At 36.0% G+C, this 72,089-nt stretch overlaps 3 protein-coding genes and 1 long non-coding RNA gene across 7 annotated transcripts; 3 read left to right on the forward strand and 1 right to left on the reverse strand.

Annotated features, from left to right (window-relative positions):
- Positions 1-7,242: 7,242 nt before the first annotated feature.
- Positions 7,243-10,098, forward strand: LOC141610660 (uncharacterized). Of its 2 annotated transcripts, none has more exons than XM_074428858.1 (2): positions 7,243-8,630; positions 9,518-10,098. In XM_074428858.1, the coding sequence occupies exon 1, from the start codon at positions 7,550-7,552 to the stop codon at positions 8,618-8,620; it is 1,071 nt and encodes a 356-aa protein (XP_074284959.1). In that variant the 5' UTR covers positions 7,243-7,549; the 3' UTR covers positions 8,621-8,630; positions 9,518-10,098. The 2 variants fall into 2 exon arrangements, with proteins under 2 accessions (XP_074284959.1, XP_074284958.1); XM_074428857.1 differs by having other exon boundaries at positions 7,243-8,625.
- A 14,785-nt stretch (positions 10,099-24,883) lies between these two features.
- LOC141610662 (uncharacterized) lies at positions 24,884-27,763 on the forward strand. Of its 2 annotated transcripts, none has more exons than XM_074428860.1 (2): positions 24,884-26,295; positions 27,183-27,763. In XM_074428860.1, exon 1 carries the CDS (start codon positions 25,191-25,193, stop codon positions 26,283-26,285), a length of 1,095 nt encoding a protein of 364 aa, XP_074284961.1. In that variant the 5' UTR covers positions 24,884-25,190; the 3' UTR covers positions 26,286-26,295; positions 27,183-27,763. The 2 variants fall into 2 exon arrangements, with proteins under 2 accessions (XP_074284961.1, XP_074284960.1); XM_074428859.1 differs by having other exon boundaries at positions 24,884-26,290.
- Positions 27,764-42,132: 14,369 nt separating this feature from the next.
- On the forward strand, positions 42,133-44,922 carry LOC141610663 (uncharacterized). Of its 2 annotated transcripts, none has more exons than XM_074428863.1 (2): positions 42,133-43,545; positions 44,433-44,922. In XM_074428863.1, the coding sequence occupies exon 1, from the start codon at positions 42,465-42,467 to the stop codon at positions 43,533-43,535; it is 1,071 nt and encodes a 356-aa protein (XP_074284964.1). In that variant the 5' UTR covers positions 42,133-42,464; the 3' UTR covers positions 43,536-43,545; positions 44,433-44,922. The 2 variants fall into 2 exon arrangements, with proteins under 2 accessions (XP_074284964.1, XP_074284963.1); XM_074428862.1 differs by having other exon boundaries at positions 42,134-43,540.
- Positions 44,923-46,506: 1,584 nt separating this feature from the next.
- LOC141610664 (uncharacterized) lies at positions 46,507-52,238 on the reverse strand. The gene is made up of 6 exons (XR_012528370.1): positions 51,839-52,238; positions 51,065-51,139; positions 49,036-49,214; positions 48,106-48,159; positions 47,953-48,033; positions 46,507-46,738 (listed from the first exon to the last, which is right to left on the reverse strand). It is a non-coding gene; the product is annotated as an uncharacterized LOC141610664 (long non-coding RNA).
- Positions 52,239-72,089: the final 19,851 nt, after the last annotated feature.

Below are 72,089 nucleotides of genomic sequence, written 5' to 3' on the forward strand. Positions count from 1 at the left end.
TTTTGCCAAAAAAAAAAAAAAAAAAAAAGTTAGACATGTACTCGGGCCGGGCTCTCCTGATCAGACCCGGGCCAGGCTAGGGGAGGGGCGGGCTTGACCGGGCCGGGCTTGGCTGAGATATGCTTGACCCGGGTCAAGACGGGCTGGGCTGGCGGGCCTTGCCAATTTATTTACTTTTTTTTATTTTTGCTAAAATGATGGGCCAAGGGTGGGCCGGGCTAGAATTTTAGGGCTCGGGCCAAGGCCTGTCCGGGTCAAGTCAGGCCAGGGCGGGCCGGGTTAGCCCGTGCTGATGGTCAGCTCTAGTTATAATCTAGGTAGCACGGACACTTCTCCTAATCAGCCGTCCCGTGTCCGACACCGTGTCGGACACCGACACTCCTCGGACACACGTCAAAACGTGTCGGACACCTACAAAGCCGTGTCTAACTTTCTACATTTATTCGAGCACGTGTCTGACGCGTGTCCATGGTATTTCGGCCGTGTCCGACGCGTGTCCATGACATTTGGACATCATTTGGGCTGAATGATGTTCTTTAAGCGTGAAGTGAGTTGTCGAAAGAGATTGATTAAAAGATTCGTTTGGATGGTAAATGAAAACGAGTTATAATCAAGGGCAAGTTTTAGCTTCACTTATTTAAATTTAATATCAAATACTTTTATAAAAATAAAATCAAACGTTTATAATTATAAAATATATATTTTATTAAATTTAAATAACGTGTCCCGTGTCCTAAATATCAAGGGATGCCGTGTCACGTGTCCGTGTCGTGTCCGTGTCCCGTCTCCGTGTCCGTTTTGGTGCTACCTAGGTTATAATCAGTGGCGGAGCCAGGATTTATGATTAGGAGGCAAACTCGAAATTTTTTCGAAAATTTAATCTAAAACTTTCGCATTTTTCATTGTTCAACAGAGGCGAACGCCCTTGCTAGCCCTCCCTAAATCCGCCACTGGTTCTTGGCTTTTTCAATAAGAGAGATTATGGAAAAAAAAAAAAAAAAAAAAAAACGTAAAGAATTAATTGAGTCAGAGGCGGTAGCTTAATTGAATAAAGTAATAAGCTTACCAAGACAAGAGGAGAACATGTGTAGGCAAAGACATTTTGGTGAGTAAGGAACTTATCCACCAAAGGACCAAATACAAATAGCACAGCTGCTTGGAATGGTGCTGATTGATACAAAAGTTGAGTCGACGAGACGCTTAGTCGTTTTTGTATCGTATTTGTTAACTAAATTACACCAATGTTAAGGATTACATGTGTTCTGCAGATTGCCAACTAGCTTAGTTGGTAAAGTCTTGAGATGTGGTGTTCAGGACCTGGGTTTAAATCCCGTGAGCATCATATTGTGAGTAAGATTGTATATGTAAGAGAATGAAAAAAGGATACAATTTGGCCAACAAAATTGAGCTGCAGGTCAGTTATCGAGGCGATCCCGACTCCCAACAGCAAGATGAAGAGCGAGAACTTTATCTTCCCACTATTAAAGGGTTCCAACAAGAGATATAATTAGGAAAGATATAACATATGAAAAAATAGATGATTCCTTAAACTCGACTAATTGATAGTCGTCCACTCGACCTGTCAAAATCTGACATGACCCGCAAATTCAACCCGGCGTGTTCATGATCAAAAGAATGATTCTCTTGAACTTGACTAAATGATAACGATATAGACTTGCCAAAATTTAACCCGATCTGCAAATGCAACTTGACACGTTTTGAAGGATAATCAGGCTCTATTCTTTTAAAGTTGAAACAGTTGAACCAAATTAATGTGAACTTAAAAGAGCTTGACTGAACTGAACTGAACTGAAAACAACGGGTCAAATTATATCAAGTTTGGCCCAATAAGTTGGTCTGAATTAGCCAGCAAGATTGGCCCAATAAGTTGTACTGAACTAACAAACAACTTTAGACCCGGTTAAAGCTATGAAAGTGATCCAACCCGTTTTAACCGAGAACAAAATATAAATTTTCATAGAATAACCGAGTCCAACAATATAAAGGCATAATTAATTACCTGAAGTGTTTGTTGAGGAAAAGAGTTTCCAAGAGAATGGTAAAGGGAATGATGGCGAGTTTAGTCATTTGGTAAAATCCAATCGAGTTGAACCCGAGAGTCCGAGACTCAAGTTAAGAAGTCCAATTGAAATTCCATTAAGAATACCAAAGAGTACGACTGTCTTCATATCGACCGTCTTTGTTTCAAAAAATTTGAAACGTTGGGCCAAATGTAGAGTACAAAATGTTACCATAAGGTGCCAACTTGTTAGCGTCGTTGCTGCATTACATAAAATCACACAAATTTTATTAATCTAAGGCCTCGTAAATCATAATTAAGGGTTTGCTTGGGATGAGAGTAATGATTAAGGGAGAAATAGAGCTAAAATGAACTAAAAAATGGACGGAAGGGATGTGGGTTGGAGATAGAAATGGATAAAAATGGGGAAATATAGTGTAATAGTCCCTCCATTAAGTGAGTAATTGTTACCCACCTCCCCCTCCAAGTAATAATTACCTCCATATAGAGGTAATAATTCCTCCCTCACTTCCTCTTTCCACCATCCACAACCACCACAAAGCACCAATCTCCTCCCATTTTTTCTTATTTTAGCTTTCATTACTCACTTAATAATTACTTTCATCTCAAACAAGCCCTAAGTTGTAACTTGTAAGGTATCTGGGTTTTTTTTTTCGGTGAATCAGTTTAGTCTAGATTTGAACTACTTAAGACTTGGGAATATCATGAGTTGGTCTTTTTCATTCTAACAAAAAAAAAAAAAAAAAAGATTTGGGAATATCAGAATGTATCTTCAGTTTTTATTTTATTTTTTTATTTTATTTTAAAACAATTACATTTCCATGTTTTCGGGTCCTAATGATTATCCAAGATTTTTGGGTCGAAGAAGGTCTATTTTAAGCGGTTTAATTTGCAAGAATAAAAATACGAGTCAGATTAAACTGGGCGGGGTCGTTTCTGGTTCGGATCATGTCCGAGTTTTGAGTTTAAGTGTCGAGTCGGGTTATTCAGCTCGGTTCATTTTTACCATGTCTTGGTATGGATCCTCCAAAACATTTGTGGGTAGGGTCCAAGTTATGCCTCATTGACTCGGACCCCGATCCATAGCAATTGGTCTCCCTTGTGGCGGGTTACCATTTGTGGCGGATATTTTGTGAGATAAAATGGTAACAAAATGGGTTAGTGGAGAAAGGGGACCACATGAATAGTGTTGCAGAGAGAGAAAAATTGGGTATATTGTGAGGTAAAGTGGTATCCGTCACAAGCTTGTGACGGATATGTCATGTTTTCAATGAGAATTTGTGGATCCATAGACCCCCTAATTTTATTTTATTTTATTTTTTTAAAAAAAAGAAGGAAGATATTTTTACCAAATGAACCGTACAATTTAGCCGGGCCAGAATTCATTTGTTATCTTTGTCTTTCATCTCTCCGATTCTCAACTCAAAAACTCAAATTCATCAAATACTCCGCAACACAGTTGCATAAATTGGGTCTTCTCTTAGCTGAACCTCCGGCGTCCGGCGTCCGACGAACATTGCCAGTCCGACAATCGGCTTCTTCAGGTTCATGCTTTATTCAAATTAATTTAGGGTTTTTTTTTAGTTCAATTTGGGGATTAATACAACAATCAGTTCAGTTGTATACTTGTATGTTCCTCGTAACAGTAGCATAGCATAGTAGCCTCTAATTGTCAGATTATTAGGATGGAGTCAAGCCCAGTAATAGTTAAGCCTAAAATTTGGTTACTGCGTTCTAGAGCTACTCAGGTGCCGGACACATCTTATTCGGCTGGGGCTTTGTGTGTCTGTAAATCGGGTTTATTGATAAGTACAATATTTGGGGTATGTCCTAGAACAAAATGGGTCTCAAAGAAAAGGGTTGTTAGATACTTATCCAGGCCAGAAGATTTTGTGGTAACAGCATATGATCATACCCTCAGAAAATTTGATGTAAAATTGGTATACAAATGCACTGAATTCGGGATTTTGTTTTATCAAGTTGTTAAGAATGATGGGGATGAGTTTGAATGTGTGGATCTTGATAATGTCAATCAAGAACAATTCCCTGTCAAAAATGTATTTGCATACCTCCATCATAATTCGCTTTCGTATTCCACTCTAACTGCCATTGACAGTTATCCTTTCCCTCCTCCTAATTTAACGTTTCCTGATAACGTTTTCGACTCGATTGTTGCTCAATTGACAACCGATGAGGGAACCGATCTATATTTCGATACTATGGCTTGTGATCCGCCATATCGGATGGTTGAGAATACGGTGGATTTAGAATCATGCAATCAAGGAAATATTCGTTGCTTCCAAACCTGATGTGGCTGAGATCTTCACTTGTTGCTTCCAAACCTGATGTGGTAGTTAGTTTTAAACCAAACCAACTATATTGATAGCAGTTTTTAAAGAAATTTTACTTTCGTAACAGGTAAAATCTGAACTATACGTGGTAGCAGTTATAAAAAAACCCTAAATAATTTGATAAAAGCTAACCTGGAAATGACTACCTGAAATTGGCGACCCGAACCCAGTTGACACGTTTGTGAGGTCTACTCCACCCTCCTTATTTATCGTTTCTAGGCCCAAACCATTTTACTTTTTGTCTCATTCATATATTTAACCGCTTTTTTATCTTTAAGACTCATAATCATGTATGTCTTAAACACGAGCTGAAAAAAAAACACATGGATAAACTTGGACCTTCGGATTTAATTTACATCATTGTGCAACGTGCGATAGATAATTTGTTAATGATGATAAAGACGATGTTAGGTTCAAATTCCGAATCAACACAGTAGTTCTAAACTTTTAGCTATAATTCTAATCATTTTTTTTATAATCAACTTATGAGTTATTTTCTAAGTTAAAAATATTTGTGAATACCCAAAATATTAGGTAAGTTACCTATTTTCTTGAAAAAATTTAAACTATTTTTCACCCAAAAGTCCAAAACGTAAACTTATTTTCCAAGTATCTTATAACCAAACATTCACTTGGGGGAAAAACGAACTATGTTTTGCACTTACGGTCCATGGCCCAGCTACACAACAGTTCATTATGAGACGGGCCTTGAGTACAAGCCCAATTCCTAATTTTAGAATGAAACCTTCTTAAACTTATGAAATTGCACGTCTTGCCCATGCTCAATAACGAAACTTAACATTTATATTTACATATACCATATGGACCAAGTATCTTTTAACAATAATCATTGCATCGACAATGCTTAGAACAGAAACGAACCTAGGAATGAACTTTCGAAACTTTGCCCTCAATTGTTTTTCGGTTAATTAAATCCTCGGATGGATTATTAACATCCATGTTTCTATCTATGATCAGCCATGGTAATAGGAGATGATTGATGCATTTTGAATTTTTTTGTCAATCGATTCACTAGATCGTCATCAAGAGAGGATGTGCTAGGGTTTTCTAATGAGAGCATTTTTTTTCAATGACCTTATCTAGATATTGTGACCACTTAGGGCTTGCACTAATCCATAGAATAATTCGGGGTAAATTTTAATTGGGTGATAATTACCGGGGAAGTTAATTACTTGGGTAATGGGTTCATTGATGATAGGTTTGGCATAAGGGTAATAATTACTTTGAGTAGATGTTTTACTCCCTTAATTATTACCCTGGGGAGGGTGGGTAATGTATTACCCTTTCATGAGGGTAATAGATTCTGGAGGTGAATAATTACTCTCATGCCAAACATGGAAAATGCACCTTAACTATTACTCTCATATTCATTCCCCTCATTTTACCCTCAATCCAAGCAAGCCCTTAAACTCACAAATAGGATTATAGATCTAGTTGGACCATAAGCATTATACAACCAAGATATAAGAATTCGAGTTTATAAGTATTCTATCTGAGCTAATTCAAAGTTCATGTTTTTAATGTGTAAATGGATAAGCTTAATACTCAATACTTTCTAATAAAACTTATATTCTTTAACATAAAGCTCGAATACTTTATTACAAAGCTCAGATTCTAAACTGTACAACATATAATAACTCTCCATTCTTTTTCATCGAGACTTATTTATCAATTTTTGCTCGGAAAAGGAAACTTTGTAAAATGGGCTAAGTCGGAAATCTTAAGAAAAAAATGAAAATTCACAGAGGTTATTTCTAAATGTCTCATAATGAAGGATGTCTAAATGTATGCACTTTTTAAGTTAATATATGAAGTTCATTATTGTCAAAAAAAAAAAAAAAAAAAAAAGTGTCCCATACCAAGTGAATTTTTTGATAGGTAAATCCTATTTCAAGACAAAATATTGACAAAAGGATCGGATACAACTATATAAGACACCTTATATGAATTAAAAGTTTAAAACAAACCATGTATCCATTTTTACTACTTATACATTATATATAGTGCCAAGGAGTAAATTTTTTTTATTACCTAGTCATTTTATAAAGAGTAATTTAACTATGGAGTACATTTTTGCGTTCATTCACTATGATCGGTTATTAGGTTATTTAGACGTGGTAGACTAGTCATTTTGAGTACTGTTTGGGTCCTATTCCGTATAATGGGACAATGAAGAGAAGTTGGGCTAAAGACTTGATGAGCTTGTTAATTTGGCAAAAGAGAAGACGGTCCATGGGTCATGGGCGACATGTCACGGGAGCTGGAAAGAAGGCGCATTGGGTGAAGGACGGTTAAAACATCGATTCTAAACCCTATTAGAGTTCAAGGACCCGACCTAGATCCGTCAATCCCTCTATTACTAAGAGAATAAAAATTCTCTTAGTTTCCCCTCCAAAATGCATCAACCTTAATAAGTAAACAATTAAACTATTATCTTTTCCTTAAAATATAACCATATTATAATTATAATTATACTCTAATCTTTTAATTAAATTAAAAATTATAATTTTTTTTCATTATAATAAAACAAAATTGGTATTAAAGTATAAACTATACTCCGTAGGTTGCTAAGCTTTTAATAATGCAATAATGATTATAGGAAAAAATTTAAAACGTTAATCTTATTTGGTGTGAAAGCTATCAAATATTCTTTCTTATTATACCACTTAAGCATAGTACCAAGATCATTTAACGTCTTTTTACATTATTATCTAAAAAGCCGCGCATTTGCGCGGGAACTATACTAGTTTTATTTTTTTTAAAAAAAAGGAAAAAAAAAAGAAGGAAGATATTTTTACCAAATGAACCGTACAATTTAGCCGGGCCAGAATTCATTTGTTATCTTTGTCTTTCATCTCTCCGATTCTCAACTCAAAAAAACTCAAATTCATCAAATACTCAGCAACACAGTTGCATAAATTGGGTCTTCTCTTAGCTGAACCTCCGGCGTCCGGCGTCCGACGAACATTGCCAGTCCGACAATCGGCTTCTTCAGGTTCATGCTTTATTCAAATTAATTTAGGGTTTTTTTTTAGTTCAATTTGGGGATTAATACAACAATCAGTTCAGTTGTATACTTGTATGTTCCTCGTAACAGTAGCATAGCATAGTAGCCTCTAATTGTCAGATTATTAGGATGGAGTCAAGCCCAGTAATAGTTAAGCCTAAAATTTGGTTACTGCGTTCTAGAGCTACTCAGGTGCCGGACACATCTTATTCGGCTGGGGCTTTGTGTGTCTGTAAATCGGGTTTATTGATAAGTACAATATTTGGGGTATGTCCTAGAACAAAATGGGTCTCAAAGAAAAGGGTTGTTAGATACTTATCCAGGCCAGAAGATTTTGTGGTAACAGCATATGATCATACCCTCAGAAAATTTGATGTAAAATTGGTATACAAATGCACTGAATTCGGGATTTTGTTTTATCAAGTTGTTAAGAATGATGGGGATGAGTTTGAATGTGTGGATCTTGATAATGTCAATCAAGAACAATTCCCTGTCAAAAATGTATTTGCATACCTCCATCATAATTCGCTTTCGTATTCCACTCTAACTGCCATTGACAGTTATCCTTTCCCTCCTCCTAATTTAACGTTTCCTGATAACGTTTTCGACTCGATTGTTGCTCAATTGACAACCGATGAGGGAACCGATCTATATTTCGATACTATGGCTTGTGATCCGCCATATCGGATGGTTGAGAATACGGTGGATTTAGAATCATGCAATCAAGGAAATATTCGTTTAGATGGTCTACCTAAACCTAAAACTGAACGTCCTAAACTTGGCAACCCGGATGACGACATTCTTCCGGAAGTTTTATATCTGTATACGAAACTTCCCCTTTTACAGTTTTCGGGATTGGGATGTGATATGAAGACTGGATCGTCAGGTTGCTCTGTTTTCAAGATGGAAAACAATGAGTTGGTTGGATTAATACTGTTTAATCTAAATTCTTCTTGTTTTGCTGTGCCTTTGAGTGTCCTTCATCATTGTTATAGTAAGTTTAACAAAAGACGAAAAAGGGGAAGAGGTGAAAAAGGAGGTGGAGGTGGAGGTGGAGGTGGAGGTGGAGGTGGAGGTGGAGGTGGAGGTGGTGGAGGTGGAGGTGGAGGTGGAGGTGGAGGTGGAGGTCGAGGTCGAGGTCGAGGTGGAGGGAAAGGACAAGGAAGAAAAGGTCTCGGAGCAATTGGTAGCCATGGATGACTATGGTAAGGTGACTTTTTTCTAATTTTATTTAACAGTACTTACTCGTCTTTCCTTAATTTTGAATAATCTAGTGATCTTAAGTTTGTTGCAAGGCGCCCTCTGCAAATCAGTGTGTATTTATGATCATTCAAAGATCAAGTAATGCTTTTGGTTTCATCTCTAACCTTGTTGCCTTCGTTAAATCAGTTAAAGTTTATGTTATTCTCTGTGTTCTTCACATCAGTTTACGTTATTCTTTTTGCTGCCCATTTTATAGGAATGTGTTGTAATGTCCAAAGTATGGTCTAATGGATTTATGAGATGAAATGAATTTGTGACAATCAATCATTTAATCTATATATGATTGAAATGATGCATCAATTGTTCCTTTTTGTTGAATGAAATCAGTTAACGCATTCTTAAAGTTTGAACCACTGCTGATGCCCACCTTGACCAACATGCTTGACGGAGGGGTCCGTTAAGCTCGTTAGCGGGTGGTGGCCCAGCTACAACCTCTATTTCCTGTTGGAATCCTCACTTCTACTCCCCAACACCCTATCCACCTACGAAAACCCCTCCCATCTACTTATCTCTATTTCCCTTTGGTGGTTGGTGGTCGGGCGTTGGTGGTAGACGAAGGTTATGGGGGAAAGGGTTTTGGGTACCCTTGGGCCGTGAGAAGGTGGCAATACATTCCAGACAAAGTTAATAAAAATGGCAGCAAGTGAACCATCAACAAAGGAAATAGGAAAATTTCATTCCCTTTCCTGTAAACCACAAACCAAACAGACCCTTTATTATTTGCCTGATTGATCGTCGTATAAGCTCACATTGAGATTTTACTATTCTTTAAGCATATTAGAAGATTGGTCAACTTGCAAATCTTTTTAATAATTCTATTTTTTTCCTCCTCAGATTTGAGTCTACATTGTTGGTGGGGTTGCATTGCTGCAAACTAACAAGCGATAGCTAAAATCTCGGCTTTTTTTTTTTTTCTGAAGTTTGTGCTTACTGCTATCTTCTCTCACGACGGTCATGGTTCAAAGTTTTGTAAGCGAGAATGGACATACAACAAGCTTACTGCTATCTTCTCTTACGGTGGTCATGGTTCAAAGTTTTGGAAGCATGAATGGACATACGAACTTTTTGTGTCGATTATTTGGTGAATACCTTAACATGATGTCTCTTTGTCCGTGGTTACCGAATGACATATTTGAGATTGCAAAGCATTTGTCATGATCAATATATGACAGTGTCCTCAAAATGATGATGTCTTTTTGATTGCCTTTGATGTAGTTTTCTCTTGTGGCTCGGGTATTCTCTTAGACATTTCGAGGACATTGGTGTGCAAATTAGTGCTGTTTTTGCCATTTTATAAGATTTCTAAGAGATGGCTTTGGTTTAAACGGGGGCCTTTTGGTTTACTAGTCAGAAGTCGATTGTCGGGTTCCTGTATTGATTGCGGATGTTTTCTACAAATTTGTGCTTTACAGTTATACCAGCCTGGCTAACGAGCCTTATTTGCATTTCTCGAGAAAAATCTTTGGCTCTTTTTGGATTATATACATAGTCGATTATTGGCATGTATATAAACATATCATTGATTAGTTTCCGGTTCATTAACCAATATAGGCGAGAAGACTGAAAATTGCTTGCAAACTATTTGATTGAACAGAATTATGGAACCGAATATACAAACTTGCAAGACATGTTTATCATATACTCGTATCTACATAATTTTGTACTACATAGTAAAACCATTTCATGCTCGTAGACTAGTACAACCCAAAAACCTAGGTTTATATCTCGGTATATAGATCCTATACAAGTTTATTCATAATACTTTCCATCTTCGAAATACGTTTTATTTTTCACTATTTGGTTGTTTCTAGAATACCATTAATTATCTCACTTGTATTTCATCTTAGCTAAGACAATAAGCCGCTTGATCCACTTGCATCATGGTACACTCATATGTGGTTTTATTACTTAGACAAAACAATAAGTCTTGCTTCAACTTAACAACCCATCTACTATAGATGGTTAGCTTTCAAAAAACTAAGTCGTCTTGCTTCACACGGTTTGAAATAAGACGGATTAAAATGTCACCATTTTTGTAATAGAATGTAACCATTTAATGACAACTTTATAACTAAAGTTGTCACTTTTTAAATAAAATAATGGTAACATTTTATCGTAAAAATAAGATCTCCCAACATTTAATTCGTAAAATGGCTTCATTTAATTCGCCTAATTTCGTATACCTAAATAAATTCTGTCTCGAAATAAGAATTTGCCCTAATCCATAATCACTTGATCAGGTAGTCAATATTCCCTCCTCTGTTTTCTACATCTATTGTTCCGACAGGCGATGATGCATATACACTGTTCACCGATCTATACCTGGTAAGCAACATCCTAAGTGAAGAATCGAACGTTGAAAACACATTATGATCAACTCTCTCTTTTTCCCTCGACTCGCCCACTTCAGCTTCCGCTACTTGTGCTCGACAAATAGGGCAAGTAGAGTGGGAGCAAAGCCACATGTCGATGCATTCAACGTGGAACGCGTGAGAGCACCTTGGTAAGCTTCTACCGACTTCCTTACTCGCGAATATGCTCAAGCAAATCACGCATTCCAAAGGCGGTTCTTGCCCATTTGACCCGTATATGAATACGGGTATGGAGTCGATTACTGATAGATCGAGTCCTTGAGTTTTACTTGATTGGGAGGTTATGTCATATGTGTATGTGGTTGAGTGTTCCTGGCCGAGGCGGACTTGACTCAACACCCGTCATAGATATTGTGGCACGGGTTTGACGTTGTTGAGCTCTCGCCAGAACCATAATACTTTATAATCTTCCCTTTCTACTACGGAGTATACTAAATCAAATTGATGATCATCAATTTTTGCGTTATCTTACGATCATCAATTTAAAAACATTTACTCCGTACTAGATTTGATTTAGTATACTCCGTACTTATGATCATCAATTTAAAAACATTCGTTATCTTTTCAAAGTGCTATGGTATGTTGAGCTAGTAATTTAGACGATTTATATTAACCTTATGATGTGAGTTTGAATCCGTTAGCATTAGTTTAACTCATGTTTCATTGTACACTAAGACCATCCCCATCCCCAAGTAGTGGTCGCGACCCTGTTTATTCTTAATTTCACTTTACTTATCTTGACCTATTTTTACCCTCCCAAGCAAATCGTCATGACGTAGGTCATCAACCCAATCATTTTGCACTTTACAACATTCTCAATCATTTTCCACATTCTCTTTTTATAAGAATTTTATTATTTTTAAATTGTTCCACCAATAGAATTTAGACACATATGAGGTCACAAAAGTGGTCATTTTTGTTCAATTATGGTCACAATTTACAAGTTGACCTTTTATTGTATTTGGTCACCAATTAATTAACTTAATTAAGTCATTAACCATGACTAAGTAAGGTCATAACCAAAGAATTGACCTTGTTTGGAAAAGGTCTAAAAAAAGAAAACAATTAATTAAGCAATTGTTGTAAATGAAATGAATAATACAATGAACTAATATGTTTCGAAAAGTAACTTCTTATCATTGAAATCGGTTTATCATGCCGCCATAAAATAACTTGTTTATGATCTTATGGAATATTTATGTATGTTCATCTCTTTTGAAACGAGACAATAATTCCTCCGTTTAAATTCTGTATTTATCCAAAAATTTGAGATAAGTTGGTCGGAGTAAGTCATCCTCAAGATAACATATTTGTTTTAAGTTTAGATACGTCAAATACTCCGTAACACTTTATTTGCATAAATAAGACAATACTCCGTATAATTTATTTTATGTAATTGTTTTAAATTTAAGACGAGTATTTTCGAATATACGGAAATTTGTAAGAGGGATGGTGTATATTTGGAGGAATTATTGACGAACTAGGAACCACTTAGCGTAAATTTGGAGGAGAAGGACGAAGAGGATTACTAGGATAAGACATAATATGGCCGCAAACATTACGTTGCTCTCGTATGAAATAATGCTCTCCTTAAGCATATTGAAAAAATTAAACCTACAAGGGCTACAACACAAAATCAACAATTATACTCCTTTTAATTGATTGACTAATGTAAAACAATAAGGACCCAAAATATGTAGTTATGGAGCTTTAAGGACCTTATTTATGAGAAGGAAGCTTTGAGGACCTCTATATGGATGTCCGTTAATTTTAACTGGTTTCCTTTGGGTTTTTTTTAGCATAGTCAGCCAATAATTAAGAAGAATGATTATATAATAGGAGTATGTGGGAAGTAAAAATGTTACTCGTATTCCTTTTATGTAATTTCTCTCATTTTATTTTATTTTATGATTTATCATATGTATGTCAATATCTCTCTTTCTGTCTTTTTTAATTTAGACCTGGTAAATAGGTCAATTGGATCGAGTTTAGGTCAAGTCAGTTCGGAATGAATTATTTTTGGCTTGATTAGAACTTGAGTTGGGTCATTTTGGGTGTTTTGTATATTTTTGATGAGTTTGAGTAGTCATTTTGACTTTTTAGTAATGGTCAACTTATGGTTGAAATTCGGAGAATGGGTTTACCAAAAAGGGTCAAAAAGAGGTCAAGAGTCAACACGTAAGCTTGGTTCTTCTTATGAGCATAGTTGTTACATTTGTGAGGAATTTTAGCCTACAATTGTAATTATTCATATGCTTTATTGGCTAAAGATTTTGGGAAAAAAATTTCAAGACCAAAGTTAGTTACCAACTGAATAGACATATAACTTATAAAAAATTTGATGAAAATTAGAGAGCACTCCGCGATTTCTTTTTAAATAGTACAATAATTATAATTATTTTTTCAAAGCTATTCCCATCTTTGGCGGTTTTGGTCTAAATTATTAAGAGAATAGTAAAGTCAAAGACTACAAAAATCCGATTTTTTGTGAAACCATTTTGTTCATTAAATAATGTAAAAGATATTCCAACTTTTAAAAAAATTGTTTTAAAGCATTTTGAAAAAATAAAGATTTCAAATACAAGAAATAGTAGAAAATAAAATAAGTAATCAATCATTAAGAAGAAGACAATGCACTTGAAGTTAGCATATGAGTAACGGACGTTATGTTGAGGTCCTTATAGCTAGCCAATTATAAATCAGGTCCTTATAGCTATGTTTTCTCATAATTGGGGTCCTTCCTCTATACTTAACTCACTTTTAATTAAATATGGTATGTAAAGAGAAAAGAAGAATGATATTGAAAGCAAAGTGCATTTACACTATATAGAGTTGTTATAGACCGTATAAAATGAACGCAAAAACTGGTGAGAAACAGTCTCTCACTAAGTTATTGACGAACTAAGAAGAAACACAAATTTTTGTTAAAGACGGGTATAAAATTTTGTCGAACAGATGGATGAAATAAAAAGCAGCAATAACGCCTAGAGAATGACAAATTCTTGTCTCATACAACTATATGTGGTAATATTTAACCAGTTTTACACTTAAAACGGATATAATCGTCTTAAAGAAGACCAATTGAAGACGAAATGGAGAATGAGTTATAAACTCATAGGATACCATGAATGAAGATTATAAGGTAGAAAGATGAGTAAATTCTAAGTAAGTGAAAGTAGCTAAGTACGTACGTAGAGCGTGCCTTTTGTAGTTTTGTGTGTAATACTAATATAATCCCTCCAATTCAGTGTTTTCTTCCATTTGTTTTGGGGCACAAGAATTAAGGAGGGAGTTAAAAAATGAATAAAGAAAGATGGTGGGGTTTGTAGATTGGAGAGAGGAATGAATAATTGGGAATTAAATAAGGAATTGTGAGTTATGTGGGGTATGGTGAGAGGAGAGAGAGATGAATAAAATAAGAGTAAAAGTTAGGTGGGGTTTGATAATGGAGAAATGAATGAATAAAATAAGAGTAAAAAGTTTCCAAAATAAGAAAGGGGAAGAAAACCTGAATAATCCGTTTAAGGAAATAGGGAAGAAAACAGTGAATTGGAGGGAGTAATATATAATATAAATAGTGTCAAGTTTTCATCAAAGTCAAAAGTTGGAGAGGAAATAAAGGACTCGTCAAGCTAAGAGCATGTACTATAGAGAGGACATTATCATCCTCTTAATTTTTCATTTACCCTTTCATTTTTTGACACATCATTTTCTATATGACCCACATTCATTTTCACTATGTTCATACTCTTCTTATAATTTTTGTTCACAATAGAGAGGATCCTCTCATCCATCCTCTATCATTTTAATAATATTTTAACTTCTATTAAAATGAAAAAATAAAATGGAAATATTAAAAATGGAAAAATATGATTGGATTGTTGGCACAAGGGCCAATGTTCAAAATCCTCTAATTTTAGAGGAAGTAGAGAACATCCTCCTTCTAAGAGGATGTTCTAATAAAGGACTCTCTTAGATGAGAGAGAGTGCTAAGAGGAGACTCCATCCTCTCTATTGTACATGCTCTAACGGCAGACATGCGACCATCAATGATCTTTGCTGAATTTTTTTAATGTGTATATTGTAGATCCCAATCTTCCAAGGAATAAGAGGAATCACTATTAATTATTCTGTGAGACGATCTTATATAATGTAAGAAATTGAAAATGATCCATAATATGCAAAACAAAACAAAAAACGACAATTACGGCTTTATCTATAAACTGGGAAGAAAAAGAAGATGTGATGACGTGGACCCATAGGCTTAAAATAGTTTGAAACCGAACTCAAAAGTCCAATTAATTTGTCTAATAATCCTATTTAGCCAAAAAAATCTCTAGAGGCCAAACAAATAATTTTTGAGTCGGGTCGGAAATAGACTAAAACAAATTGTATACTTTAGTCTAAATCGTTACGAAGAGATCCGAACACCTGATTGTGATACTAAGGCATACTCACGCTAGTAACGGGTTTTGGTAAAAACTATCATCGGTTTCAGAAGAAGACAAAAAAGTATTGATTATAAGGTTATTACTTATTATACACTTTAATTTGAGTCGCTCAAGAGTTCATACCAAAGCACATTTTTTTTTCGCCCATTTTTGCTACCATGTGTCCAGGGCCAATTCAAGGCATATCATTCCGATTTCACGCACAAAAAGCTAGTATACACTGCTGTGTCATTTCAAGAGTTACCCTATTCGATTTCAACCCAAAATAACACGTATTATAACATTTTTAACGAGTCTCCGATTTCCGCTCAAGATTGGTTTATCGCACTCTAGCAGCCTCAAATGTCCTCTGTTGTTTCTCACATTTTGTGAGACCGCTTTGTCTGACCCGAGAAATCATTCGTGTAATTTACGGATATTTTTGTTCCGAGACCACAAAATCCCAAAAAACTTGTATCACTTCAAATTGAGGCGTTCGGGAGGCTGTAGGAGGTCGTGCTTCTTTATCTCCCGATTTTTCTACCATGTGTCAAGGGTCGATTCAGGAGTTACCCTATTCGATTTCAACCCCAAATAACATACTCCTTCCTAGTCAATCATTTCTTCCCTCTTTCCTTTTCAACGTTAGTAGGATTTTCGTCCCTCTTTCCCTTTTTAGAATGTTTTATGTGGTCTAAATTTAATTGCATGTGGGGTAGAGAGTTTTGTGTGGTCCAAAATCAATTCCTTATTTCTTGTGCAGAGTAGAAGGGGAAGAAATGATTGACTAGGAGGGAGTATATTATAACATTTTTAACGAGTCTCCGATTTCCGCCGAAGGTTGATTTATCCCACACAGGTAGCCTCAAATATCCTTTGTTGTTTCTCAAATTTTGTGAGTTCGCTTTATCTGACCCAAAAAATCATTCGTGTGATTTTCCGATGTTTTTGTTCCGGGACCTTAAAATCCTAAAAAAAGTTTATTAAACACTTAAATTTTAGTCATTCGGGAGGCTCTACATCTACATGGTCGTGTTCTCTTTTCTCCCGGTTTTTCTACCAATTTTAAAAGGTCGTTCGAGGAGCTAACCTATTTGAATTCAACTCCAAAAAAACAAGTAGTATAAAATTTTTAACGAGTCTCCGATTTTCACCGAAGATTGGTTTATCGCACAATAGCAGCCTCAAACGTCCTCTGTTGCTTCTCAAATTTTGTGAGGCTACTTTATGTGACCCGAAAAATCATCCGTATGATTTACAAACATTTTTGTTCCGGAACCTAAAAATCTCAAAAAACGTGTATTATACACTTCGATTTGAGGCGTTCGGGAGGTCAGAGGGGTGTTTCTTTATCTCCGTTTTTTCTACCATGTGTCAAGGGTCGTTTCAGGAGTTATCATATACGATTTCAACCTCAAATAACAATTATTATAACATTTTTAACGAGTTTTCGATATCCGCCCAAGACTTTTATCGCACACTCGCAGCAAAATATCCTTTGTTGCTTCTCAAATTTGTGAGGTCGATTTGTCTTACGTGAGAAATCATCCGTCTAATTTACGGACTTTTTTGTTCCAGGACCTTAAAATTCCAAAAAAAAACATGTCTTAAACACTTAAATTTGAGTCTTTGGAGAGGCTCTACATGGTCGTGTTCTTTTTTCTCCCGGTTTTTCTACAATGTTTAAAAGGTCGTTTAGAAGTTAACCTATTCGACTTCAACTCCAAAAAACAAAGTATTATAAATTTTTTAACGAGTCTCCAATTTCCACCTAAGATTGGTTTATCGCATACTAGCAGCCTCAAACGTCCTCTGTTTCTTCTCAAATTTTGTGAGGCTACTTTATCCGACCAAAATATCAGCTATATGTGATTTACAAACATTTTTGTTCCGGAACATTAAAATCCCAAAAAACGTGTATTATACACTTCAATTTGAGGCGTTCGGGAGATTGTAGGGGGTCGTGTTTCTTTATCTTTCGGTTTTTCTACCATGTGTCAAGGGTCGATTCAGGAGTTACACTATTCGATTTCAACCCCAAATAACAATTATTATAACATTTTTAACGAGTATCCGATTTCCGCCCAAGACTGATATATCGCACACTGGAAGGCTCAAATGTTCTCTTTTGCTTCTCAAATTTTGTGAGTCTGTTTTGTCTGACCGATAAATCACCCATGTGATTTACAAACATTTTTATTTCATGACCTTAAAATCACAAAAAACGTGTATTATATATACACACTTAAATTTGAACCGTCCGTGAGGTTGTACGAGGTCGTGTTTCTTTATCTTCCAGTTTTCCTACGATGTGACAAGGGTCGCTTCAGAAGTTACCATATTCGATTTCAACCCCAAATAACACGTATAATAACATTTTTAACGACTATCCGATTTTCGCCCAAAATTGGTTTATCGCACTCTGGTAGCCTCAAATGTCCTTTGATGTTTCTCAAATTTTGTGAGGCCGCTTTGTCGACCCGAAAATCATCCGTGTGATTTACGGATATTTTTGTTACGGGACCTTAAAATCTCAAAAAACGTGTATTACAACACTTCAATTTGAGGCTTTCGGGAGGTTGTATGGGGTCGTCTTTATTTAACTCCCGGTTTTTCTACCATGTGTAAAGGATCGCTTGGAGCTACCATGTCCTACCAAGTGTGAAACGTCATTCCAAGAGTTATCCTATTCGATTTCAATCCTAAATAACATGTATTATAATATTTCTAACGAGTCTCCGGATTCCGCTCAAGATTGGTTTATCGCACTCTAGCAGCCTCAAATATCCTCTGTTGTTTCTCAAATTTTGTGAGGCCGTTTTGTCCGACCCGAGAAATCATTTGTTTTTTGAGGCATTCCAGAGGTCGTAGAGGATCGTGTTTTTTTATCGCCGGATTTTTTTACCATGTGTCAAGGGTCGCTTCAGGAGTTATCATATTCGATCTCAATCCCAAATAACAAGTATTATAAATTTTTTAACGAGTCTCCGATTTCCACCCAAGACTGGTTTATCGCACACTAGCAGCCTCAAGCGTTTTTTATCCGGAGCCTTAAAATCCCAAAAAACGTGTATTATAATACACTTCAATTTGAGGCGTTCGGGAGGCTGTAAGAGGTCGTGTGTTTTTATCTCTCGGTTTTTCTACCATGTGTCAAGGGTCGCTTCAGGAGTTAGACTATTCGATTTCAACCTAAATAACAATTATTATAACATTTTTAACGAGTTTTCGATTTTCGTCAAAGACTGTTTTATCGCACACTGGCAGCCTTAAACGTTCTCTCGGTTTAAGGCAAGACTCGAACTCGTCGATCTTAAAAAGATTGAAACAATAAGTTTCTCTCTCTAGAAAATGTTTTTTCTTAAACTTGGATGATTACAAATGAGGAAGTCTTAGTCCTTATATACGCCGAAATGCCTTGGCCTCCAAGACTACATTTGACTAAGGTGCATGAATTCTAAGGTGCATGAATCTTAGTTTTGACTAAGAGAAAAACAAGGTAAAACTTTTGTAGAAAACTAGGAAAGACTTTTAGAAAACTAGGTGCATGAATTTAGATGGTTCATTGAACCATCTCACGGCATCTTCCACGGCCTTGGGCCTGATTTGTCTCAATTGGGCTCTTGAATTGTGATCATGCAAACTTCTTGACCTTTGTTGGATCCAAACCAGCTTGATTGGTTAAAATTGGGCTGTTTTCTTTCGAGCCAATCTCACGGTCCATAGGACCTCCCAATTCAAGTACCAGATCATTTAGAGTGTCGATATCCGTATTACTTGGACCACACGGTTCTTAGTGCATTCCCACGCGGGTCTCGTTTTCTTGAGTCGAGATCATGCATACTTCTTTGAATTTTTGGATCCAACAGCACCTTCACAGCTATTCAATTATTCATAAACTTATCTTGAATTTTATGATGCGTAGTCATTTATTAACCGTCTTGCCATCCGCATATTTTGTGAGTTCTAGGATGATTGATGTATAGAACTCACAAACTTGACTAATTTTTCAAACCTTATTCAAACAAGTTGAAAATACTAAAAATTAAGTTGATTTCCTCTTGAATCTTCTTGGTGCCGCCGACCAGATGCCCCACATGGTTTCAAGTCGGTTCCCATGGATCTCGGGTCTTGATTGCACATATTTCCCTTTCTTTAATTGAGCCCATCCATATTTGATGTGTAAATAATGCATTATTTGGGCTTGAGATCACTTGGTCTTGATGCGTAAAGCGGAGCGGAAGACTTAATTGTGGATTCAAGTGAGGCGAGAGATCCGAATGCACTAGGTGCAACCCGACCAAATCGTTCCACTTGAGGGTAATAAAGAAGGATAATTGGTTTAAGGTTGTTTGTTTTTGTGTTTTCTTTTGTGCAGGGAATAAAAGGGATATTTGTTTCGATATTTTCTGAAGAGATCGAACCAATGGGATATTTGCTATCGTTAGACCTATAACGATAACAATGGGGGAATTACTCGAACGCGTCAAGTAATTCAACTCAAACTTCGGAACGCGTCCTTGGTTTAAGGCAAGACTCGAACTCATCGATCTTAAAAATATTGAAACAATGAGTTTCTCTCTCTAGAAAGGGGTTTTCTTAAACTTGGATGATTACAAATTAACTCTGCAATGGTATATCATTGCATGAAACTAATTTATGACATTAAATTACAATTAAGCGATGTAAAAATGTAAAATCTAATTAAAACGCATATAACCTTATAAAAAAAAACAGGTAAAAACAATATACTACGCTCTTAAAAAGACGATTTACGAATAATTAGACTAATATTTTTCTTACTTTTAATAAAAAAAAATACTTAAAAATTGTTACGTCCTTTAAAATATACACCATATTTAGAGTGTAACTGATGAAGAATAATATAAAAAACAGATTTACGTAATTTTAGGGTGTAAATGATGACAATAATTATGTTAAAGACTGCATAAGAAGCAGATTTGCGTAATTTTAGAGTGTAACTGATGAAAAATAATATTTATGGAAATGGAAATGATTGCATTATAAAATATAGATTTTAATGAAAAAGTCATAAGTATGCATTTTAATTAAAAGATTTGAGGTTAATTATAAATATATTGATTGAAAAGATAATAATGTAATGAATTTTTTTTACTTGTTACCTTATTTAGCTAGATGCCTTTTGGAGGGAAAACTAAGAGAATTTTTATTCTCTTAGTAGCAGGGGGATGAAGAGAAGTTGGGCTAAAGACTTGATGAGCTTGTTAATTCGGCAAAAGAGAAGACGGTCCATGGGTCATGGGCAACAGGTCACTGGGAGCTGGAAAGAAGGCCCATTGGGTCAAGGACGGTTAAAAAAAAAAGGAAAAAAAAAAAGAAGATAGTCGGGCCAGAATTCATCTGTTATCTTTGTCTTTCATCTCTCCGATTCTCAACTCATAAACTCAAATACTTGAAATACTCAAAGAACACATTGCATAAATTGGGTCTTCTCTAAATTTGAACCAAGAAAATGAAAAACGAAGAAAATGAAAAACGAAGAACCCTAATTTAAAATAATTTGCAAAATTACAATGGTTATATCAAATAGAGGAACAAAAAAGAAGAGATAGAATAATTACCTGAACTTGAAAAAAAAGTTGAAATAAGAAATGGGAATCAGATTAATGGAATGAAGAGAGAGAGAGATTGAGATTGAGAATTAAAATTGGTGAAATTGAAAATTAATTGAGATGCTTATGAATGAATGAATTAGAAACATACTAGTTTTAAACCCGTGCAAAATTGCACGGGTATGTATTTGGGCCAAAATTAATGTTTTTTGATGTATATTTGTTTTTGCATTTCTATTGTACCTATCATTGTCACCTACCAATTTTGGTGTGCGCGGCTGATAGTTCAGATGCCGAGTTTTATATTCCAAGTACATATGCCGTTATTATTGTTTTTTGAAAAAGAAAATTTGTACCCTGTACTTTTAAAAAATTATGTTATGATTTTGTGGTACAATAATATTAACAAAAATACATGTAGTTTATTTTTGTAATTCATTTCCGTTGTATGTTCGATCCCGTATATTACTGTAATTCCTTCCTGAAATTATGTAATTTTATTGTGTAATTTTGTTTTAAAAATTATGTAATTTAATCACATTTACTCGCATTTGTAATTAATTCTGCGTAAATGTTATGCATTTTCTTTACACGGAATGTATTAAATTTTATCATAATATTAATTCGAAGAAGTATTCCATAAGATGATTTTATATAATTTGTTGCGAGACGGAATTTATCGCATGTTTGAAAAGAGGGATATCTTAATAATTAAATACGTTGCACACTCATGGGTCCCACCATAACCTGAATTTTCCAAAAAATAAAAAATGCATTTATGACGTGGCGCGCTGTTCAATGAGTATTGTCTTCTGAATTTATATAGATAAGATAAGAGAGGGGTTAAGGGAATTAAAGGAAGAAAAAATACAACTTATAGCTGACAATTTGAAATGAATGGCTGAGATCTTCACTTGTTGCTTCCAAACCTGATGTGGTAGTTAGTTTTAAACCAAACCAACTATATTGATAGCAGTTTTTAAAGAAATTTTACTTTCGTAACAGGTAAAATCTGAACTATACGTGGTAGCAGTTATAAAAAAACCCTAAATAATTTGATAAAAGCTAACCTGGAAATGACTACCTGAAATTGGCGACCCGAACCCAGTTGACACGTTTGTGAGGTCTACTCCACCCTCCTTATTTATCGTTTCTAGGCCCAAACCATTTTACTTTTTGTCTCATTCATATATTTAACCGCTTTTTTATCTTTAAGACTCATAATCATGTATGTCTTAAACACGAGCTGAAAAAAAAACACATGGATAAACTTGGACCTTCGGATTTAATTTACATCATTGTGCAACGTGCGATAGATAATTTGTTAATGATGATAAAGACGATGTTAGGTTCAAATTCCGAATCAACACAGTAGTTCTAAACTTTTAGCTATAATTCTAATCATTTTTTTTATAATCAACTTATGAGTTATTTTCTAAGTTAAAAATATTTGTGAATACCCAAAATATTAGGTAAGTTACCTATTTTCTTGAAAAAATTTAAACTATTTTTCACCCAAAAGTCCAAAACGTAAACTTATTTTCCAAGTATCTTATAACCAAACATTCACTTGGGGGAAAAACGAACTATGTTTTGCACTTACGGTCCATGGCCCAGCTACACAACAGTTCATTATGAGACGGGCCTTGAGTACAAGCCCAATTCCTAATTTTAGAATGAAACCTTCTTAAACTTATGAAATTGCACGTCTTGCCCATGCTCAATAACGAAACTTAACATTTATATTTACATATACCATATGGACCAAGTATCTTTTAACAATAATCATTGCATCGACAATGCTTAGAAATGAAAAACGAACCTAGGAATGAACTTTCGAAACTTTGCCCTCAATTGTTTTTCGGTTAATTAAATCCTCGGATGGATTATTAACATCCATGTTTCTATCTATGATCAGCCATGGTAATAGGAGATGATTGATGCATTTTGAATTTTTTTGTCAATCGATTCACTAGATCGTCATCAAGAGAGGATGTGCTAGGGTTTTCTAATGAGAGCATTTTTTTTCAATGACCTTATCTAGATATTGTGACCACTTAGGGCTTGCCTGGAATCCATAGAATAATTCGGGGGTAAATTTTAATTGGGTGATAATTACCGGGGAAGTTAATTACTTGGGTAATGGGTTCATTGATGATAGGTTTGGCATAAGGGTAATAATTACTGAGTAGATGTTTTACTCCCTTAATTATTACCCGGGGGGAGGGTGGGTAATGTATTACCCTTTCATGAGGGTAATAGATTCTGGAGGTGAATAATTACTCTCATGCCAAACATGGAAAATGCACCTTAACTATTACTCTCATATTCATTCCCCTCATTTTACCCTCAATCCAAGCAAGCCCTTAAACTCACAAATAGGATTATAGATCTAGTTGGACCATAAGCATTATACAACCAAGATATAAGAATTCGAGTTTATAAGTATTCTATCTGAGCTAATTCAAAGTTCATGTTTTTAATGTGTAAATGGATAAGCTTAATACTCAATACTTTCTAATAAAACTTATATTCTTTAACATAAAGCTCGAATACTTTATTACAAAACTCAGATTCTAAACTGTACAACATATAATAACTCTCCATTCTTTTTCATCGAGACTTATTTATCAATTTTTGCTCGGAAAAGGAAACTTTGTAAAATGGGCTAAGTCGGAAATCTTAAGAAAAAAATGAAAATTCACAGAGGTTATTTCTAAATGTCTCATAATGAAGGATGTCTAAATGTATGCACTTTTTAAGTTAATATATGAAGTTCATTATTGTCAAAAAAAAAAAAAAAAAAAAAAAAAAAAAAAAAGTGTCCCATACCAAGTGAATTTTTTGATAGGTAAATCCTATTTCAAGACAAAATATTGACAAAAGGATCGGATACAACTATATAAGACACCTTATATGAATTAAAAGTTTAAAACAAACCATGTATCCATTTTTACTACTTATACATTATATATAGTGCCAAGGAGTAAATTTTTTTTATTACCTAGTCATTTTATAAAGAGTAATTTAACTATGGAGTACATTTTTTGCGTTCATTCACTGCGATCGGTTATTAGGTTATTTAGACGTGGTAGACTAGTCATTTTGAGTACTGTTTGGGTCCTATTCCGTATAATGGGACAATGAAGAGAAGTTGGGCTAAAGACTTGATGAGCTTGTTAATTTGGCAAAAGAGAAGACGGTCCATGGGTCATGGGCAGCATGTCACGGGGAGCTGGAAAGAAGGCGCATTGGGTGAAGGACGGTTAAAACATCGATTCTAAACCCTATTAGAGTTCAAGGACCCGACCTAGATCCGTCAATCCCTCTATTACTAAGAGAATAAAAATTCTCTTAGTTTCCCCTCCAAAATGCATCAACCTTAATAAGTAAACAATTAAACTATTATCTTTTCCTTAAAATATAACCATATTATAATTATAATTATACTCTAATCTTTTAATTAAATTAAAAATTATAATTTTTTTTCATTATAATAAAACAAAATTGGTATTAAAGTATAAACTATACTCCGTAGGTTGCTAAGCTTTTAATAATGCAATAATGATTATAGGAAAAAATTTAAAACGTTAATCTTATTTGGTGTGAAAGCTATCAAATATTCTTTCTTATTATACCACTTAAGCATAGTACCAAGATCATTTAACGTCTTTTTACATTATTATCTAAAAAGCCGCGCATTTGCGCGGGAACTATACTAGTTTTATTTTTTTTAAAAAAAAGGAAAAAAAAAAGAAGGAAGATATTTTTACCAAATGAACCGTACAATTTAGCCGGGCCAGAATTCATTTGTTATCTTTGTCTTTCATCTCTCCGATTCTCAACTCAAAAAAACTCAAATTCATCAAATACTCAGCAACACAGTTGCATAAATTGGGTCTTCTCTTAGCTGAACCTCCGGCGTCCGGCGTCCGACGAACATTGCCAGTCCGACAATCGGCTTCTTCAGGTTCATGCTTTATTCAAATTAATTTAGGGTTTTTTTTTAGTTCAATTTGGGGATTAATACAACAATCAGTTCAGTTGTATACTTGTATGTTCCTCGTAACAGTAGCATAGCATAGTAGCCTCTAATTGTCAGATTATTAGGATGGAGTCAAGCCCAGTAATAGTTAAGCCTAAAATTTGGTTACTGCGTTCTAGAGCTACTCAGGTGCCGGACACATCTTATTCGGCTGGGGCTTTGTGTGTCTGTAAATCGGGTTTATTGATAAGTACAATATTTGGGGTATGTCCTAGAACAAAATGGGTCTCAAAGAAAAGGGTTGTTAGATACTTATCCAGGCCAGAAGATTTTGTGGTAACAGCATATGATCATACCCTCAGAAAATTTGATGTAAAATTGGTATACAAATGCACTGAATTCGGGATTTTGTTTTATCAAGTTGTTAAGAATGATGGGGATGAGTTTGAATGTGTGGATCTTGATAATGTCAATCAAGAACAATTCCCTGTCAAAAATGTATTTGCATACCTCCATCATAATTCGCTTTCGTATTCCACTCTAACTGCCATTGACAGTTATCCTTTCCCTCCTCCTAATTTAACGTTTCCTGATAACGTTTTCGACTCGATTGTTGCTCAATTGACAACCGATGAGGGAACCGATCTATATTTCGATACTATGGCTTGTGATCCGCCATATCGGATGGTTGAGAATACGGTGGATTTAGAATCATGCAATCAAGGAAATATTCGTTTAGATGGTCTACCTAAACCTAAAACTGAACGTCCTAAACTTGGCAACCCGGATGACGACATTCTTCCGGAAGTTTTATATCTGTATACGAAACTTCCCCTTTTACAGTTTTCGGGATTGGGATGTGATATGAAGACTGGATCGTCAGGTTGCTCTGTTTTCAAGATGGAAAACAATGAGTTGGTTGGATTAATACTGTTTAATCTAAATTCTTCTTGTTTTGCTGTGCCTTTGAGTGTCCTTCATCATTGTTATAGTAAGTTTAACAAAAGACGAAAAAGGGGAAGAGGTGAAAAAGGAGGTGGAGGTGGAGGTGGAGGTGGAGGTGGAGGTGGAGGTGGAGGTGGAGGTGGAGGTGGAGGTGGTGGAGGTGGAGGTGGAGGTGGAGGTGGAGGTGGAGGTGGAGGTGGAGGTCGAGGTCGAGGTCGAGGTGGAGGGAAAGGACAAGGAAGAAAAGGTCTCGGAGCAATTGGTAGCCATGGATGACTATGGTAAGGTGACTTTTTTCTAATTTTATTTAACAGTACTTACTCGTCTTTCCTTAATTTTGAATAATCTAGTGATCTTAAGTTTGTTGCAAGGCGCCCTCTGCAAATCAGTGTGTATTTATGATCATTCAAAGATCAAGTAATGCTTTTGGTTTCATCTCTAACCTTGTTGCCTTCGTTAAATCAGTTAAAGTTTATGTTATTCTCTGTGTTCTTCACATCAGTTTACGTTATTCTTTTTGCTGCCCATTTTATAGGAATGTGTTGTAATGTCCAAAGTATGGTCTAATGGATTTATGAGATGAAATGAATTTGTGACAATCAATCATTTAATCTATATATGATTGAAATGATGCATCAATTGTTCCTTTTTGTTGAATGAAATCAGTTAACGCATTCTTAAAGTTTGAACCACTGCTGATGCCCACCTTGACCAACATGCTTGACGGAGGGGTCCGTTAAGCTCGTTAGCGGGTGGTGGCCCAGCTACAACCTCTATTTCCTGTTGGAATCCTCACTTCTACTCCCCAACACCCTATCCACCTACGAAAACCCCTCCCATCTACTTATCTCTATTTCCCTTTGGTGGTTGGTGGTCGGGCGTTGGTGGTAGACGAAGGTTATGGGGGAAAGGGTTTTGGGTACCCTTGGGCCGTGAGAAGGTGGCAATACATTCCAGACAAAGTTAATAAAAATGGCAGCAAGTGAACCATCAACAAAGGAAATAGGAAAATTTCATTCCCTTTCCTGTAAACCACAAACCAAACAGACCCTTTATTATTTGCCTGATTGATCGTCGTATAAGCTCACATTGAGATTTTACTATTCTTTAAGCATATTAGAAGATTGGTCAACTTGCAAATCTTTTTAATAATTCTATTTTTTTCCTCCTCAGATTTGAGTCTACATTGTTGGTGGGGTTGCATTGCTGCAAACTAACAAGCGATAGCTAAAATCTCGGCTTTTTTTTTTTTTCTGAAGTTTGTGCTTACTGCTATCTTCTCTCACGACGGTCATGGTTCAAAGTTTTGTAAGCGAGAATGGACATACAACAAGCTTACTGCTATCTTCTCTTACGGTGGTCATGGTTCAAAGTTTTGGAAGCATGAATGGACATACGAACTTTTTGTGTCGATTATTTGGTGAATACCTTAACATGATGTCTCTTTGTCCGTGGTTACCGAATGACATATTTGAGATTGCAAAGCATTTGTCATGATCAATATATGACAGTGTCCTCAAAATGATGATGTCTTTTTGATTGCCTTTGATGTAGTTTTCTCTTGTGGCTCGGGTATTCTCTTAGACATTTCGAGGACATTGGTGTGCAAATTAGTGCTGTTTTTGCCATTTTATAAGATTTCTAAGAGATGGCTTTGGTTTAAACGGGGGCCTTTTGGTTTACTAGTCAGAAGTCGATTGTCGGGTTCCTGTATTGATTGCGGATGTTTTCTACAAATTTGTGCTTTACAGTTATACCAGCCTGGCTAACGAGCCTTATTTGCATTTCTCGAGAAAAATCTTTGGCTCTTTTTGGATTATATACATAGTCGATTATTGGCATGTATATAAACATATCATTGATTAGTTTCCGGTTCATTAACCAATATAGGCGAGAAGACTGAAAATTGCTTGCAAACTATTTGATTGAACAGAATTATGGAACCGAATATACAAACTTGCAAGACATGTTTATCATATACTCGTATCTACATAATTTTGTACTACATAGTAAAACCATTTCATGCTCGTAGACTAGTACAACCCAAAAACCTAGGTTTATATCTCGGTATATAGATCCTATACAAGTTTATTCATAATACTTTCCATCTTCGAAATACGTTTTATTTTTCACTATTTGGTTGTTTCTAGAATACCATTAATTATCTCACTTGTATTTCATCTTAGCTAAGACAATAAGCCGCTTGATCCACTTGCATCATGGTACACTCATATGTGGTTTTATTACTTAGACAAAACAATAAGTCTTGCTTCAACTTAACAACCCATCTACTATAGATGGTTAGCTTTCAAAAAACTAAGTCGTCTTGCTTCACACGGTTTGAAATAAGACGGATTAAAATGTCACCATTTTTGTAATAGAATGTAACCATTTAATGACAACTTTATAACTAAAGTTGTCACTTTTTAGCTTGAAAATAATGGTAACATTTTATCAGAAAATAGTACTCCCAACATTTAATTCGTAAAATGGCTTCATTTAATTCGTCTAATTTCAGACACGAAATAGCCCGTCTGAAATAAGAATTTGCCCTAATCCATAATCACTTGATCAGGTAGTCAATATTCCCTCCTCTGTTTTCTACATCTATTGTTCCGACAGGCGATGATGCATATACACTGTTCACCGATCTATACCTGGTAAGCAACATCCTAAGTGAAGAATCGAACGTTGAAAACACATTATGATCAACTCTCTCTTTTTCCCTCGACTCGCCCACTTCAGCTTCCGCTACTTGTGCTCGACAAATAGGGCAAGTAGAGTGGGAGCAAAGCCACATGTCGATGCATTCAACGTGGAACGCGTGAGAGCACCTTGGTAAGCTTCTACCGACTTCCTTACTCGCGAATATGCTCAAGCAAATCACGCATTCCAAAGGCGGTTCTTGCCCATTTGACCCGTATATGAATACGGGTATGGAGTCGATTACTGATAGATCGAGTCCTTGAGTTTTACTTGATTGGGAGGTTATGTCATATGTGTATGTGGTTGAGTGTTCCTGGCCGAGGCGGACTTGACTCAACACCCGTGCCATAGATATTGTGGCACGGGTTTGACGTTGTTGAGCCTCGGCCAGGAACCATAATACTTTATAATCTTCCCTTTCTACTACGGAGTATACTAAATCAAATTGATGATCATCAATTTTTGCGTTATCTTACGATCATCAATTTAAAAACATTTACTCCGTACTAGATTTGATTTAGTATACTCCGTACTTATGATCATCAATTTAAAAACATTCGTTATCTTTTCAAAGTGCTATGGTATGTTGAGCTAGTAATTTAGACGATTTATATTAACCTTATGATGTGAGTTTGAATCCGTTAGCATTAGTTTAACTCATGTTTCATTGTACACTAAGACCATCCCCATCCCCAAGTAGTGGTCGCGACCCGGTTTTATTCTTAATTTCACTTTACTTATCTTGACCTATTTTTACCCTCCCAAGCAAATCGTCATGACGTAGGTCATCAACCCAATCATTTTGCACTTTACAACATTCTCAATCATTTTCCACATTCTCTTTTTATAAGAATTTTATTATTTTTAAATTGTTCCACCAATAGAATTTAGACACATATGAGGTCACAAAAGTGGTCATTTTTGTTCAATTATGGTCACAATTTACAAGTTGACCTTTTATTGTATTTGGTCACCAATTAATTAACTTAATTAAGTCATTAACCATGACTAAGTAAGGTCATAACCAAGCAATTGACCTTGTTTGGAAAAGGTCTAAAAAAAGAAAACAATTAATTAAGCAATTGTTGTAAATGAAATGAATAATACAATGAACTAATATGTTTCGAAAAGTAACTTCTTATCATTGAAATCGGTTTATCATGCCGCCATAAAATAACTTGTTTATGATCTTATGGAATATTTATGTATGTTCATCTCTTTTGAAACGAGACAATAATTCCTCCGTTTAAATTCTGTATTTATCCAAAAATTTGAGATAAGTTGGTCGGAGTAAGTCATCCTCAAGATAACATATTTGTTTTAAGTTTAGAACATGTCAAATACTCCGTAACACTTTATTTGCATAAATAAGACAATACTCCGTATAATTTATTTTATGTAATTGTTTTAAATTTAAGACGAGTATTTTCGAATATACGGAAATTTGTAAGAGGGATGGTGTATATTTGGAGGAATTATTGACGAACTAGGAACCACTTAGCGTAAATTTGGAGGAGAAGGACGAAGAGGATTACTAGGATAAGACATAATATGGCCGCAAACATTACGTTGCTCTCGTATGAAATAATGCTCTCCTTAAGCATATTGAAAAAATTAAACCTACAAGGGCTACAACACAAAATCAACAATTATACTCCTTTTAATTGATTGACTAATGTAAAACAATAAGGACCCAAAATATGTAGTTATGGAGCTTTAAGGACCTTATTTATGAGAAGGAAGCTTTGAGGACCTCTATATGGATGTCCGTTAATTTTAACTGGTTTCCTTTGGGTTTTTTTTAGCATAGTCAGCCAATAATTAAGAAGAATGATTATATAATAGGAGTATGTGGGAAGTAAAAATGTTACTCGTATTCCTTTTATGTAATTTCTCTCATTTTATTTTATTTTATGATTTATCATATGTACCGAATATCTCTCTTTCTGTCTTTTTTAATTTAGACCTGGTAAATAGGTCAATTGGATCGAGTTTAGGTCAAGTCAGTTCGGAATGAATTATTTTTGGCTTGATTAGAACTTGAGTTGGGTCATTTTGGGTGTTTTGTATATTTTTGATGAGTTTGAGTAGTCATTTTGACTTTTTAGTAATGGTCAACTTATGGTTGAAATTCGGAGAATGGGTTTACCAAAAAGGGTCAAAAAGAGGTCAAGAGTCAACACGTAAGCTTGGTTCTTCTTATGAGCATAGTTGTTACATTTGTGAGGAATTTTAGCCTACAATTGTAATTATTCATATGCTTTATTGGCTAAAGATTTTGGGAAAAAAATTTCAAGACCAAAGTTAGTTACCAACTGAATAGACATATAACTTATAAAAAATTTGATGAAAATTAGAGAGCACTCCGCGATTTCTTTTTAAATAGTACAATAATTATAATTATTTTTTCAAAGCTATTCCCATCTTTGGCGGTTTTGGTCTAAATTATTAAGAGAATAGTAAAGTCAAAGACTACAAAAATCCGATTTTTTGTGAAACCATTTTGTTCATTAAATAATGTAAAAGATATTCCAACTTTTAAAAAAATTGTTTTAAAGCATTTTGAAAAAATAAAGATTTCAAATACAAGAAATAGTAGAAAATAAAATAAGTAATCAATCATTAAGAAGAAGACAATGCACTTGAAGTTAGCATATGAGTAACGGACGTTATGTTGAGGTCCTTATAGCTAGCCAATTATAAATCAGGTCCTTATAGCTATGTTTTCTCATAATTGGGGTCCTTCCTCTATACTTAACTCACTTTTAATTAAATATGGTATGTAAAGAGAAAAGAAGAATGATATTGAAAGCAAAGTGCATTTACACTATATAGAGTTGTTATAGACCGTATAAAATGAACGCAAAAAATCCAGCGGTAAAAAATTCTACCAAGCTATTGATTTAACCCAAAAAAACACAAATTTTTGTTAAAGACGGGTATAAAATTTTGTCGAATGGATGGATGAAATAAAAAGCGGCAGAATAACGCCTAGAGAATGACAAATTCTTGTCTCATACAACTATATGTGGTAATATTTAACCAGTTTTACACTTAAAACGGATATAATCGTCTTAAAGAAGACCAATTGAAGACGAAATGGAGAATGAGTTATAAACTCATAGGATACCATGAATGAAGATTATAAGGTAGAAAGATGAGTAAATTCTAAGTAAGTGAAAGTAGCTAAGTACGTACGTAGAGCGTGCCTTTTGTAGTTTTGTGTGTAATACTAATATAATCCCTCCAATTCAGTGTTTTCTTCCATTTGTTTTGGGGCACAAGAATTAAGGAGGGAGTTAAAAAATGAATAAAGAAAGATGGTGGGGTTTGTAGATTGGAGAGAGGAATGAATAATTGGGAATTAAATAAGGAATTGTGAGTTATGTGGGGTATGGTGAGAGGAGAGAGAGATGAATAAAATAAGAGTAAAAGTTAGGTGGGGTTTGATAATGGAGAAATGAATGAATAAAATAAGAGTAAAAAGTTTCCAAAATAAGAAAGGGGAAGAAAACCTGAATAATCCGTTTAAGGAAATAGGGAAGAAAACAGTGAATTGGAGGGAGTAATATATACTAATATAAATAGTGTCAAGTTTTCATCAAAGTCAAAAGTTGGAGAGGAAATAAAGGACTCGTCAAGCTAACGGCAGACATGCGACCATCAATGATCTTTGCTGAATTTTTTTAATGTGTATATTGTAGATCCCAATCTTCCAAGGAATAAGAGGAATCACTATTAATTATTCTGTGAGACGATCTTATATAATGTAAGAAATTGAAAATGATCCATAATATGCAAAACAAAACAAAAAACGACAATTACGGCTTTATCTATAAACTGGGAAGAAAAAGAAGATGTGATGACGTGGACCCATAGGCTTAAAATAGTTTGAAACCGAACTCAAAAGTCCAATTAATTTGTCTAATAATCCTATTTAGCCAAAAAAATCTCTAGAGGCCAAACAAATAATTTTTGAGTCGGGTCGGAAATAGACTAAAACAAATTGTATACTTTAGTCTAAATCGTTACGAAGAGATCCGAACACCTGATTGTGATACTAAGGCATACTCACGCTAGTAACGGGTTTTGGTAAAAACTATCATCGGTTTCAGAAGAAGACAAAAAAGTATTGATTATAAGGTTATTACTTATTATACACTTTAATTTGAGTCGCTCAAGAGTTCATACCAAAGCACATTTTTTTTTCGCCCATTTTTGCTACCATGTGTCCAGGGCCAATTCAAGGCATATCATTCCGATTTCACGCACAAAAAGCTAGTATACACTGCTGTGTCATTTCAAGAGTTACCCTATTCGATTTCAACCCAAAATAACACGTATTATAACATTTTTAACGAGTCTCCGATTTCCGCTCAAGATTGGTTTATCGCACTCTAGCAGCCTCAAATGTCCTCTGTTGTTTCTCACATTTTGTGAGACCGCTTTGTCTGACCCGAGAAATCATTCGTGTAATTTACGGATATTTTTGTTCCGAGACCACAAAATCCCAAAAAACTTGTATCACTTCAAATTGAGGCGTTCGGGAGGCTGTAGGAGGTCGTGCTTCTTTATCTCCCGATTTTTCTACCATGTGTCAAGGGTCGATTCAGGAGTTACCCTATTCGATTTCAACCCCAAATAACATACTCCTTCCTAGTCAATCATTTCTTCCCTCTTTCCTTTTCAACGTTAGTAGGATTTTCGTCCCTCTTTCCCTTTTTAGAATGTTTTATGTGGTCTAAATTTAATTGCATGTGGGGTAGAGAGTTTTGTGTGGTCCAAAATCAATTCCTTATTTCTTGTGCGAGTAGTAGAGGGGAAGAAATGATTGACTAGGAGGGAGTATATTATAACATTTTTAACGAGTCTCCGATTTCCGCCGAAGGTTGATTTATCCCACACAGGTAGCCTCAAATATCCTTTGTTGTTTCTCAAATTTTGTGAGTTCGCTTTATCTGACCCAAAAAATCATTCGTGTGATTTTCCGATGTTTTTGTTCCGGGACCTTAAAATCCTAAAAAAAGTTTATTAAACACTTAAATTTTAGTCATTCGGGAGGCTCTACATCTACATGGTCGTGTTCTCTTTTCTCCCGGTTTTTCTACCAATTTTAAAAGGTCGTTCGAGGAGCTAACCTATTTGAATTCAACTCCAAAAAAACAAGTAGTATAAAATTTTTAACGAGTCTCCGATTTTCACCGAAGATTGGTTTATCGCACAATAGCAGCCTCAAACGTCCTCTGTTGCTTCTCAAATTTTGTGAGGCTACTTTATGTGACCCGAAAAATCATCCGTATGATTTACAAACATTTTTGTTCCGGAACCTAAAAATCTCAAAAAACGTGTATTATACACTTCGATTTGAGGCGTTCGGGAGGCTGTAGGGGGCCGTGTTTCTTTATCTCCCGTTTTTTTCTACCATGTGTCAAGGGTCGTTTCAGGAGTTATCATATACGATTTCAACCTCAAATAACAATTATTATAACATTTTTAACGAGTTTTCGATATCCGCCCAAGACTGGTTTATCGCACACTCGCAGCGTCAAATATCCTTTGTTGCTTCTCAAATTTGTGAGGTCGATTTGTCTTACGTGAGAAATCATCCGTCTAATTTACGGACTTTTTTGTTCCAGGACCTTAAAATTCCAAAAAAAAACATGTCTTAAACACTTAAATTTGAGTCTTTGGAGAGGCTCTACATGGTCGTGTTCTTTTTTCTCCCGGTTTTTCTACAATGTTTAAAAGGTCGTTTAGAAGTTAACCTATTCGACTTCAACTCCAAAAAACAAAGTATTATAAATTTTTTAACGAGTCTCCAATTTCCACCTAAGATTGGTTTATCGCATACTAGCAGCCTCAAACGTCCTCTGTTTCTTCTCAAATTTTGTGAGGCTACTTTATCTGACCCGAAATATCAGCTATGTGATTTACAAACATTTTTGTTCCGGAACATTAAAATCCCAAAAAACGTGTATTATACACTTCAATTTGAGGCGTTCGGGAGATTGTAGGGGGTCGTGTTTCTTTATCTTTCGGTTTTTCTACCATGTGTCAAGGGTCGATTCAGGAGTTACACTATTCGATTTCAACCCCAAATAACAATTATTATAACATTTTTAACGAGTATCCGATTTCCGCCCAAGACTGATATATCGCACACTGGAAGGCTCAAATGTTCTCTTTTGCTTCTCAAATTTTGTGAGTCTGTTTTGTCTGACCGATAAATCACCCATGTGATTTACAAACATTTTTATTTCATGACCTTAAAATCACAAAAAACGTGTATTATATATACACACTTAAATTTGAACCGTCCGTGAGGTTGTACGAGGTCGTGTTTCTTTATCTTCCAGTTTTCCTACGATGTGACAAGGGTCGCTTCAGAAGTTACCATATTCGATTTCAACCCCAAATAACACGTATAATAACATTTTTAACGACTATCCGATTTTCGCCCAAAATTGGTTTATCGCACTCTGGTAGCCTCAAATGTCCTTTGATGTTTCTCAAATTTTGTGAGGCCGCTTTGTCTGACCCGAAAAATCATCCGTGTGATTTACGGATATTTTTGTTACGGGACCTTAAAATCTCAAAAAACGTGTATTACAACACTTCAATTTGAGGCTTTCGGGAGATTGTATGGGGTCGTCTTTATTTAACTCCCGGTTTTTCTACCATGTGTAAAGGATCGCTTGGAGCTACCATGTCCTACCAAGTGTGAAACGTCATTCCAAGAGTTATCCTATTCGATTTCAATCCTAAATAACATGTATTATAATATTTCTAACGAGTCTCCGGATTCCGCTCAAGATTGGTTTATCGCACTCTAGCAGCCTCAAATATCCTCTGTTGTTTCTCAAATTTTGTGAGGCCGTTTTGTCCGACCCGAGAAATCATTTGTTTTTTGAGGCATTCCAGAGGTCGTAGAGGATCGTGTTTTTTTATCGCCGGATTTTTTTACCATGTGTCAAGGGTCGCTTCAGGAGTTATCATATTCGATCTCAATCCCAAATAACAAGTATTATAAATTTTTTAACGAGTCTCCGATTTCCACCCAAGACTGGTTTATCGCACACTAGCAGCCTCAAGCGTTTTTTATCCGGAGCCTTAAAATCCCAAAAAACGTGTATTATAATACACTTCAATTTGAGGCGTTCGGGAGGCTGTAAGAGGTCGTGTGTTTTTATCTCTCGGTTTTTCTACCATGTGTCAAGGGTCGCTTCAGGAGTTAGACTATTCGATTTCAACCTAAATAACAATTATTATAACATTTTTAACGAGTTTTCGATTTTCGTCAAAGACTGTTTTATCGCACACTGGCAGCCTTAAACGTTCTCTCGGTTTAAGGCAAGACTCGAACTCGTCGATCTTAAAAAGATTGAAACAATAAGTTTCTCTCTCTAGAAAATATTTTTTCTTAAACTTGGATGATTACAAATGAGGAAGTCTTAGTCCTTATATACGCCGAAATGCCTTGGCCTCCAAGACTACATTTGACTAAGGTGCATGAATTCTAAGGTGCATGAATCTTAGTTTTGACTAAGAGAAAAACAAGGTAAAACTTTTGTAGAAAACTAGGAAAGACTTTTAGAAAACTAGGTGCATGAATTTAGATGGTTCATTGAACCATCTCACTAAGCATCTTCCACGGCCTTGGGCCTGATTTGTCTCAATTGGGCTCTTGAATTGTGATCATGCAAACTTCTTGACCTTTGTTGGATCCAAACCACTTGATTGGTTAAAATTGGGCATTTTCTTTCGAGCCAATCTCACGGTCCATAGGACCTCCCAATTCAAGTACCAGATCATTTAGAGTGTCGATATCCGTATTACTTGGACCACACGGTTCTTAGTGCATTCCCACGCGGGTCTCGTTTTCTTGAGTCGAGATCATGCATACTTCTTTGAATTTTTGGATCCAACAGCACCTTCACAGCTATTCAATTATTCATAAACTTATCTTGAATTTTATGATGCGTAGTCATTTATTAACCGTCTTGCCATCCGCATATTTTGTGAGTTCTAGGATGATTGATGTATAGAACTCACAAACTTGACTAATTTTTCAAACCTTATTCAAACAAGTTGAAAATACTAAAAATTAAGTTGATTTCCTCTTGAATCTTCTTGGTGCCGCCGACCAGATGCCCCACATGGTTTCAAGTCGGTTCCCATGGATCTCGGGTCTTGATTGCACATATTTCCCTTTCTTTAATTGAGCCCATCCATATTTGATGTGTAAATAATGCATTATTTGGGCTTGAGATCACTTGGTCTTGATGCGTAAAGCGGAGCGGAAGACTTAATTGTGGATTCAAGTGAGGCGAGAGATCCGAATGCACTAGGTGCAACCCGACCAAATCGTTCCACTTGAGGGTAATAAAGAAGGATAATTGGTTTAAGGTTGTTTGTTTTTGTGTTTTCTTTTGTGCAGGAATAAAAGGGATATTTGTTTCGATATTTTCTGAAGAGATCGAACCAATGGGATATTTGCTATCGTTAGACCTATAACGATAACAATGGGGGAATTACTCGAAACGCGTCAAGTAATTCAACTCAAACTTCGGAACGCGTCCTTGGTTTAAGGCAAGACTCGAACTCATCGATCTTAAAAATATTGAAACAATGAGTTTCTCTCTCTAGAAAGGGGTTTTCTTAAACTTGGATGATTACAAATTAACTCTGCAATGGTATATCATTGCATGAAACTAATTTATGACATTAAATTACAATTAAGCGATGTAAAAATGTAAAATCTAATTAAAACGCATATAACCTTATAAAAAAAAACAGGTAAAAACAATATACTACGCTCTTAAAAAGACGATTTACGAATAATTAGACTAATATTTTTCTTACTTTTAATAAAAAAAAATACTTAAAAATTGTTACGTCCTTTAAAATATACACCATATTTAGAGTGTAACTGATGAAGAATAATATAAAAAACAGATTTACGTAATTTTAGGGTGTAAATGATGACAATAATTATGTTAAAGACTGCATAAGAAGCAGATTTGCGTAATTTTAGAGTGTAACTGATGAAAAATAATATTTATGGAAATGGAAATGATTGCATTATAAAATATAGATTTTAATGAAAAAGTCATAAGTATGCATTTTAATTAAAAGATTTGAGGTTAATTATAAATATATTGATTGAAAAGATAATAATGTAATGAATTTTTTTTACTTGTTACCTTATTTAGCTAGATGCCTTTTGGAGGGAAAACTAAGAGAATTTTTATTCTCTTAGTAGCAGGGGGATGAAGAGAAGTTGGGCTAAAGACTTGATGAGCTTGTTAATTCGGCAAAAGAGAAGACGGTCCATGGGTCATGGGCAACAGGTCACTGGGAGCTGGAAAGAAGGCCCATTGGGTCAAGGACGGTTAAAAAAAAAAGGAAAAAAAAAAAGAAGATAGTCGGGCCAGAATTCATCTGTTATCTTTGTCTTTCATCTCTCCGATTCTCAACTCATAAACTCAAATACTTGAAATACTCAGCAACACAGTTGCATAAATTGGGTCTTCTCTTAGCTGAACCAAGAAAATGAAAAACGAAGAAAATGAAAAACGAAGAACCCTAATTTAAAATAATTTGCAAAATTACAATGGTTATATCAAATAGAGGAACAAAAAAGAAGAGATAGAATAATTACCTGAACTTGAAAAAAAAGTTGAAATAAGAAATGGGAATCAGATTAATGGAATGAAGAGAGAGAGAGATTGAGATTGAGAATTAAAATTGGTGAAATTGAAAATTAATTGAGATGCTTATGAATGAATGAATTAGAAACATACTAGTTTTAAACCCGTGCAAAATTGCACGGGTATGTATTTGGGCCAAAATTAATGTTTTTTGATGTATATTTGTTTTTGCATTTCTATTGTACCTATCATTGTCACCTACCAATTTTGGTGTGCGGGCCGATAGTTGGATGCTTAGAGTTTTATATTCCAAGTACATATGCCGTTATTATTGTTTTTTGAAAAAGAAAATTTGTACCCTGTACTTTTAAAAAATTATGTTATGATTTTGTGGTACAATAATATTAACAAAAATACATGTAGTTTATTTTTGTAATTCATTTCCGTTGTATGTTCGATCCCGTATATTACTGTAATTCCTTCCTGAAATTATGTAATTTTATTGTGTAATTTTGTTTTAAAAATTATGTAATTTAATCACATTTACTCGCATTTGTAATTAATTCTGCGTAAATGTTATGCATTTTCTTTACACGGAATGTATTAAATTTTATCATAATATTAATTCGAAGAAGTATTCCATAAGATGATTTTATATAATTTGTTGCGAGACGGAATTTATCGCATGTTTGAAAAGAGGGATATCTTAATAATTAAATACGTTGCACACTCATGGGTCCCACCATAACCTGAATTTTCCAAAAAATAAAAAATGCATTTATGACGTGGCGCATTGCTCAATGAGTATTGTCTTCCTCAATTTATATAGATAAGATAAGAGAGGGGTTAAGGGAATTAAAGGAAGAAAAATACAACTTATAGTGACAATTTGAAATGAATGGCTGAGATCTTCACTTGTTGCTTCCAAACCTGATGTGGTAGTTAGTTTTAAACCAAACCAACTATATTGATAGCAAGTTTTTAAAGAAATTTTACTTTCGTAACAGGTAAAATCTGAACTATACGTGGTAGCAGTTATAAAAAAACCCTAAATAATTTGATAAAAGCTAACCTGGAAATGACTACCTGAAATTGGCGACCCGAACCCAGTTGACACGTTTGTGAGGTCTACTCCACCCTCCTTATTTATCGTTTCTAGGCCCAAACCATTTTACTTTTTGTCTCATTCATATATTTAACCGCTTTTTTATCTTTAAGACTCATAATCATGTATGTCTTAAACACGAGCTGAAAAAAAAACACATGGATAAACTTGGACCTTCGGATTTAATTTACATCATTGTGCAACGTGCGATAGATAATTTGTTAATGATGATAAAGACGATGTTAGGTTCAAATTCCGAATCAACACAGTAGTTCTAAACTTTTAGCTATAATTCTAATCATTTTTTTTATAATCAACTTATGAGTTATTTTCTAAGTTAAAAATATTTGTGAATACCCAAAATATTAGGTAAGTTACCTATTTTCTTGAAAAAATTTAAACTATTTTTCACCCAAAAGTCCAAAACGTAAACTTATTTTCCAAGTATCTTATAACCAAACATTCACTTGGGGGAAAAACGAACTATGTTTTGCACTTACGGTCCATGGCCCAGCTACACAACAGTTCATTATGAGACGGGCCTTGAGTACAAGCCCAATTCCTAATTTTAGAATGAAACCTTCTTAAACTTATGAAATTGCACGTCTTGCCCATGCTCAATAACGAAACTTAACATTTATATTTACATATACCATATGGACCAAGTATCTTTTAACAATAATCATTGCATCGACAATGCTTAGAACAGAAACGAACCTAGGAATGAACTTTCGAAACTTTGCCCTCAATTGTTTTTCGGTTAATTAAATCCTCGGATGGATTATTAACATCCATGTTTCTATCTATGATCAGCCATGGTAATAGGAGATGATTGATGCATTTTGAATTTTTTTGTCAATCGATTCACTAGATCGTCATCAAGAGAGGATGTGCTAGGGTTTTCTAATGAGAGCATTTTTTTTCAATGACCTTATCTAGATATTGTGACCACTTAGGGCTTGCCTGGAATCCATAGAATAATTCGGGGGTAAATTTTAATTGGGTGATAATTACCGGGGAAGTTAATTACTTGGGTAATGGGTTCATTGATGATAGGTTTGGCATAAGGGTAATAATTACTGAGTAGATGTTTTACTCCCTTAATTATTACCCGGGGGGAGGGTGGGTAATGTATTACCCTTTCATGAGGGTAATAGATTCTGGAGGTGAATAATTACTCTCATGCCAAACATGGAAAATGCACCTTAACTATTACTCTCATATTCATTCCCCTCATTTTACCCTCAATCCAAGCAAGCCCTTAAACTCACAAATAGGATTATAGATCTAGTTGGACCATAAGCATTATACAACCAAGATATAAGAATTCGAGTTTATAAGTATTCTATCTGAGCTAATTCAAAGTTCATGTTTTTAATGTGTAAATGGATAAGCTTAATACTCAATACTTTCTAATAAAACTTATATTCTTTAACATAAAGCTCGAATACTTTATTACAAAACTCAGATTCTAAACTGTACAACATATAATAACTCTCCATTCTTTTTCATCGAGACTTATTTATCAATTTTTGCTCGGAAAAGGAAACTTTGTAAAATGGGCTAAGTCGGAAATCTTAAGAAAAAAATGAAAATTCACAGAGGTTATTTCTAAATGTCTCATAATGAAGGATGTCTAAATGTATGCACTTTTTAAGTTAATATATGAAGTTCATTATTGTCAAAAAAAAAAAAAAAAAAAAAAGTGTCCCATACCAAGTGAATTTTTTGATAGGTAAATCCTATTTCAAGACAAAATATTGACAAAAGGATCGGATACAACTATATAAGACACCTTATATGAATTAAAAGTTTAAAACAAACCATGTATCCATTTTTACTACTTATACATTATATATAGTGCCAAGGAGTAAATTTTTTTTATTACCTAGTCATTTTATAAAGAGTAATTTAACTATGGAGTACATTTTTTGCGTTCATTCACTGCAGTCGGTTATTAGGTTATTTAGACGTGGTAGACTAGTCATTTTGAGTACTGTTTGGGTCCTATTCCGTATAATGGGACAATGAAGAGAAGTTGGGCTAAAGACTTGATGAGCTTGTTAATTTGGCAAAAGAGAAGACGGTCCATGGGTCATGGGCAGCATGTCACGGGGAGCTGGAAAGAAGGCGCATTGGGTGAAGGACGGTTAAAACATCGATTCTAAACCCTATTAGAGTTCAAGGACCCGACCTAGATCCGTCAATCCCTCTATTACTAAGAGAATAAAAATTCTCTTAGTTTCCCCTCCAAAATGCATCAACCTTAATAAGTAAACAATTAAACTATTATCTTTTCCTTAAAATATAACCATATTATAATTATAATTATACTCTAATCTTTTAATTAAATTAAAAATTATAATTTTTTTTCATTATAATAAAACAAAATTGGTATTAAAGTATAAACTATACTCCGTAGGTTGCTAAGCTTTTAATAATGCAATAATGATTATAGGAAAAAATTTAAAACGTTAATCTTATTTGGTGTGAAAGCTATCAAATATTCTTTCTTATTATACCACTTAAGCATAGTACCAAGATCATTTAACGTCTTTTTACATTATTATCTAAAAAGCCGCGCATTTGCGCGGGAACTATACTAGTTTTATTTTTTTTAAAAAAAAGGAAAAAAAAAAGAAGGAAGATATTTTTACCAAATGAACCGTACAATTTAGCCGGGCCAGAATTCATTTGTTATCTTTGTCTTTCATCTCTCCGATTCTCAACTCAAAAAACTCAAATTCATCAAATACTCAGCAACACAGTTGCATAAATTGGGTCTTCTCTTAGCTGAACCTCCGGCGTCCGGCGTCCGACGAACATTGCCAGTCCGACAATCGGCTTCTTCAGGTTCATGCTTTATTCAAATTAATTTAGGGTTTTTTTTTAGTTCAATTTGGGGATTAATACAACAATCAGTTCAGTTGTATACTTGTATGTTCCTCGTAACAGTAGCATAGCATAGTAGCCTCTAATTGTCAGATTATTAGGATGGAGTCAAGCCCAGTAATAGTTAAGCCTAAAATTTGGTTACTGCGTTCTAGAGCTACTCAGGTGCCGGACACATCTTATTCGGCTGGGGCTTTGTGTGTCTGTAAATCGGGTTTATTGATAAGTACAATATTTGGGGTATGTCCTAGAACAAAATGGGTCTCAAAGAAAAGGGTTGTTAGATACTTATCCAGGCCAGAAGATTTTGTGGTAACAGCATATGATCATACCCTCAGAAAATTTGATGTAAAATTGGTATACAAATGCACTGAATTCGGGATTTTGTTTTATCAAGTTGTTAAGAATGATGGGGATGAGTTTGAATGTGTGGATCTTGATAATGTCAATCAAGAACAATTCCCTGTCAAAAATGTATTTGCATACCTCCATCATAATTCGCTTTCGTATTCCACTCTAACTGCCATTGACAGTTATCCTTTCCCTCCTCCTAATTTAACGTTTCCTGATAACGTTTTCGACTCGATTGTTGCTCAATTGACAACCGATGAGGGAACCGATCTATATTTCGATACTATGGCTTGTGATCCGCCATATCGGATGGTTGAGAATACGGTGGATTTAGAATCATGCAATCAAGGAAATATTCGTTTAGATGGTCTACCTAAACCTAAAACTGAACGTCCTAAACTTGGCAACCCGGATGACGACATTCTTCCGGAAGTTTTATATCCGTATACGAAACTTCCCCTTTTACGCTTTTCGGGATTGGGATGTGATATGAAGACTGGATCGTCAGGTTGCTCTGTTTTCAAGATGGAAAACAATGAGTTGGTTGGATTAATACTGTTTAATCTAAATTCTTCTTGTTTTGCTGTGCCTTTGAGTGTCCTTCATCATTGTTATAGTAAGTTTAACAAAAGACGAAAAAGGGGAAGAGGTGAAAAAGGAGGTGGAGGTGGAGGTGGAGGTGGAGGTGGAGGTGGAGGTGGAGGTGGTGGAGGTGGAGGTGGAGGTGGAGGTGGAGGTGGAGGTGGAGGTCGAGGTCGAGGTCGAGGTGGAGGGAAAGGACAAGGAAGAAAAGGTCTCGGAGCAATTGGTAGCCATGGATGACTATGGTAAGGTGACTTTTTTCTAATTTTATTTAACAGTACTTACTCGTCTTTCCTTAATTTTGAATAATCTAGTGATCTTAAGTTTGTTGCAAGGCGCCCTCTGCAAATCAGTGTGTATTTATGATCATTCAAAGATCAAGTAATGCTTTTGGTTTCATCTCTAACCTTGTTGCCTTCGTTAAATCAGTTAAAGTTTATGTTATTCTCTGTGTTCTTCACATCAGTTTACGTTATTCTTTTTGCTGCCCATTTTATAGGAATGTGTTGTAATGTCCAAAGTATGGTCTAATGGATTTATGAGATGAAATGAATTTGTGACAATCAATCATTTAATCTATATATGATTGAAATGATGCATCAATTGTTCCTTTTTGTTGAATGAAATCAGTTAACGCATTCTTAAAGTTTGAACCACTGCTGATGCCCACCTTGACCAACATGCTTGACGGAGGGGTCCGTTAAGCTCGTTAGCGGGTGGTGGCCCAGCTACAACCTCTATTTCCTGTTGGAATCCTCACTTCTACTCCCCAACACCCTATCCACCTACGAAAACCCCTCCCATCTACTTATCTCTATTTCCCTTTGGTGGTTGGTGGTCGGGCGTTGGTGGTAGACGAAGGTTATGGGGGAAAGGGTTTTGGGTACCCTTGGGCCGTGAGAAGGTGGCAATACATTCCAGACAAAGTTAATAAAAATGGCAGCAAGTGAACCATCAACAAAGGAAATAGGAAAATTTCATTCCCTTTCCTGTAAACCACAAACCAAACAGACCCTTTATTATTTGCCTGATTGATCGTCGTATAAGCTCACATTGAGATTTTACTATTCTTTAAGCATATTAGAAGATTGGTCAACTTGCAAATCTTTTTAATAATTCTATTTTTTTCCTCCTCAGATTTGAGTCTACATTGTTGGTGGGGTTGCATTGCTGCAAACTAACAAGCGATAGCTAAAATCTCGGCTTTTTTTTTTTTTCTGAAGTTTGTGCTTACTGCTATCTTCTCTCACGACGGTCATGGTTCAAAGTTTTGTAAGCGAGAATGGACATACAACAAGCTTACTGCTATCTTCTCTTACGGTGGTCATGGTTCAAAGTTTTGGAAGCATGAATGGACATACGAACTTTTTGTGTCGATTATTTGGTGAATACCTTAACATGATGTCTCTTTGTCCGTGGTTACCGAATGACATATTTGAGATTGCAAAGCATTTGTCATGATCAATATATGACAGTGTCCTCAAAATGATAATGTCTTCTTGATTGCCTTTGATGTAGTTTTCTCTTGTGGCTCTGGTATTCTATTGACATTTCGAGGACAATTGTGTGCAAATTAGTGCTGTTTTTGCCATTTTATAAGATTTCTAAGAGATGGCTTTGGTTTAAACGGGGACCTTTTGGTTTACAGTAGGTCAGAAGTCGATTGTCGGGTTCCTGTATTGATTGCGGATGTTTTCTACAAATTTGTGCTTTACAGTTATACCAGCCTGGCTAACGAGCCTTATTTGCATTTCTCGGGAAAAATCTTTGGCTCTTTTTGGATTATATACATAGTTGATTATTGGCATGTATATAAACATATCATTGATTAATTTCCGGTTCATTAACCAATATAAGCGAGAAGACTGAAAATTGCTTGCAAACTATTTGATTGAACAGAATTATGGAACCGAATATACAATCTTGCACGACTTTTTGTACTGCATAGTAGAATGATTTCATGCTCGTAGACTAGTACAACCCAAAAACCTAGGTTTATATCTCCGTATCTATATCTATATCTATATCTATATCTATATCTATATAAAACTATAATACAAGAACCACTAAACACTAATTTGGATATGTGGCGCTTTTCTATGCGATTTTTTCCCGCCTAACGATTTAACCTAAATTGATCTACCCACAGCCGTCTATCTCCTCTTCCTGTGGATCTCTTAATAATCTTAACCTTATTTGCTCACATATACAGAGTAATATCTTTTCCTAATATATCTCTTAATATTCTCCTCTGCCACTCTCCTTGATCTTTAAGGCCCTGTTCTTTTGGACTTAAAGTCACTTAATATAAGTTGATTCGATCCTATAAATTCGATTTAGTTGATTCGGAAGTTGATTGATTCTATAAGTTGATTCGATCCTATAAGTTGATTCGATTCGAATCTTATAAGTTCGATTCGAGATCCTATAAGTTGATTCGATTCGATCCTATACCTCACTTAATTTAAGTTAACTTCGATCCTATAAGTTAAGTTAAGTTGATTCGATTCGATCCAATAAGTTGATTCGATCCTATAAGTTGATTCGATTGATTCAATTCAGATCCTATAAATTCAGTTTAGTTCAGATCAAATAAGTTTCAGTCCAAAAGAACAGGGCCTTACACAAGCTCACTTGGCAGTTTGTGAACCACCATTGCCCACTTCTCGATTTGCCTTAATAACAACAGTATTCTTCTTGAACATTTTTATGAGTTTGTCTCTAATATTGTTGTATCTTAAGCTTCTCTTTGTTTCCCATTGTCAAATTCCTTCATATGACTCCGTGTTAAATTGTTCAACGCCCGATATTTTGGCTATTTGCTAATTCTCGCTAATACTAGAAGCAATTTCCCATTTAAAGTTTTTACTGCTTTGCACTGTAGAAGGGTTTGTCTCAGCTTTAATTAGGACGACTCTTTTTTCCTATGTACTAGTTGTTGTACGGCGCGCGAAACCCCAAGATAGTTATGCCAACATAGTTTTATTCCTGAAGTGTAACCAGATCGTGAATGGCACTACAAGAAACGCGCAATTTTGGGGCCAGAATCATTCCCAAAATGTGGATGGAGTTATAGATTACAGATGTTTATCTGCAAAAGGTAGGATTCACATTTGTCAAGATTAGCCCTCAGGTTCCTTTTTTGAGTGAAGTAATTGGAGTAAAAGCAAAGGAAAGCCGTGATTTTTATCATGGTTTGAAAAAACTCACATTTTGACATTCAATATTAATAACCTTAAATGAACGTGCTTCACATGCCCCAATCGAGTTTCGGATCATAAATTAGTTGCACTTCATATGTTATAGCTACATTACAAACCAATTAAATATCTAAACTAAAAGACTTGAAATCTGTTAATCGGAATTTCGCTATCCGCATCGTTGGAACTCTTTCTCCCATTCTCTTCATGGCTTTGAAATCAACTTCATCATCCTCGTCTCTCCTGCAACATAGCTTGGTCAGACATTTTAGTTACATATCATTATATCAATAACCTCAAGTGAACACAATAGATGTGAAACTCTCAAAAGCACTTAAACAAACATGACAATTCAACAAGATTTCATATCGTAGAGAAACGCACTTCTTGATTTCACAATACAAAAGTAAAGATATTAGGAAACGAAACAAGATCAGATATATCCCAGGACGAAACCGCTGGACTTTTATTTTTTGTTAATAAAGGCGAGTCCAACACTCAGGTACGGTATCGAGTACCCATAGCAAAGACGCGAAGCGTGAGAATGGTACGTGACTACCTGGGATAGTTTCGATTTTTGAACATATATTTGACATTTAGCATAATTTTGAAGAGCTGAGAGTCTGAGACCCCTTGGAACACATTTACATAAGGTAATGCATAGAGTACGAGTACATAAAATAACACTTAAAATAACACTGATAAGAGAAACATAAGAAAATCAACAACAAAGTAACAAACCCAGGAGGTTATGGCATAATGCAACCTCCACCTTGTTCTAATCCGATTGTAAAAGATAAATATTTAACACACAATGTCTGTAGTGAATGAACTTTGTTAAAATAAGTTCACCTGTTGGTTCTGTTATTAAGACACATCTCTAAAGGTTAAGCTCAGAAAGGACCTTCATCATATTTAATTCCCAATGTCGAACACTGTAACCTATCCAACTTTCAAGATTCACAACATGAGAAAATACTCCGTTCGACAGATTCACAATATTTTTCTTTTGATCCATTTAACTACTTCACGGCATTCCGTAAATAAATATAAAGACACTGTAAAATATCATAACACCCTTACAAAAGTAAGCATGTTGCAGTGTTGCACTATATTCACTCATCTACTGGTGCCTAAATATAAGCCTAATAAACATCTCCAAGCCTCCTACATTCTATTATGTAAAAAAAAAGGATCATATGTAGTGATTCCAATAAATGAGAGAATGAGCAGTACCAAAAATCCTAAAACTAAAATGACTCATGAAAATCAAGTGTACTTTCACGCTAGCGACAACTATGAATATTTGGTCAGCTAAGGGTTAATATTACTAATTTGAGGTTTTATTGTAAATTAGACCAATAGACGTTAAAGTTGGGAAGCAAAGTCCTAAATGGTATGGAGGTAGAAATTAAATAACGAATAATCATCAAAAGTAAATAGATAGGCAGCCTTACCCTTGTGTTAGCAACACAAAGAGGCTGTTTCCGAATGACCCAAGAGTAATGAGTCTTTGGCTCCATTGGAAATATGAAAACCTGAAAGAGTAACACAATTTGCATTAATCTGCTGTCTGCGATGAGCATAAGAAATACACTTGACAAACTTACCTTAACTCTACTCCTTTGTTCGGAGGAAACCAAATTCTCCTCCAAGCCCTTTTCCTAATGAACGAATAATAGTGTTAAAACATTGTCAGAACACTAATTTCACCTCCAATCCAAACAAGAAGTTACTGAACTTTAAAATCTTATTCAGAGTTGTCACTTTTAGCAAGGCTAAAGCTTTGGGAATGGCAATGAAACCCCTTCCATTGTACTGTTTATTTTCTTTCCTTATTAGCCCCTGGTTTATGTAACACATCAAATCTCCCTTGATCATGCTCAATAGATACTATTTCTCATAATAAGGAGTTTCAGTCGATAGTAATAATGTATGCAGCTCAATTGTGTTGTAAAGTAATCCTCTTGGAGTTCTATTTCTTTTTGGAGTTTATGTTTTAGTTCTTCATTTCTTTGTGTAGGTAGGAGCAGAAAAGTTGTACTTAAGATGGACTCAATAGCCTTTAGCCTTCGCGTGTTTTCTATTCAACTTTTGTCGTATAATAAAGCATTTGTGATATATTGACCTTAGTCATATATATGCTCATAAAGCTGGTTAATGCAATATGCAGTCGGTGTAACTCCTTGGAGGATGCTTTCTATGTTATTGGAAGAGAGATATTTGTTTGATAACTGGGTTTATGGGCTGCTGACAAGAATCAGGGATAGGGTCTAAATTCAAGGTATGTCTTTGTTTGGTGAGGTTAAGCAACTCCAACTACATTTGGTTTTTATAATGCTCTCACTGGAATCTTTTCCTAAAAATTGGCTCGCTAGGATTTAATATGTCCAATACATCTGGCTTTTAAATGAATAAAAAGGTACGTCTTTGTTATTTTTGTCAAGTAAACCATTTTAGCATAATCCAGCTTTTCCTAAAAATAGGCTCGCTAGGATTCAATTTGTCCAATACATTTAGTCGTAAAAGTATAAAACTACCTCTTCACGTTGAAAGCAATTCTCTGATATGTTCAATGTTTTGTTGTTGGGTGAAGTTTTTCAACAGGCTATAAAACTGAATGCTGGTTTAGACCATCCTAGATCATGAGCAATCACTTCCAAAAGGGAACGAAAGAGATTGTGAAAGCTGGTTTGTTAACCGTCATCTGCAACCAAACCTGTCAAACGAAGTAATTAGAAGGCTGGCAAAGCAAATATGTCAACCATAGCTGGTGCATGTTCCTAAAGCAGGATGAAGGCTGCATTGTTCACCCTACAAACAGACGCTCAAATTGTGAATATCACCCCTTCACAGTCTATGACAGTGTAAATGTTGTAACTGTAAGATCCTCAAACAAATGGCAACAGGGTTATTCTAAATTCAAACCTACACCTCTCTCTGACCGTGCTCCTTAAACACCAAGCCTACTTCCTTTTAAGGGGGCTGCAATGATTACAACCGCATATTATCCATTATCCCAAAACTATGTAGAGACCTGGGAAAGTGCCCACAGTTCAAAAATAGAAACAATTTCTTCTTAGCGGGCACCTGGACAGCGACACACGTGTCCTTTTTTTGGCTATTTTAGTTTCTCCCTAACATACTTAGCACTCGTGATGCTCCCACTAATTCAAACACTACCTGACTACCTAACTCGACGGACCGTTACAACCTCAAAGCATATCAGATCCTGTTCTATACTTGGAAACAACAGTGCGTAACAGCTACATGGGCTCATGCATACCACTTGTTATATGGTTCAAGGCGGCCTTTTTTTCGATTTTTTCATCTTACAACCCACCAGGCCACCACACAACAACACAATTGTTAAGAAACAGAGCAACGTGCAAGGTAAATGGCTAGACTGTACACAGATTACTTTAATGTTCGCCGCAAATGTTTTTCCAACTCGTACTTCCAAATATACAACCTTCCTCATATCATTTGGTCTAACTTCTTCCTCAAAACCTTTGCGTGAGAAACATATACGACTCAAACAAACAGACGGAGCCACCTACCACCTCACCATTCTGAAACACTGACTCTGATTCAATTACTTGCTGTCTTTTTTTCTTTTTACTGGTGTTCAGCATATATTCAGCTCATAGCCCATAATTTTAAGCAAGCAACTAAGTAAAACAATGTCCCACACCCAAAAGGTGCCCACATGGAAATGCAACGTAAAAATGTACACAGTTATATGGGTTGGCCTTGTATCCAATTCCACAGAACAACCTCCCCCAAAGACCTTTGCCTACAAATCTGAGTTTCCTTACTGGTTGCAATCGCCTAATTCCCCTTACGTTTTCCTATAAACCTACTGACTTTCATAGACACCCACAAAGTAGGATTTTCTGACGAGCTAAATCTACAATGAACGGATTGATCCTCAAGTTAGTCCATCTGACAATCACAGCATTAAAAGCGACATTTGAAAAAACAGAGCTGATAACCTAAATGTGAAGCAACCTAAGTGCCAACAGACACACTGACCATGTCAACATCAGATACGTTAAGCGTGCAACACATCTCCTAAACAACAAAGTGGCAAACCTAGGTGTACCGTGTACACTAAAACGAAACAAAAAGAGTACCTTGTGAAACTGCTTGAACTCTGGTGGTGTTGTCTCCGGAAGCCAAAAAAAATTAATAATATAACAGCATTGAGCAATGCTCATCAAAAGCAAGAAAGGTAATTTCTAAACTCATCAATCCCAAAGAAGCACACAGTTTAGTTTATAAGTTTAAAAAAAATGGCAATTGAAAAGAGCAAACTGATCTTTGCAAATGAGTGAAACAACTGCTCTCCATTGCTATTTCCATATACTAAGTATGCTCTCCATTGCTATTTCCATATACTAAGTATATATTAGCACAAAGCACAGACAACCTCACCACACATAAAGCAGAGGCAATGCTTATACGCCTAACATTCCAACAATCATCAATTTTATAGGCCGATGCAGTACCTAGGCCTAATATTAGACAATAAACCTATTAATTTATAAATTACCCGTTAAATGTTACCTCTAAGGAATAAACCAATGAAGGATCCATGGCATCTTCTTGAATCCTCAGCAAGCGGATCATTACACCACAAACCTACATAAACATGTAAATCCAAAATTAGACACAAACGGATGAATTCATCAATAAAACCTTTGAAAACATTAACACCAAAACCAAACACTTATCATCTAACACAAATTAGGCGGTGGTGATTTTAAAAAACTTTAGACAGGGGTCGTGTTTTGGCATAATGGCTATGATTTGATACCATGGCACAGATCAAAACAGCAGCTAATTAACAGCTAAAGTAAATGCTAAAGTAGAAAGTAAAGCATGTATGTCAAGGGTAAAAGTTGAAGGATGATAAAAGTTGGCTTGGAGCAAAAGTCCAAGAAAAGCATACCCGAAGAAGAAGAGTGTATACTGTAAAGGAACACTCCGCAGTGTCGACGGAAAAAGAAGAGAACTAACAAGCACAAGGAACATCGGCAAATTAAAGAAAGCTCACAACTTTATCAATCAAATCAATACAAAAAAAAAAAAATTGGGAACCATTGTTAACCAAAAACAATCACATTCAACATTAACCATACAAAAAAAAAAAAAAAAAATAACACGTGATCCTCCATTACTAATGAGGAACAATTGTTAACAAAAAATTGGGATTAATGGTAATATTTGATGTGGGAAATTGTTGAACTGAAAAATGCAGCACATAACTACTGTTCACAAAATCAATCATATAAACGACAATATCTAACAAATCACCACAAAATAGAAGAATAAAATTACCAGATCTGACATCTTGTCATCTTGAGACCTTCAGGACGAGAATCATGATTGGTCATTGTAAACATCGACGGCAAGAACAGTATGCGATGTTTCAGACATGAGTTTCTTGTAGAGGTATGACCCGATGTACCCGCCAGCGCCGATGGTCTTAATCGGTTTACCGACCAGATCTCCTCAGGTCGCCATTGTTGAAATTAATTTGGGCGATGAAAAAAGAGAGAGGAAATGAGGAAATACGAATTACAGAGAGAATGATGGAGAGAGAAGTGCAGTGAGGGAGTGAGTTTGAGAAAAAAGAATAGGGAGCTAGGTGTATTGCCGTACTGGGCCATAGCGCAACACACAAAACGCATCGTTTTCTAGAAAAAAAGAAGCAAAGTGATATGCCTTCCCCATATTTTAGTAAGAGGGATAGATATAATTCAAACCTTGGGACTTTTACTCTTTCACGGGGAAGTTTCCAGTGCCAATGTACCATCATTTGATTTCATCCTCCTTAATTACTCGCCTTGTATGTGAGGCATATCTTATGATAAGATCACAAGATTATCTTCATATGCATCTAATATAAAAAAGGGTTATTCTACATGGTAACCCTGTGTTTTTTCAAATTCTACACAGAATTTCTTTTCGTAGAAAGACACATGTGGTAACCCTCAACTCGCTAATGTCGCATTGCCGTGACCCTTAACTTTTTTTCCGTCAATTTTGTCCGTTAAGTATGTGACGTGGCCAATTGAATTTTGAGATTTTCTACATGGTAATCTTCTATTTTTTTAAATCCTACAAAATAACCATATTCATTTTTTTTACAAGAGAAACACTCTTAAAAATACTCCCTTAGTTTTACTTCAAAAAAAAAAAAAAAAAAAAAAATACTCCCTTAGTTCATGAATTTATCATCCTTAGTACATTTTTCACTCGATTACTCCAAAAAACGTCAAACTCTTAATATCATCATCTCTTTAAGGTATCATTACCATAAATTTCCAATAATCGGGTTCAATAATTAACAAAAAAATCCACTATTAAGTCCAATGTTTCCAAATGAGTCTCCACTCCCTAATTTTACCCAACTTTATTGTGTCAATTTGTCAATTGAAGTAAGTTATTATTGTGTTTACAACATTTTCAATTTTGTCGTATTTGATGAGGTTTTGAAAGCAAAAGTTTATTAATTAGATTACCCTATGAATTAAATTTGGAATTGATTATTATAATGTTCGGAATAGAGTACTTTTACTTGGTATTTAGAATATCTTATTAGGAATTTTTTGATATCGAACAAAGTTCTTATAGAATTTTCTTTAAAAACTCGGTTAATTAAAGGGTAGTGAGGGTGGATATGACAATTTGGGAGTAATCGAGTAAAATTGTGAAAAAAAGATTGATTAAGGGATTATATTTTTATGCACATGTGATTTGTAAAAAAAAAGTAAGGTTAACTTGTAGAATTTTTAAAAATATAGGGTTACCTTGTAGAAAATCACAAAATTCAATTGGCCACGTCAGATACTTAACGGACAAAACTGACGGAAAAAAAGTTAAGGGTCACGGCAATGCGTATTAACAAAGTTGAGGGTTACCATGTGTGTTCTCTGAAAAGTAGGGTTACCATGTAGAATTTGAAAAAACACAGGGTTACCATGTAGAAAAACCCTATAAAAAAATATGTTTTGTTACCCGACTAATTACAGAAAGAAGAACGATTTAAGAACTCGGTTAGTCTCCTTAAACTCCCTCCGGTAAGTCTCCTGATAGACCCCCTCTCACTACACTAATGACAAACAAGCAATAAATACATTAAAAAATAATTAAAAAGAAAAAATATAATAAAATAAAAATAATAACTACGGAGTACTTATTATGAGAGAGTTTTCCCCTAACGTTAATGAGAGACCGTCCTTTTTAAGAATTTGTAAACTCCTTAAAAGACGGATGTATCCATCTTAACATTAAACTGGTCAAATACCATCCACTCAAGTTAACTAAAGAAAGAGTAAATTGCCAATTAAAATTGGTGATAAAACCGAATACATGATTGTTTTGCTTAAGCATAATTCATGCCTATTATTTTTATGCCATTTTCAAATTTTAATTTTATAGAAACAATTTAAAGATTAACCCTTAAAATTAGAAGCTTTTTGAAATTATCAACAAACAGCCAACAGATGTTTTCCTTTAATTAAAGAAACTAGTATTGGTGTCCGGCTTCGCCCGGGCTACCTCTACTTACCATTAATTTTTTTTTTCATTAAATAAAATTACTTAAAGTTGCATAACCCATAAATTTAAGGCTTATAAATTTAATATATAATTTTATGATGATAATAATTAATACCATAAGTGTGCATGTTTATACTAATTAATTATTTTATTTTAAGGAAATTGACCATCTTCTAGTATTCTATAAATATTTAGGAAAATTATCAGACATCTTTTTTCTTTTAGTTTACTTGAAATTGACCATCTTAATTAATTATTTTATTTTAAGGAAATTGACAATCTTAATCAATTATTTTATTTTAAGGAAATTGACCATGTTTAGGAAAATTACCAAGCTTCTATACTCCCTCCATTCAACTTTGTTTTTTACACGGATATTAAGGAGCGGATTAAAAAAATATTAAAAGTACATAGGGAAAGAGAAAGAAGAGGTTAAAAATATTAAATAAACATAAAGGTGGGGTTTTATGGTGGGTTAGTGTGAGGTTTGGGTGACATTTTTTGTAAATAAAGATTTTCAATAAGGATAGAATTGTCATTTTTTTAGCCAAATAAAGAAACCTGTAAAGTGGAGTTGAATGGACGGAAATGGAATACATGTAAAGTGGAGTTGAATGGAGGGAGTATAATTTAATTTTAACCCAAACTATGTAATATTTTATATTTGCATTGACATCCCTTAATCGGGTCCATCACACGGTGCTATTAATTTAAAACTATATAGTATAATTAATTTGTATAACTTTCTTTAATTACATTGAAGCCCCTTGGTTCCTGGATTTAATATATAGTATTGATGATATGGTAGCTATCTCTCAATTTTATTTGATTCTATAAGTTTGATTTAAATATAGCTTACCCAAACTCCACAACGCCAATTATTCTTTTAAGATTGTATTCCTATTAACTTAAAAGATGGCTCTTATACCTGGCTAATTCACAAACGTATAGAATCGAATACAAGCGGAGTAAGTTGACAATAGCTTAAACCGTGTAAGAGGAGAAACGGTAGTACTCCTCAAATTATTTATATATTCAAATTAATAATTTTCTGTAAATAACAGAAAAACTAATTTATACTCCCTCCCAGTCACTATAATGTTCTCTCTTTTACGAAACGGATTATTCAACTAATGTTCCCTTTTCTATTTTTAGTAACTTTTACTCTTATTTTATTCATTCATCTCTCCTATCACCAAACCCCACACAACTCTTTTACCCATATTTTATTACTTTCCTTTATATTTTGGCCCCACAATTCTTTATTTAACTAATAATAATTCATCCATCTCTCCTATCACCAACCCCACACAACTCTTTTACTCATATTTTAATATTTTTCCTTAAGTATTGTGCCCATATCAAATGGGAACAATATAGCAACTGGGAGGGAGTATATATTAACTATATATGCCCGTGCAATTTTGCACGGGTTCTAAACTAGTATAGATCCTATACAAGTTTATTCATAATACTTTCCATCTTCGAAATACGTTTTATTTTTCACTATTTGGTTGTTTCTAGAATACCATTAACTAGGTTTGGTGCCCGGCTTCGCCCGAGCCACCTCTATTTACAGTTAAATTTTAGTTTCAATGAAATAAACTATGTTGGAGTTGTCTAATTCACACGTTTACTATTTGTAATATATTTTTCTACGGTATATCTTGTAATTGTGATGAAATGTAAAATTTATTTTCAAATTATGTGACACGTTCACTATCCCGCTATTAATATTATTACTTTCACGACAATATTCTTAATATCATTACGTTCACTACTCCCGTGGTTACTATTGTTTCTTTTACTAATTCCTCTATTTTTTGTTTCTGTTAAATTCATTATTCCCGTTAATTTTTATCCGGCCTATATTTAAATAAATAAAATATTTTCTTGAGTCGATTGGTTATTTAATTGTTCATACTTTTTCTCATTGTGACCACTGTTACTTTCACTACATTCGTAGTTACTTTCACTACTCCCACTATCATTATTATAAATGTCACTACTCCCACATTAATACCGTTAACAGTATTAATCTCATTGCTGCTACTATTACTTTTACTACATTTAATTTAATGGCATAATTTTATGATGATACTAATTAATTCCATAAGCGGGGCATGTTAATTTTAAGGAAAATCACTATATTCTTGTGTTTTCTAAATTTAATTACTTTAATTTAATGTAATTTCCATAAAAATTCTTCATCAAGGCATCTTTATACAGTATTATACTTTTAACTAAAACTATATAATATTTACATTGAGGTCCTTTTACCAGGTCCATCACACGGAGCTATCGATTTAAAACTATATAGTATAATTAATTTGTATAGTTTTCTTGAATTACATTGAAGTCCCTTGGTTTCTGAAATTAATATATAGTATTGATTATCTCACTTGTATTTCATCTCAGCTAGACAATAAGCCGTTTGATCCACTTGCATCGTTGTACACTCATATGTCGTTTTATTACTTGGACAAAACAATAAGGCCCTGTTCTTTTGGACTTAAAGTCACTTAATTTCAGTTAACTTCAGATCATATAAGTTCAGTTCAGTTTAGTTTAGATCCTATAAGTTCAGTTCAGATCTTATAAGTTCAGTTCAGTTCAGATCCAATAAGTTCAGTTCAGTTCAGATCCTATAAGTCCAGTTCAGAAAAATTCAGATCTTATAAATTTAGTTCAGAAAAGCTATATACAGAGTATTATTTTTAAAGACCGATACAAAAACATTTGACATTAATTATTCGATACATACATTATTATTTTTAAAAAAAATCACTCCTCGCATTAATAATTTCAGCGTCACAATAGATTTGGGCATGTTTGATAAAAAGCGGAATAAGGCCATGTATTAGATACGAAATAACATAGTCAAAAACATTTGGCGAGGGAATGGATCCGTTGTTGAGAGTGATAGTGAAGATGAAAGTGATGAGGATTATGATAATATGGAAATAAATGGTTAGAAAAAAAGATATAATATGTGATTTATTTGTTATCGTAATGTAATCGTAGTACGGAGTATAATGTATGAACAACCAATGCATATAAAGCGGAAAAATGTTATTATTTTACCTTGTGTTTTAGACTATAATTTTTTTTATCAATGTTCTCTCTTGCCAAATAATAATAATAATAATAATAATAATAATAATAATAATAATAATAATAATAATAATAATAATAATAATAATAATAATAATAATAATAATAATAATAATAATAATAATAATAATAGTTAAGTTAAATAAAATAAAATAAAATTAAGTTAAGTTCGGCTCCTATAAGTTTAGTTCAGTTCAATTCAGATCTTATAAGTTTAGTTCAGTTCAGATCCTATAAGTTCAGTTCAGTTCAGATCCTATAAGTTCAGTTCAGATTCTATAAGTTCGATTCGATTCGATTCGAGATCCTATAAGTTCGATTCGATTCGATTCGGATCAGTTCGTTTTGGTCCAAAAAGAACAGGGCCTAAGTCTTGCTTCAACTTAACAACCCATCTACTATAGATGGTTAGCTTTCAAAAAACGAAGTCTTGCTTCAGACGGTTTGAAATAAGACGGATCAAAATATCACCATATATTTTTGTAATAGAATATAACCATTTAGGCCCTGTTCTTTTGGACTGAAACTTATCTGATCTCGAATCGAATCAACTTATAGGATATGAATCGAATCAATCAACTTATAGGATTTGAACTAAACTTATTGGATCTCGAATCGAATCGAACTTATAGGATATGAATCGAATCAATCGAATCAATCGAATCAACTTATAGGATCTCAAGTGAACTTAAATTAAGTGAGGTATAGGATCTCAATCGAACTTATAGGATCTCGAATCGAATCGAATCGAATCAACTTATAGGATCTCGAATCAACTTATAAGATCTCGAATCGAATCAACTTACAGGATCTCGAATCGAATCGAATTTATAGAATCTGAACTGAACTTATAGGATCTGAACTGAACTGAACTTATAGGATCTGAAGTGAACTTATATTAAGTGACTTTAAGTCAGACCCTATTCTTTTGGACTGAAACTTATAGGATCTGAACTGAACTTATAGGATCTGAACTGATCTGAACTTATAGGATCTGAACTGAACTTATAGGATCTGAACTGAATTTATAGGATCTGAACTAAACTGAACTTATAGGATCTGAAGTGAACTGAAATTAAGTGACTTTAAGTCCAAAAGAACAGGGCCTTAATGACAACTTTATAACTAAAGTTGCCACTTTTTAGCTTGAAAATAATGATAACATTTTATCAGGAAATAGTACTCCAACATTTTATCGTAAAACGGCTATATTTAGTTCGTCTTATTTCAGACACGAAATAGCCCGTCTGAAATAAGAATTTGCCCTAATCCATCCCCTCATACTAAAAGAATAAGAGTTCTCCCAAATTTTTCTGCCTAAATAAATTTTGCTATAATTGAGTTTTCATTATATCATACCGGTAATTGAGCTTTTATTATCTCATATCTATAATTGGGTTTTTATTATAATATATTTAAACTGGATTATACTGAATTTTTCTTTTCCACCGATTAATACAAAATATTGATAATAATAAATTTTACAATTAAATTTCAAATTGAGTTAAATATCAGTTGTATAATTGTTATTTTCTTTAATATTCCTATAAAAAAAACCACGCATTCGCGCGGGATTTATACTAGTAATCACTTAATCAGGTAGTCAATATTGACTCTAATTATTGAAGATTTGAAGGCTATTCCCTCCTCTGTTTTCTACATCTATTGTTCCTACAGGCGATGATGCATATACACTGTTCACCGATCCATTCCTGGCAAGCAACTTCCTAAGTGAAGATTCAAACGATGAAAACACATTATTCACAACTTCTTCATTAACATCTTCCAACATTTCAGCCAATGTTCTTGTGAAAGTGATAATTCTTATTCATGAAGTAGCAAGCAACGTACATCGTTACATATATACAAGAAGTTAACCCTACCATATCTTTGACTATCCTATGAATAAGGAAACTAAATAACTAATTACCCTAATTTACAGGATGCATATTTACCATATCTCATAACAAAATACAATCATATCTCCTAATAATATACACAAGATATTTGTGATTCTAACACTCCCCCTCAAGTTGGAGAACGAGGTAAACCGAGTCCCAACTTGAACTGTAAGTGATCAAACAATTCTCCTCCAAGGGCCTTTGTAAACAAGTCGGCTATTTGTTCTTTGCTGCGGACATGAGAAGTGCTAATAGTCTTCGCCACCAAATGTTGACGAATGAAATGACAATCAATTTCTATATGTTTTGTCCGATCATGAAAGACCGGAATTTTAGCTATATGAAGAGCCGCTTGATTATCACAATACAAAGGCATCGGTGTAGTATGAAAAATGCCAAATGAACCGAGAAAAGACTTGAGCCATATCAGTTCACTAGTAACCGCTCCCATCGCCCTATACTCGGCTTCAGCAGTGGACTTTGCTACCGTTACTTGCTTCTTTGTCCTCCAGGATATAGGTGACTGCCCGAGAGAAACAAAATATCCACTCAAAGACCGTCTCGTGATTGGACAGCTAGCATAATCTGAGTCACAATATCCTCTCAAGTGAAAATCCTCTTCCTTCTTGATGGAAATTCCTTTACTAGGATTTCTTTTGATGTACCGAACCACACGGAGTGCCGCCTCCCAATGCTCCGTTTTTGGTTCATTAACAAACTGGGATAAAATGTGCACTGCATAGACAAGGTCCGGTCTCGTGATCGTAAGGTATACCAACCTCCCAACGAGCCGCCTGTACTTCATCACGTCCTTTAGGACTTCCCCTTTGGCTAGTGCTAAATTATGACGAGGTTGAATGGGTGTATATACTGTTCGTGCTCCTCTCATGCCACTTTCTTCTATAATATTCATTGCATATTTCCGTTGATTAAGAAATAACCCAGTTGACCCATGTGCAACCTCAATGCCCAAGAAGAATTTCAATCGCCCCAAATCCTTAATACCAAATTTCATGTCTAGGAACGATTTGAATTGAACACAAGCATTGTCATTATTGCTAACAACGATCATGTCATCCACATAAACTAGAACGCCAATAAAAACTCCTTCTTGATTAAATGTAAATAAAGAATAATCCGCTAAAGATTGGATAAAATCGTACCTTTTCATCGACTCAGCTAGTTTTGCAAACCAATTCCGGGAGGCTTGTTTTAACCCATAAATTGACTTCATCAGTTTGCAAACCTTATTCTCCTTTTCTCTTTCAAATCCTTGCGGTATTCTCATATAAACATCTTCGTCGAGATCTCCATGTAAGAAGGCATTATTGACGTCTAGTTGCTCTATTTTCCAACCCTTCATCACGGCTATAGCAAGCATGCAACGAACACTTGTCATTTTCGCAACCGGCGCATACGTCTCATGTAAGTCGATTCCCTCTACTTGGGTGAACCCTTGGGCTACAAGTCTTGCTTTGTATCTTTCTACCTCACCATTAGCTAAGTACTTGATCTTATACACCCATCGACATCCGATTGCTTTCTTTCCTTTCGGTAGTGTAACAATTTTCCAAGTGTTGTTTTTCTCCAATGCTTCTATTTCATTTCTCATGGCCGTTCTCCATTTTTCACTTCGCGCTGCTTCACGATAGTTTATGGGCTCCTGTTCTGCATCAATCTTAGCTAGAAAAGCCTTATGTGAAGATGAAAAACAATTTGTAACAACGTAATTGGATAAAGGATAGCGTGTACCTGACGACGAAGACTTCGATTTTTCGGGATGAGCATTCGATGTCGGAGTAATTACTTTCATTGATTTGCAGTAGTAATCCCTTTTCCACAATGGCTCAAACTTCTCCCTAGCACCTCTACCCATTCGTTCTTCTTCTCCTCTTGTCGCATTTTCTGCCGTCCCGTCATCAGTCACAACACCCCTGCTTCCTCCATCAACTTCACCAGTGTTCGAACCACCTGCCCCTGCTTCAATCGAAGGGCCTGTCCCTGTTTCGTCCTCTATTTCACCACTCCCCCTTACTTCTTGCGTGCCCTCGTCATTATGTTCATAGTATATGAACAGTTGGTCTGGCACGGCCTTCGTCATATCACCTTCCTGATCATCTCCCTCGTTCGCTAAAATTAAATACGGACTGACATGTTCATAGAACATTACATCTCGAGAAACAAAAGCCCGCTTCTCCTTCAAATCATACACCTTCCACCCTTTCTTACTATGTGGATAGCCTATAAAAATGCATCGCTTCCCTCTTTCTCCAAACTTATCTTTTGTTCTCTCTTTATTGTGTACATAACACAAACATCCGAGAACTCTAATATTGTCAAAACGAGGTTTTTTACGATACAAAATCTCATAAGGCGTTTTTCCATTTAGTAAAGGTGTAGGTGTTCTATTTATAAGATAGGCCGCAGTTAATATGCACTCGCCCCAGAAAAACAAGGGTAATCCACTCTCAAACCGCAGTGCTCGTGCCTTTTCTAGTATGTGTCGGTGTTTTCTCTCAACTCTTCCGTTTTGTTGGGGGGGTATCTACATTGCTAGTTTGAAATTTAATGCCATTTTCTTCATAATAATTTTGCATTGGTCCGGATAACAGTTCCGTTCCATTGTCACTTTGAATTTTCTTAACACATGTCTCGAATTGGGTTTTCACCATCTGACAAAAAATTTTCAAATAATCTCCTGCCTCGCTTTTGTCTTTCATTAAATATACCCATACTCCCCGACTATGGTCGTCTACAATGGTCAAGAAATAATGGGCTTGTGTCAAACTCGCTACCCGATACTTTCCCCAAATATCACAATGTATTAGTCCAAATAAAACATCACACTTCTTATTATTAATTTTGAAAGGGGATCGAGATAGTTTTGCTCGACAACATGAATCACAAACAACCTCTGAATTCCAATGTAAATTGCACCCAACTAAACTAGAAAATTGCGAAAAAATACTTTTGGACGGATGTCCCAACCTCTTATGCCATAACCTCTCGTCCTTTGTCACCATCACCTTTCTTGCTGCCTCCTCTTTCTTCGACTGATAGTAATACACTCCTTGTCGATGCTCACCCCGTCCAATCGTCATCTTCGTAGTCGGGTCCTGCAATTCACAATGATCCGAATAAAACGTTATTACACAATTATTTTCACTTATTAATTGTTGAACGGAGATGAGATGACAAGTGAGTTTTGGTACGAAAAGAACGTCTTTCAAAACAAAGTTTTCATTAATTCGAACTTCTCCGTGTATGCACGCTTCTACCACTCGTCCGTCAGGGAGGCTGACCTTCGACACTTCCTCTGTCCAAGTGTTAATTAACAAGTCTTGTCTTCCCGTCATATGATGGGAAGCTCCGCTATCAATCATCCATTCTACATTAATAGTTAGTTTCATACCTTTTAGCTTCTCATTACCATTTGGACTCGCGGCTACCAGTGTCTTCAACTTCTCGATTTCATCATTTGTGAATGGTATGTTTGCAGCTACACCTTCAGAATTCTTAGAAGACATTTCGGCACCTATCGCATTGGCTCGATAAGTACTCTGTCCCTCTCTTTGCCTCCGCCGTCCACGCGTTCCACGGTACAAAATCCTCCTCTTCTACCACGCCCTCTTTCACGAGCCTTGACTTCTTCGTACCCGTGTTTGTCATAACAATTGGCCTCGGTGTGGTAGTATTTTCCACAGTGTGTGCACTGCGGTGGTGGTGGTATGTCGCCTTCATCGTTCTCTGTTTTGCCGTGGCTCATCCTTCCCTTTCCTCCATAATTTTTCGTTGCCATGGCTGCTTCAATTCTTTCTTCCTTGACTTTGGTCATGGAAGCGTGTCTCTCTTCCCTCAATATGAGCGCATATGCACGAGTGAGGGTGGCAATCGGGTCTTCCATTAACAAATTGGTTCGAATGTTGCCATATAGTTTCGAATCCAAACCCATTAAGAATTGGTGGACTTTTTCTTCTTCCCTTTCCTTCGCAATTGAAGCCGCTGCTCCACAGGTACACGATTTGATCTTGCTGTAATTTGCTAATTCATCCCATATTGTTTTGAGTCGTGTGTAATACTCGACTACAGAATCTTGCCCTTGCTTGCACTCGTTGAGTTCGTTTTTCAGTTGATGAACTCGCGGTGCATTGCCTGCCGAATATCTACCACGCAACTCCTCCCAAATCTCATCAACCGGTTGAGAAAAGGTGATACTTGGGTGCAACTTTGGGTCTATCACATTACGAAGCCATGCCCTAAGCATAGCGTTACATTGTCTCCACGCTACAGACTCGATGCTTTCTTCATCCCCATCAATGTCGGGTTTCTTGACTCGTCCTTCAATGAAAGCCAATTTGTTTTTGGCATCGAGTCCGTTCTTGACAGCTTCTGCCCATAAATCATAGTTATCGCCGTTGAAGACGATTTGTGTGACACTCAAATTCGGGTTATCCGAAGGATGCAAATAGAGTGGTGAGGTTACAGGGATGGTCTTTGGACCTTCTGTTCCTCCTTTCGATTTATCACCGGACATGATGAAATTGTCTGATTTGTTTTGTATCTTCGTTTTTTTTTTTTTTTTGTAATTAAATTTCCTTGGATCGATTTGCTCACGATACCATGTGAAAGTGATAATTCTTATTCATGAAGTAGCAAGCAACGTACATCGTTACATATATACAAGAAGTTAACCCTACCATATCTTTGACTATCCTATGAATAAGGAAACTAAATAACTAATTACCCTAATTTACAGGATGCATATTTACCATATCTCATAACAAAATACAATCATATCTCCTAATAATATACACAAGATATTTGTGATTCTAACAGTTCTTGAATACTCTTCCATCGCTACTGTTTCATCCTCTACATCAATAACTACGTTATGTCATATGTGTATGTGGTTGAATGTTCCTGGCCGAGGCGGACTTGGCTCAACACCCGTGCCATAGATATTGTGGCACGGGTTTGACGTTGTTGAGCTTCGGCCAGGAACCACTTAGCGTAGATTTGCAGGATAAGACATAGGATCGCCGCAAACATTACGTTGCTCTCATATGAAATAATGCTCTCCTTTAGCATATTGAAAAAATTAAACCTACAACACAAAATCAACAATTATACTCCTTTTAACTAAATTTGGTTTATCAAGGTAGAGAAAAGAAGAATAATGATGAAATAAATGAAATCAAAGTGCATTTACACTATATATAGAGTTATTATAGACGGTATAAAATGAACGCAAAAACCGGTGACAAACGATCACTCACTAAGTTATTAACAGAGCTAAGAAGAAACACAATTTTTTGTTAAAGATGGATATAAAACATGTTGCACAGATGGAAGAGATAAAAAGCAACAGTAACCTCTAGAGAATGACAAATTTTTGTCTCATCCACCTATATGTAGTAGTATTTAACCAGTTTTATTCTTAAAACGGATATAATCGTCTTAAGGGAGACCAACTGAAGACGAAATGGAGAATGGGTTATAAATAGAGGTGGCAATCGGGTCACTCCGGTCGGTTACGGGTCGGGTCAAAGCGGGTTGGGTCATATCGGGTTCGGGTTGTGTCGGGTTAGAAACGGGTCGGGTCGGTTACGGTTCATGTCGGGTCATCTTCGGGTCGGGTCATCAGCGGGTGGCAAGTCGGGTCAGGTCAGGTCAGTATCGGGTCAGATTATAAGCATATATTTTCTCTTATCTATTTAGTTTTAGATTGGTAGTTTTATGTTTAAACAACGTGTATGTGTATTAATTGCAATTTTAAGTGAAAATAATTTAGATTAATGTCAATTTGGTTTTCTTTACACCATTATTAAGCTAATTCAATATGGGGTCATCTATCGAGTTGAGTGACTTGAGTCAATATCAGGTCACGGGTCGGGTCGGTTCAGGTCGGGTTGGAAAAAAATAAGGATGTTATCGGTTATCGGGTCGGGTTGGGTTGGGTCGGTTCGGTTTCAGGTCACCCATCTTTCGGGTTGTATCGAGTCGGGTTTCGTGCGGGTCGGGTCGGGTTCCTCGGGTCGGGTCAGCTTTTGCCAGCTCTAGTTATAAACTCATAGGATACCATGAATGAAGATTATAAGGTAGAAAAATGAGTAAATTCTAAACCAAGTGCTTGCAGTCTAGTGGTAGACTTGGGTAACCTCAAAGCTTGCAAATGCAAGAATTGCGAGGTCCCGTGTTCGAACCCACGGATGAGCAATTGCATAAAAAAGAGTAAATTCTAAGTAAGTGAAGGTAGCTAAGTACGTACGTAGAGCGTGCCTTTTGTAGTTTTGTGTGTATTTATATCACGCGTCCGAGGTCATTTCAGGAGTTAACCTATTCGTTTTAGCCTCGGATAACGAGTATTAATACATTTTTCACGATTATCCGAGGTTCGACGAATGCTGGTTTATGGCATACCGGGACCCTTAAATGTCTTCCGTTGCTACTCAAATTTTGCGTGGCCGCTTTATCTGACCCGAAGAGCTTTGTGCGCGATTTCCGGAGAATTTTATTAAGGTACCCAGGAAACCCGAAGAACCGTGTATTATACACTTCAATTTGAGCCGTTCGGGAGGTCGTACCGGACCCTGTTTCTTTATCTCCCGGTTTTTTTATCACGCGTCCGAGGATATTTCAGGAGTTTACCTATTCGATTTCAGCCTCGGATAACGAGTATTAATGCATTTTTCACGATTATCCGAGTTTCGACGAATGCTGGTTTATGGCATACCGACACCCCCAAATGTCTTCCGTTGCTACACAAATTTTGGGTGGCCACTTTATCTGACCCGAGGAACTTTCTGCGCGATTTTCGAAGAATTTTGTTCCGGTACCCTGGAATCCCGAGAAACCGTGTATCATACACTTCAATTTGAGCCGTTCGGGATGTCGTACCGGACCCCGTTTCTTTTTATCCCGTTTTTTTTTTATCACGCGTCTGAGGTCCTCTCAGGAGTTAACCTATTCGATTTCAGCCTCGGATAACGAGTATTAATACATTTTTCACGATTATCCGAGGTTCGACGAATGCTGGTTTATGGCATACCGGCACTCCCAAATGTCTTTCGTTGCTACTCAAATTTTGTGTGGCCGCTTTATGTGAACCCCGGAACTTTCTGCGTGATTACCAGAGAATTTTGTTCCGGTACCCAGGAATCTCGAAAAACCGTGTATTATACACTTCAATTTGAGCCGTCGGGAGATCGTACCCGAACCTATTTCTTTTTCGTCCGGTTTTTTTATCATGCGTCCGAGGTCATCTCAGAAATTAACCTATTCGTTTCAGCCTCGGATAACGAGTATTAATACATTTTTCACGATTATCCGAGGTTCGACGAATGTTGGGTTATGACATACCGGCACCCTCAAATGTCTTCCGTTGCTAGTCAAATTTTTCGTGGCCGCTTTATCTGATCAGAGGAATTTTCTGCGCGATTTCCGGAGAATTTTGTTCCGGTACCCAGGAATCCCGAAAAACCGTGTATTATACATTTCAATTCAAGCCGTTCGGGAGGTCGTACCGGACCATGTTTCTTTTTCTCCCAATTTTTTTATCACGCGCCAGAGGTAATTTCGGGAGTTAACCTATTCGATTTCAGCCTCGAATAACGAGTATTAATACATTTTTCACGATTATCCGAGGTTTGACGAATACTGGTTTATGGCATACCAGTATCCCCAAATATGTTCCATTGCTACTCAAATTTTGCGTAGCGGCTTTATCTGACTCGAGGAACATTCTGCGCGATTTCCGGAGAATTTTGTTCCGATACCCTGGAATCCTGAAAAACCGTGTATATTATACACTTCAATTTGAGCTGTTCGAGAGGTCGTACCGGACCCTGTCTCTTTTTCTCCTAGTTTTTTTTATCACGTGTCCGAGGTCATTTCAGGAGTTAAAACGAGTTTTAATACATTTTTCACGATTATCTGAGGTTCGACAAATGCTGGTTTATGACATCCCGGCAGCCATGTCTTCCGCTGCTACTCAAATTTTGCGTGGCCTATTTATCTGACCAGAGAAACTTTCTGCGCGATTTCCGGAGAATTTTTTTTCCGGTACACAGGAATCCCGAAAAACCGTGTATTATACATTTCAATTTAAGCCGTTCGGGAGGTCGTACCGGACCCTGTTTTTTTTTTCTCCTGGTTTTTTTATCACGCGCCGGAGGTTATTTCAGGAGTTAACCTATTCGATTTCAGCCTCGGATAACGAGTATTAATAAATATTTCACGATTATCTGAGGTTCGACGAATGCTAGTTTATGGCATACCGGCACCCCCAAATGTCTTCCGTTGCTACTAAAATTTTGAGTGGCCTCTTTATCTGACCCAAGGAACTTTCTGCGCAATTTCCGAAGAATTTTGTTCTCGTACCCTGAAATCCTGAAAAACCGTGTATTAACACTTCAATTTGAGCCGTTCGGGAGGTCGTACTGGACACTGTTTCTTTTTCTCCCAGATTTTTTTATCACGCGTCCGAGGTCATTTAAGGAGTTTACCTATTCGATTTCAGCCCCGGATAACGAGTATTAATATATTTTTCACGATTATCCGAGGTTCGACGAATGGTGGTTTATGGCATATCGGCACCCCAAATGTCTTCCGTTGCTACTCAAATTTTGTGTGACCGTTTTATCTGACCCGAGGAACTTTCTGCGCGATTTCCAGAGAATTTTGTTCAGGTACACTTGAATCTCCCGAAAAGCCGTGTATTATACACTTCAATTTGAGCCGTTCTGGAGGTCGTACCGGACCCTGTTTCTTTTTCTCCCGGTTTTTTTATCACGCGTCCGAGGTTATTTCAGGAGTTAACCTATACGATTTCAGCTATAGCTGATCAAGTGCGGGTCAGCCCGTTTGGCCCTTCCCACACAGCCCACTTTTTAAGTGGACTTGGTCAAAGAAAAGTACCAAATTAACTGGTACGGACAACTAAAATAGGCCCGCCAAAAATAATGGGCGGGTAGGGACAATGAAAATGCCCATGGGCCTGCCCATTAGGCCCGCTTTAAAAAATATTTTTCTATTTTTCTCTACATGACAACCGTAGTAACATAAAAAAAAATGTATATAACTAAATCCGAATTATTCTTTTTACGTAAAGTTAAGCGAAACGAGGTCGAGCCCAAAATAAAGTTTATATACCTATTTTAATCTTGGTAATAGATAGTTTTGTTTAAGTTGACAACCGATTTTTTGTTTTAATTTTGACCCCACGAGCCCGCGGGTCGGCCCGCCTATTTAAAATGGGCGGGCTTGGACAATCAAACTTGGCCTGCTATAATGGACACAGGCAACAAAATTAGGCCCGCCGGACAATTTTTTCAAGTATAGGCCCGTCCAAGTCCGGCCAAAGCCCGCAAATGATCACCTCTAATTTCAGCCTCGGATAACGAGTATTAATACATTTTTCATGATTATCCGAGGTTCGACGAATAATGGTTTATAGCATACCGGCACCCCCAAATGTCTTTCGTTGCTACTAAAAGTTTGCGTGGCCGCTTTATCTGACCCTAGAAAATTTCTGCGCGATTTTCGGAGAATTTTGTTCTGGTACCATGAAATCCCGAAAAACCGTGTATTATACACTTCAATTTGAGCCGTTCAGGAGGTTGTACCGGACCCTTTTTCTTTTTCTCCCGGTTTTTTTTTTATCACGCGTCCGAGGTCATATCAAGAGTTAACCTATTCGATTTCAGCCTCGGATAACGAGTATTAATACATTTTTCACGAATATCCGAGGTTTGACGAATGCTGGTTTATGACATACCGGCACCCCCAAATGTCTTCCGTTGATACTCAAATTTTGCGTGGCCGCTTTATATGATCCGAGAAACTTTCTACGCGATTTCCGGAGAATTTTGTTCTGGTATCCTGAAATCCCAAAAAACCATGTATTATACACTTCAATTTGAGCCGTTCGGGAGGTCGTACCGGACCCTGTTTCTTATTCTCCCGGTTTTTTTATCACGCGCCCGAGGTAATTTATGGAGTTAACTTATTCGATTTCAGTCTCGGATAACGAGATTATGACATTTATCACGATTATCCGAGGTTCGACGAATGCTGGTTTATGGCATATCGGCACCCCCAAATTTCTTCCGTTGCTACTCAAATTTTGCGTGGCCTCTTTATCTGATCCGAGGAACTTTCTGCGCGATTTCCACATAATTTTGTTCCGGTACCCTGGAATCCCGAAAAACCGTGTATTGTACTTCACTTTGAGCCGTTCGGGAGGTCGTACCAGACCCTGTTTCTATTTTTCATGGTTTTTTTATCACGCGCTCGAGGTCATTTCAAGAGTTAACCTATTCGATTTCAGCCTCAGATAACGAGTATTAATACATTTTTCACGATTATCCGAGGTTCGACGAATGCTGACTTATGGCATACCGGCACCTCCAAATGTTTTCCGTTGCTACTCAAATTTTGCGTGGCTGCTTTATCTGACCCGTGGAACTTTCTGCGCGATTTTCGGAGGATTTTGTTCTAGTACCCTGAAATTTCGAAAAACCGTGTATTATATACACTTCAACCCCTGAACGGCTCAAATTGAAGTGTATAATACACGGCTTTTCGGGATTCAAGTGTACCGGAACAAAGTTCTCTGGTAATCGCGCAGAAAGTTCCTCGGGTCAGATAAAGCGGCCACGCAAAATTTGAGTAGCAACGGAATACATTTGGGAGTGTCGGTATGCCATAAACCAGCATTCGTGAAACCTCGGATAATCGTGAAAAATATATTAATACTCGTTATCCGAGGCTGAAATCGAATAGGTTAACTTCTGAAATGACCTCGGCTGCGTGATATAGAAAACCGGGAGAAAAAAAATCAGGGTCCGGTACGACCTCCCGAACGGCTCAAATTGATGTGTATAATACACGGCTTTTCGGGATTCAAGTGTACCGGAACAAAATTCTCTGGTAATCGCACAAAAAGTTCCTCGGGTCAGATAAAGCGGCCATGCAAAATATGAGTAGCAACGGAAGACATTTAAGGGTCCCGGTATGCCATAAACCAACATTCGTCGAACCTCGGATAATCGTGAAAAATGCATTAATACTCGTCATCCGAGGCTGAAACGAATAGGTTAACTCCTGTAATGACCTCGGACGCGTGATATAAAAAACCGGGAGAAAAAGAAACATGGTCCGGGACGACATCCCGAACGGCTCAAATTGAAGTGTATAATACACGGTTTCTCGGGATTTCAGGGTACCGGAAAAAAATTCTTCGGAAATCTCGCAGAAAGTTCCTCGGGTCAGATAAAGCGGCCAAGCAAAATTTGTGGAGCAACGGAAGACATTTCGGGGTGTCGGTATGCCATAAACAAACATTCGTCGACCCTCGGATAATCGTGAAAAATGCATTAATACTCGTTATCCGAGGCTGAAATCGAATAGGTAAACTCCTGAAATAACCTCGGACGCGTGATAAAAAAAACCTGGAGATAAAGAAACAGGGTCCGGTAAGACCTCCCGAACGGCTCAAATTGAAGTGTATAAAACACGATTCTTCGGGTTTCCTAAGTACCGGAATAAAATTCTCCTGAAATCGCGCAGAAAGTTCCTCGGGTAAGATAAAGCGGCGACGCAAAATTTGAGTAGAACGGAAGACATTTAAGGGTCCCGGTATGCCTCAAACCAGCATTCGTCGAACCTAGGATAATCGTGAAAAATGTATTACTACTCATTATCCGAGGCTGAAACGAATATGTTAACTTCTGAAATGACCTCGGAAGCGTGATATAAAAAACCGGGAGGAAAAAAAACAGGGTCTGGTACGATCTCACGAACGGCTCAAATTGAAGTGTATAATACACGGTTTTTCGGGATTCCAGGGTACCGGAACAAAATTCTATCGTAATCGCGCAGAAAGTTCCTCGGGTCAGATAAAGCGGCCACACAAATTTGAGTAGCAACGGAAGACATTTGAGAGTGTCGGTATACCATAAACCAGCATTCGTCAAACCTCGGATAATTGTGAAAAATGTATTAATACTCGTTATTCGAGGCTGATATCGAATAGGTTAACTCCTGAAATTACCTCTGGCGCGTGATAAAAAAATCAGGAGAAAAAGAAACAAGGTCCGGTACGACCTCCCGAACGGCTTAAATTGAAATTTATAATACACGGTTTTTCGGGATTCCTGGGTACCGGAACAAAATTCTCCGGAAATCACGCCGAAAGTTTCTGTGGTCAGATAAAGCGGCCACGCAAAATTTGAGTAACAACGAAAGACATTTGGGAGTGCCGGTATGCCATAAATCAGCATTCGTCGAACCTCGGATAATCGTGAAAAATGTATTAATACTCATTATCCGTGCCTAAAATCTAATAGGTTAACTCCTGAAATGACCTCGGACGCGTGATAAAAAAACCGGGAGAAAAAGAAACAGGTTCCGGTACGACCTTCCGAACGGTTCAAATTGAAGTGTATAATACAAGGCTTTTTAGGATTCCAGGGTACCGGAACAAAATTCTCCGAAAATCACGCAGAAAGTTCCTCGGGTCAGATAAAGTGGCCACGCAAAATTAGACTAGCAACGGAAGACATTTGGGGGTGCCCGTATGCCATAAACCAGTATTCGTCGAACCTCGGAAAATTGTGAAAATGTATAAATACTAGTTATCCGAGGCTGAAATCGAATAAGTTAACTCCTGAAATAATCTCGTACGCGTGATAAAATTACCGAGAGTAAAAGAAAAAGGGTCCGGTACGACCTCCCGAACGGCTCAAATTGAAGTGTATAATACACGGTTTTTCGGGATTCCCGGGTATCGGAACAAAATTCTCCAGAAAAAGCGCAGAAAGTTCCTCAGGTGAGACAAAGCGGCCACACAAAATTTGAGTAGCAACGGAAGACATTTGGGGGTGCCAGTATGCCATAAACCACATTCGTCGAACCTGAGATAATCGTGAAAATTGTATTAGTACTCGTTATCCGAGGCTGAAATCGAATAGGTTAACTCCTAAAATGACCTCGGACGCGTGATAAAAAAA

Source organism: Silene latifolia, chromosome 11 (genome assembly GCF_048544455.1).
Source record: "Silene latifolia isolate original U9 population chromosome 11, ASM4854445v1, whole genome shotgun sequence".
NCBI lineage: Eukaryota > Viridiplantae > Streptophyta > Magnoliopsida > Caryophyllales > Caryophyllaceae > Silene > Silene latifolia.

Bases quoted from the DNA above. Each gene is read 5' to 3' on its own strand.
- LOC141610662 (XM_074428860.1), top strand. From the start codon at position 25,191: ATGGAGTCAAGCCCAGTAATAGTTAAGCCTAAAATTTGGTTACTGCGT.
- LOC141610663 (XM_074428863.1), top strand. From the start codon at position 42,465: ATGGAGTCAAGCCCAGTAATAGTTAAGCCTAAAATTTGGTTACTGCGT.
- LOC141610660 (XM_074428858.1), top strand. From the start codon at position 7,550: ATGGAGTCAAGCCCAGTAATAGTTAAGCCTAAAATTTGGTTACTGCGT.